The following is a 72,089-nucleotide window of genomic DNA, read 5'->3' as shown; positions in this document are numbered from 1 at the left end:
TAAGGCCCACATTTTATACCTGGGACTGCCTGCTTGTTTATCATAGCATTTGCAGAGTGTGCAAAATGCCGAAACTCACCTGATTCTCAAGATTCCAGTACATCAATGAGTAAAACCCCACTTACAACAGCTTCATTGGCTGCCAGTTACCAAGCGAGTCCAACTTGAGGCTCTTTTCCTGGCCTTTTAAGCCCTGGATCATAAAGGCCCTGTATAACTAAGGAAAAGAATCAAGGAGTTTTCTCAATCTAGGTCCCTAAGCTCTAGTAGCCACAAATTTCTTCAGATTCCTCGGGTGCTCAAAGCAAGAAGGGGTGGAAGATCGTTTCTGTACCTTAGGGCTAAGCAATGGAAAACCCTTCCACTTAGCCTCCAGCTAGCTTCTTCAGAATCTATTTTCAGGAAAAACCTGAAAAGGTTTCTTTTTAACTTCACCCTGTAACTTTCTATCTGTGCCAACCTTCAGTTGCTAGCGCCAGGACTCTCCTTTGGAAGGAGCCGTCCGCATTATAAACTCTTTGTATTGTATTGTGTGTAGGTAAAAAGATCTGCACCACATAATTATTGGTCAGCTGACACTAACCATTAGTTATATTTTAGTCTGAACATGGGATTGTACTCACCAATGTAACAAATAGTTCAGCTTTAAATGGGCCCTCATCTCTAGCAGAGTCAAGTTGTCCAGATTGGACCCTCAGTCTAATCTGTGGCAAACATGGCTTGCCTTATGTTACAAGGTACCAGAGGATCCCTAAAACTGGTGGTGTAAATGTTGACAATGGGTGTCTCCAGGTGGAGGATGATCAGGAGACACTTACACTAGGAAGAGTAAAGAATTAGGGTAAGGATCTAAGCAGGGAATGTTGAAGGTATGTAAAGGGCTTACAGCCTGATTCATCAAGCTGATTTGTGCTCGCAAAGGGCCAGAATCTGAGAATCTGGCCCTTTGCGAGTGCGATTTTTGCATTTGGGATTCATCATCCCAAATGCAAAAATCTCTATTACCGAAATCGCATATTTGCGAGGAATTGGATTTAAGGAATCTCTAATAGAGATTCCTTAAATGCAATTCATCAACCAACTAGAAATTGCGAAATCGCAATATTTGGTCGCAATTTACCACCAAGTCTGACTTGGTGGTAAATTGCTAAAATAGTGTAAAAAGCACTTTAGTGCATTTTTTTCTTTTGCATGTTACACACACACATGTCCTTTGGACATGTGTGTGCGCAACACCTGTTCAAATGTGCATTTAAGGGGTGCTACAGGGTGTCCTTTGGACACCCCTGGCACCCTTTAAATCGCTATCTTATTTGCGAGTAGCAAATTGCTAATCGCAAATAAGGAATACTCCCCATTCATTCCTATGGGCCTTTTGGCCCATAGGAATGAATGGGGAGTTATTCCTTATTTGCGAATAGCAATTTGCTACTCGCAAATAAGGAATGTGTAGGAATCGCTATTTATTTAGCAATTCCTACATGAATACCGTTTTGCGTGTCCTTAATAGCGATTCGCTATGAATCGCTATTAGGGGCTCGCAAAATGGGTGAATGATGAATCAGGCTGTATTTGTAAATGGATGTAGGCTACGAGCAGGGACTGGGCAACACCTTCTAAAAAGTGGCAGTCTATCTTTGCTCTCAGCAGGCACTGGTATTTTAAATAAAAGCAACCACACTGCAGCTTCCCTCTTTTAAAATTTAAAAACTACACACCTTGATAAGCTTGTGAAATTTAAAGCAAATAATTGAATTTGGATCCACCTGACTTAGCATTGTTAGATGTCCCCAAGCTCAAAGTTCCGTGAGTAACAGCAATGCAGATCTAAGCCTTTTTCCTAATACAAATGGGACTTGCCTAGATTCAGCTCCTATCTCAATCTTCATATTGGTGTAGTCACCAAGGAAGTTGATGTGATCATGAGTATGAGGCTAAGTAATACTCTGATGTGCCAAACTGCCTTCTGGGGTAGGTGCCATATTGGCAGTTTCTAATTCAGTCTTCTTCAGTTTAATGACATTATTTCCCTATCTTGCTATTTCGACTCTGTTTCATCTCTTTCTCTTTAACCTTTGTCGCATGAGCTTTTCTATACAAAGTGGTTAGTTTGAAGCTATCTTTCCTAGCTCTGTGCAGCTCCATCTAAGTGCAAACAAGGTACATGTTATGAGTGTAAGGACCACTGCAGGATTAAACAGGTGGCTAATGGTAGAAACGAAGGAGCAGGCAAAAGCAAAAGCAAGGTATGAGCCACTAACGTCTATCGCTAATGGAGCTACACCTACCACAGCTCTACAGTACTCAAGGACTGGATAGCCAGCCTCATTAGCTCAGCTACTATAACTCATGAGATCATGCATTCATGACCTCCCTACCGCTACAGACTAATCTGACTTTATCAGTGATCATAAACTCATACTCAGGTTCTTCAAAGGGGTGACTACCCACCATTTTACTAAACACCTAGTAGAGTGTGTACTCTGTAATATTGGTGTTCATTTAGTGCTCTCTGAAATCTGAACTAACCATTCACTGCTTACCATGGGTGTCACTTCAGTTCCTTGTGGCTGAGGGAACTCAGGGTCAACTGGTGAATTTTCATAAACGTTATTAGCAGTTACTCTGGAATTCTGGCCACTAGACACTACTGAGAGCTCATTAAATTGAAAGTACAGCTTTTAACTGTCAAGACTAAGAGAGGTCAAAGCGGCACTGCTTATTATTCAAGAGTGATGCAAGATTAGATACTCTAATTCAGATAATGCATATTATATAACCAATACATGAATTATTCAATGTTTTGTATTAGTTTGTGAAGAGGGCATTGAAGTGTTGTTCTCCATTGTGTTCAATAGTGTAAGTATCAGTGTCATAGCCTCCCAGCTAAACATGTATACCCAAACAATTTAACTACTTCTATGTGGCAACAAGAATTACCTATGTGATTGATATGGCCAAAAAACGGTATAATTTCTTTGTATTGAGATATCATTTCATAAGCGTTCTTTGGAGTATATATAGTTCACGTTCTAGCTCCAATGTGGTTGGACAAGGAGCTGGTTTCTCACCATCTCAAAGTCAACATGCAAAGCTCAGAAAGAGCTGGGGACGTAGCCGAGCCAGCGACCAAGATGGCCGTCTAACTCGAAACCTCGAGGGGCGCCATGCCAATAATGCCAACTGCCGGCTAAAGCTGTTGATTAAACAGACCGCCGACACTACCAAACAGCCGCTGAGATTTCGGTGTGCCATGGCAGCTCTGTCGATGCCCCCACTTCGGAGGACCGGTAGGGGCCTGAATAGGCCGGTTGATACCTGTCGCTTTTCAGTGCGCGTGATCTCTCCCTCTGCATTGGGACATACTGTAGAGACTCAGAGCTAATCCCAGCATGAGAACCGCTGACGCACAACAGCACTATATTGAGGAGTCCTCCCCCCACAATCGGAGATGCGCCGGACGCCGAATGTAGACTGCGACATATCCTGCTGCTTGGGTGATCAGGCTGCGCCCTCCTGAGTTACGTTATGGACTGAGGGGTCCCAGACTTGAGAGAGCAATTTATATACAATAGAAGTATTTAATATAGATTGAAAAAAGAAAAGAAAAGGAAGAACAAATCACAAGTACGATGTTTTATTCACAACGCACTCATATCGACCTTTTTATGGTTGAACGTTATTTATCAAAACAAACTTTTTATATTTTCTCAAATTATTTCAGGCCCACATAAGAGGGGAGGGGAGTGCTGTGTGGAATTTTGTGAAACAGATGAGACTCAGTATTCAATGATATACAGCATAAACAGCATAAGTCAAAGTTCATGTATATATTCCTGAGATGGTCCCCATAAATTGGGGCCACATGAAACATGCATTTGTCAATACATTATGTACAGTCAAACTCCTAAACAGCTGTATAAATCCTGCTGACGATAGGAGTTGATGGGGTAGGCAAGAGTAGTCGTCTACGTTTCGACCCTAAAGACATATAGGGTTGATTGCCCTTACAGCGCGGGTCTTCATCAGGACAAAGGGAGGGGGGCGGGAGGGCCGGTGGGCTGGCCTCCTAGGGTAAAAAGAGATTAAAAAACGAATCAGGCGGGGGGCGTGGCCAACTGCCGAATATGGCGGCAGCTTAACTAGGGAGCTCCGCAAGGCAGACCGGCCCGCGCAACAATCCGACAGCTAATCCGTACACTGACCCGCCTGAAGGAGTGAAATCGGCTCCGGGAACCAAGCGGCGCATATCGAGCCGGCCCCGGTGAAAATCCGAAGCCGAGAAGTGCTCCGTTCGGCGGCGGCGAGGTGCGGCCTACAGCAGCCCAGCAGCACCGGCCTACAGTATTGGGAGTGCCCGACCGGAAGTGCACCCTACTCGGTCGGAAGAAGCCAACTCCAGTCGGCGCCCCCGTCTCGCCGCCGGACGCCAGGCCTCGCCACCACGGCGCTTGAGTAGCGCTACACCTGGGATCGGCCATCGGTCCCTCTGAAGCAAGTACTACCCGTCCTCAGGGGCGAAGGACTCCCTGCGCGGCGGAGGAACCATCCGAGGACGGCACTGCCGGGCGGCCGCCCCACACACATGGCAAGGTAGGGCGGAGGGCGCCTGGGTCGGCACAGCTCCCCCCCCCCCCGCAGCTCTGACCTTGGTCCGGGACAACGCTGGGAAGGGGGGATGCCAGCAGCCTAGCGGCACCAGTCATCAAACATCCGTGGAGGGCCTAGGGGGAGACAGAGTTACCCAAGTGGAGGGGGCACCGCCCTGAGTGAAAGACAACGGTGAAGCACACTTGGCGCGGCCGCCGCCGGCGCTACAGCGAGGCCTACTATTGACTCCGACCATAGCGACCACGGAGACGAGGGCATCACGCGTGGCTGCAACATAAGACTGATCTCCGAGGGGAGTGTGGCGCGGGCCTGGCGTCAGGGGGCTGCGGCGCGCCACGACCCGATCCTTTACCACCTGCTTTGACGGCGTGCGCCCTGGGGGCGGTGAACACGGTGGGAAGTCGGGCCAAGGGCCACTGAAAAGACCGGACAGTACAGTGCTGACCTCAACATAATGGCAGGCAAGAACACGAGGAGCACAACAACGACGCAAGCGAAGCTTGATAAATTTGCCTATTTCCAAGGCGGCCACTCGCAGGGGCCTGGACGTCATTCCACCGGAGCCTCCTCTGAAGCAAATGGAACGGGGAAAGTCACACTAGAAGCCATTATGAGAACCCTCACCGAGGTCCAGGCGACAGTGGGCACCATTTCCACCGAGGTGACCCTGCTGAGAGCAGATTTTAAAAAAATGTCGGAGAGGGTGTCCCAAGTGGAAGTAGTCACGAAATCCCTCCTTGAAGACACCGCTGATCTACAGGTGACGGTGGAGAGGCTGGAGAAGACCGCCAAGCAACTACAAGAAAAACTGGATGACCAGGAAGGGCGTTCCAGACGGAATAATGTCCGCATCCTAGGCCTTCCAGAAACGGAGGGGAAAGGGGCCATGGACCTATACATCGAGGACCTCATCCAGACCAAACTACAGCCTAAAGGCCTGTCCAGCTTCTTCTCCGTCGAGAGAGCGCACCGAGTCCCGGGGGGTGCGGCCAAGCCAGGAGCCTCACCGCGGCCGGTGCTGGCTAGACTTTTCAACTTTAGGGACAGGGACGCCATCCTGCAAGCAGCCAGGGTGGCACCGCCGGTAAAAATTCAAAACTCTACTCTGGCATTCTTCCCAGACTACACGGCCGAGGTGGCCAGACGTCGAAAATCCTTCACTGAAGTCAAAAAGACACTGCGTGATAGGGGCCTGCCCTATTCAATGCTTTTCCCCGCCAAACTGCGGATTGTGGCTGAGGGGAAAACGTGGTTTTTCGACACCCCCGAGGTGGCACGAGAATGGCTGGATGGTTGGAGACCGGTGGGCAAACCCCAGCGCCCGCGCGGGGACCGCCAAGACCGCCGCAGCGAAGGGACGACGGACCACCCTGCGGTCAGCCCGGCTACAGAACAGGGAGCAGCCGGGGGAATGGACTCCGATCTTGAGAGGGACCCGTTTGATTCTGGTCAGCCTAACAGGGGCTGATTGCCTGAGCTGGATGCAACACGACCTGAACACAGCCCTTGGGACCTCGGGCCGGTGGAACTGAGTAGGGCGGGTCATGGCTGGAGCCTGTAGGGGACTCACCAACCCCACAAGCAAGTAAGACTAGATAGGGGGGGAACAAAAGCACTCTGCCAAGTTGGGGATGTGGGCGGGATGTCGTCCGTGGTGCAGGGGAGCAGGGAGGGGGTGGGGAGAGGGGGGTAGTGAGGTTAAAGTTAAAGTTCAAGTCACGTTTATTGGTCATCACCATTGCAATTCTACAAGGCATGGCTCCGTCACTAGCCGACAACGACAGGCACCGCATCCGCACACTGGCTTCACCATATTGCGGCACACTGATACCATGGGTGGTAAACCCGAATGGCACAACACAGCCAAGCAATACCCGCAGGGGATACTCCTGTAGCGACACTGGTGCCCCCACTGAAGCTCCTTACGTGGAATGTCAGGGGATTGGGGGATAAAATTAAGCGTGGTCTAGTGCTGCAAACTATTAAACGACATAAATCTGAACTAGTGCTGCTGCAGGAAACACATCTAGCGGGGACCACTTGCAAAGCACTAAACAGGCGTGGCTACACCATGGCAGTACACTTCGAGTTTACCTCTGGCTCCAGAGGCACCGGAATACTCCTCAAAAACAACTCATCCTTTTTGGTCACAAGTCACAAAAAGGATGACCAGGGGCGGTTTGCGGCACTCTCAGGCCAGTGGGAGGGAAGGGCCCTGAATGTGGTATCGGTATACATCCCCCCAGCACTACATTCTACAGCGTTACCAGCACTCAGCCAATTTCTTATCGATCTCCCGGAGGGGGATATGATACTAGGGGGAGACTTCAATGCTATAGCGGACCCCCTACTAGACACCTTTCCCGTGCGGGATCAACACAGAGGGGCTGCCACACTTCCTGGATTCCTGACGGCCATGGGCCTCACGGACGTATGGCGTCACCTGAACCCCACAGCGAAGCAATACACACATTACTCAGCACCCCACGATAGCCTCTCCCGTATTGACTACTTCTTCTTTCTGGGGGTGGGGCTGGGCTTAGTGGACGGGCTTGAAATCCTGCCGAGAGGCATTTCTGACCACTCCCCGATCTCCCTTCACCTATCTACTAAAGAACGAAAGCGAGCTAGGCTGTACCCGATCTATCCCACTTATCTGCGGATACCTGGCATCAGGAAGAAACTTAAGTTGACTACGACACACTATTTCCATGAGAACACGGGATCGGTCACCTCACCCTCAGTACTGTGGGAGGCATACAAAACGGTCATGCGAGGGGCATCCATATCGGCCATTACTGGGTATAAAAGGGAGTCCAGAGCTGGACTGGCTAATTTGGAATTGGCATTACACGCGGCGAACAGTGCGCACATGGCGGACCCCACCCCTGACACAGCACATGAGTTACAGCTCCTTCAGCAGCAACACCAGGCCCACCTCACTACAGTCACTAAAGGGCACCTTGCAAACACCGCGCACCGCATTTACGATGTGGGCGATAAGGCAGGGAAGATGCTGGCATGGCTGGATAAGCGGGGAGGCAGTAACAGGGGGATACAACGGCTATACGATGCAAGGGGACACCTACAGACTCACCCGGAACAGATAGTCCAGGCACTGGCTCACCACTTCCAGGGGATCTATACACCGACGCGAACGGTCACTGAACAGGAGGCCGTAGCATCACTCAGTCACATTTCCATCCCTGTGCTTACACCTGAAGCACGGCAGGAACTTGATGTTGATCTGACGGAGGGGGAGGTCCAGTTAGCGATACAGGCGTTGCAGTCCGGTAAGGCCCTGGGCCCCAACGGAATTCCTGTGGAATGGTATAAGGCGGTGGACTCGGTGCTGGCCAAGCCATTATTAGACATGTATAAAGACAGCGCAAAAAGGGCACTGCTTCCACTCGACCAACGTACGGCCACTATAGTAGCTATCCCCAAACCAGCCAAGCCACCGACGGAATGCGCCTCGTACAGACCCATTTCCCTACTTAACACAGAAGCAAAGGTCCTGGCGAAACTCCTGGCCAGTCGTCTGACCAAGCACCTGAGTACCCTGATACACCCTGACCAATCGGGCTTCATGCCACACAGGAGTACAGCACTGAACCTGTGAAGGGTACATGGGGTACTGGCAAGGGCACACCTTCTCACGGAACAGGCTGCGATACTCTCCCTAGATGCTAAAATGGCATTTGATCTGGTGGAGTGGGAATACCTGTTTGCTGTCCTGACTCGGATGGGTTTCGGCCCTCAATATCTAGCATGGGTGCGACTACTTTACACCCTACCGATGGCGCAGGTGGTTGCAAATGGCCACATATCGTCGACCTTTCCACTGGGGAGGGGAACTAGACAAGGATGCCCACTATCGCCCCTACTATTTGCGATAGTACTAGAACCGCTGGCGATCCTGCTCAGAGCGACGCCGCTATTCCGGGGCATCACTTGGGATGACGGGTGGGAGGACAAGGTCTCCCTATACGCAGACGACATGCTGATGTACATGACCGGGCCGACTGAGGGGGTCCCCGCCCTGTTGGCCGTCTGCGATGAACATGGCAAGGCCTCGGGCTATACCTTGAACTGGTCCAAGTCTGTCCTCTATGTCCTCAAGGGCCCGGGTCCGGTGTTGCCGGCTGACTGTCCCCTCGAGATCACCACCTCCTCGTTTAAATATTTGGGTATTTTTGTGACGATCGATGCTAAACAGTTCTATACCGAAAACTTGCAGCCACCTCTGCAGCGATTGTGTACTGATGTTAAATACTGGGCTGCACTGCCACTGACCCTCCTGGGGCGTGCGGCACTCTATAAAATGATGGCTCTCCCTAGATTTCTTTATGTGCTCGAAAACTCCCCATATGTAGTTAACCCACAATACTTTCGACAGGTGGCGGCTTTGGTTTCCAGTCTGCTATGGAGTAATGGTCCAGCACGGATAGCACAGACTAAATTGGTGAGGAGCTGGTACGAGGGGGGGATTGCATTACCTAATCTCCAACTATATTACTGGGCATCGCAGCTTAAGGTTATTAATCATTGGATCCACGTCACACGGGAGGACCCCGCATATAAGGCAGATTGGTCACAGCTGGGGACTGAGGGCATGCTTTCGGTGCTGTACAATTACCCGCAAGTGAAAGCCCTACTTGGCCCAACATTCCACACGGCGACACTTTGGCACGCGGCACAATCACGCCTAGGATGGAAGGGTAAAATCACCAGGCTAACCCCGTTGTGGGACACTAAAACACTGGGAAACCTGCGGACCTGTAAGGGGTTTGCGAGGTGGGACGACATAGGGATCTCGGTGGTAGGGGATCTCTGGGACAAAGGCACGGTCATTCCTTTCCCACAGCTCCAACAGCAATACGGCCTGAGCCCCACTGAAACATACCGTTATATACAAATTAGACATGCTCTGTTACAAGCAATCCCACCAAACACCACACTCCCAGAATCATCGCCATTAGAGGACAGGCTACTCACCGAATTCATGGAGCAGAAAGCGACCTCACTCACCTACAAAAAACTGATTAATAACCTGCCAGACCCCACGCAGAGACTTAAGGAGAGATGGGTGGGGGAATTGGGTGACATGGATGAAATGGAGTGGAACGAGGCAATGGCCTCGCCACGGGAAGTAGGTATTTCGGCTAGATTCCGCCTAGTACAGCTTAAGATACTACATCGCACCTACTACACCTGCACACTACTGCACAGGATACGGAGGGCACCACACCCGTACTGCCTCAGGGGATGCGGGGAGGAGGGAACTCTCATCCACACGTTATGGGAATGTCCACAAATCAGGGAATACTGGAGGCAGATCATGCGTACAGTCTCACAGGCCATCAATGTATCTGTCCTGCCGGAGCCTCGTAAGTGCCTGCTGAACATCTGGGGCCCAACAGATCTGAACAGATATGGACAACTGTGGGTCACACTGGCAGTAACAGTGGCCAAACGAGACATTGCACAGAGGTGGGGTGCCCCGGAGTTGCCGACGAAGGCAGGGTGGATGAGAAACATGGACCTCCTTATGGTGAAGGAAAGAGCAGTGTATGTTTTGAGAGCCTGTCCCCGCAAGTGGAATCAGGTATGGACGCCATGGAATAAATATAGGGGCGAACCGTGTGAGGCTTTGCCGGAGGGTGAGGACTCGGAATCAGAAGAAGACGAGGACTAGTGGTAGAGGAAGTGCCAGCGTAATGAGGAGGGGGGCCAGGAGGCGGCGGGTGCACACTACTAACGAAGGTGACGTGATAAATGGCTGAGCCTGTAAGATGCTATATGTCAATGGACGCACTCAATTGCACAACGATGACCATTGTTGGGTTTAATGTTTGTTTCTTCTTTTGTTTTTTGTTCTTCTTGGTTTTCTCTAAGACCTCATATAGTTAATGTCGGATAAATGTATTAAAATTGCATTAACGGGGTATTCGTTATGGACAGGGGTCAAAACTGGGCCATGATATGCATATGCTTGCTTTATTCACTGTTCTGATACTAGGCTGTCACTGAAAAAGATAGTTACTGATGTACACTGTGTTCAATCTTTGCCCTCTTGAGGGCACGTCCCAATGATATGTAACCACAACTAACGAATGAAAGTATGAATATCTCTTTTTGAACTCCTGACAATAAAGAATTTAAAAAAAAAAAAAAAACTAATCAGGCTCAAGGGTCTGCAAAGAGTCCCTGTTGTGCCATAGCGGATAAACCACTCGGCAAAATCATTAAAAAACATACACTGGGTGAGGACTATACCGGAAAGAAGGAAGCCATTAGACTACATGTGCTCCTTCGAACTGGATATATCAACAAACAAGAGGTTGTTACCTTGCCGAAGTCACAAGCAGGGTGGTGTCAGGCGTGTCCCAAATCACCTCGTAAACGATCTGGGAACGCCAGAGGACTGGGTTAGGATTAAACTCTATTACACTAAGAGATACAACACTCGATCGTGTTGGCAACGATTTACCTTATTTCCAGGAAATCCGCTGCAGTAGGTTATTTCAAATGCCCGTATCTAAAAGAAAATGATTGGGAGGGCTAGTGAGTATCATGTTGATTCGGAAGTTATAGAGTCCTTTCCAAAACATACAAGGCACAAGGGTCTCATGAAGGGCTTACCCATTTGACGCGCAACAGCACTATATTGAGGAGTCCTCCCCCCACAATCGGAGATGCGCCACACGCCGAATGTAAACTGCGACATATCCTGCTGCTTGGGAGATCAGGCTGCGCCCTCCTGAGTTACAGCATTCCAATCCCAGCTAGTTCCCAATCGCCATATCGCACTGAGATACTACTACCATTGGTTGAATCAGATATTTTACTAGCTGGATGTACAGCTTTAGACAGCGGCCTGATATATAATCGCCCTGACTTCCTTGGCCTCACTCAGCCGAAAACATTGAGTCCAGTCCTCAGATTGTGGGTTGGCGTCAACTGTATCTTCTCTCCAGCCATGTCGAACCAGTGGTTTAAAAAAAGAAGCATAACGGTGCCTTAATCTCCAGTATTTGTAACAATGGGCCGCACAGACCAGAAGCAAAAGCAATTGAGCTTTGATGTGGGCAAGACCCCTCTGGGGGCAGAAGTAGACAGAGCCTGTGGCCAAGACCAGACCTTATTAGACGGAGCAGCAGCCATGTTATGTTATGTTTTGTTATGTTATGTTAGCATCATTTATTACGCGCACAGATGCTCCAGCAAAGGAGCGTCCTGGCGCCCGACAATGTAGCAACACAACACAACTGAACCAGACAAAAAGAGATCTAAGGGAACAGGAGAGTTATAACAGCTCGACGAAAGGAGAGCAAATCCCCGAGGGCACGAGTTTCTAAAGGAAGGGAATTCCAGAGAACAGCGGCGCGAACTTGAAAAGACCGACCGCCAGCACGGCTGCGCTTAAAGCGGGGAACAACAGCTAGTTCTAAGTCCGAAGATCTTAAGGCACGGACAGGGACATAGCGAGACAGAAGTTTAGAGAGGATCAGAGCAGGGGAGCCCTTCCGGATCTTGTAGGCTACACAAAGAACCTTAAACTGGATCCTCTGCACAATCGGTAACCAATGCAGGGCACGCAGGGTGTTAGTGGTGGGACAGAATCTAGGTAAGCCCACAACTGCTCTGGCCGCTGCATTCTGCACACGCTGCAAACGAGTGATTTCGGCACGGTTTAGCCCCACCAGGAGGGAGCTGGCATAATCGAGCCGAGAAATCACCGTTGCCTGCACCACAAGCTGCCTGGTGGTAGCATCAAAGAATTTTAATACGGGACGAAGTCCACGCAAGATGCCAAAGCAGCAGGCCGCCGTACGCTTTGTATGGCAAACAAAGGTGAGAGTTGGGTCAAGCCACACCCCAAGGTTTTTTAACTCAGTGACCGGAGTTGGCGTGGGACCAAAATCCGAAGGCCACCACCTGTCTCCCCAGAGTTCCGTTTGCTTGCCAAAGATCATAATTTCCGTTTTATTTGCGTTCAGCTGGAGGCAGTTGGAAGTCATCCAGCTGGCGACCGCCCGGAGTCCATTCTGGAATCTAAGGGCATCCACCTCCGCATCCCCGCTGATCGTGACCGCTAACTGAGTGTCGTCAGCATATGACACCATGGTCATACCTCATTGCTTGACAACCTCAGCCAGCGGTCTCACGTAAAGGTTAAATAACGTGGGACTGAGCGAGGAGCCCTGCGGAACCCCAAGATCCAGAGGATGGAATTTGGACTGATGGGGCGGGATGGCCACGCAAAAAGAACGGTTGGCAAGGAAAGAACGGAACCACTGGAGAGCAGGGCCGGTGACACCAGCATCCTCCAGGCGTTGCAGAAGGATTGGGTGGGAGACGGTGTCAAAGGCGGCGCTCAGATCTAAAAGCACTAGCGCCGCCGTTTGACCCGCATCAAGCACGGAGCACAGGTGTTCCACCATATAAAGGAGGGCCGTCTCCGTGCTGTGTCCTGCCCGGAACCATTCTGCGTGCTGTCTAAGATATTAGCCCGTAAAAGATGGTCCGAGAGGGCAGAGTTGACATGCGCCTCCGCAACTTTGGCAGGCCACGGGAGAAGTGAAATTGGGCGGTAGTTCTCGGGTTTACCGGCATCCAGAGTTGATTTCTTTAGAATGGGCATAACTACCGCCTGTTTCCACTTAGCGGGGACCTGACCGGATGCTAATGAGATATTAATCACAGAGCAAACCGGCGAAAGACCATGAGATGTAAGGTCTCTGAACAGAGCTGGCCGTAAAGGGTCAGCCGGGGAGCCGGACTTGACCTGCTGAGCCAATTTCTCAAAGCTTTCCGATGTTAACCTAGGAAAAGCGTGTAGGACATCCAGTACAGGAGGCTTAGGAGGTCTACCAGCAGAGGGTGCGACCGTAGGAAAGGCTCTGTAAATGGCCTGGACCTTTTCCAAAAAGAAGGCCGCCAAAGTTTCACAATGTGAGATGGAGCCCTGGTTGTTCGCTACTACCTTTTCAGCTATTAGATCTTTCAAGGCCTTAAAGATAGTTTTTGAAGGATTGGTAGAGGTACGAAATTGAAGGGCGTAAAAAGCCGCACGAGTTCTACAGATAGCCCGATGATAAAGCTTTACGGCGGCCAAGTACAAAACTTTTTTATTGCTGTCATAGGTTTTGCGCCATTCCCGCTCTGCACGCCTACAAGTACTTTTGAGCGTCCGCAGAGAGTCATCGTACCAAGGGCTCGGGTCCCTTGACCCACACTTACACAGAACTAACGGAATAAGGGAGTCAAGAGCCCTAATAACCCATTCACAAAAGCGGTCATAGCCCACATCCACGGTTTCAACTGGGCCCAGCGGGTCGGTAGACAAAAGGTGATAAAAATCATCAAGTTTTAATTTATTCCAGCACCGTCTGGGAATAGTTCGAGCCGTGGGCTTGCGGGGAGGCTCGCGTAGTGGGCACTGGATACGCACCAAATGATGGTCAGTCCAGGCCAAAAGGGATGGAATAGAAACACTAGCCTCTGCCAAATTGGTGAAAAATGGGTCTAAAATATGACCGGCCACATGGGTGGGATATGACACCAACTGAACTAGCTGAAGAGCCTCAAGATTGGCTACAGAGCTGTTTACCGCGGGTATGGACAAGTTATCATAATGAAGGTTTAAGTCACCAAGAATGGAAAAATTGGAGCAGCCTACTGCTAGCGTGCTAATAGCGTCCGGGAGGGCCTCCCTGAAAGCCACATCGCTACCAGGGGGACGATAAATCAATAGGCCCGAGAAAGCAAACTGAGGCATAATTGAGATCTTAAACAACGCACTTTCGCAGCCAGTGATTTTTTGCCCTCGCCAGTCGCACGGTTAGCAGGATTTGACCGCAAGCGCTATGCCCCCTCCTGTAGCGGAGCGGTTAAGAGTATAAACCGAATACTCTGACGGGAAGGCCAAGTTGATAACGGCCGTGTCGGTCTCCTGTAACCAGGTCTCCGTCAAACAGAAAACATCCGGCAACTCCTTGCCTATCAGGTCAAAAATATCTTGGTGATGTTTTACCATCGACCTGACATTCAGGTTCCATATGTTGAAATGGGGGCCAGATCTATTTACATCTGCGGCAAGAGCCTCACTCATGCATATGGTGGGGGTGGAGATGTCCAGAGTCCACCTACCACAAACACACGAGTAGGGGCCACATAACGGACCTACCCGAGAGACATCACAACTCGTGCTACCTTGTCCAATAGCCAGTAACGCGTCCCTGGAATAACATAGCATTGTAATTCCGTAGAGTCCAACACCGGGTCCAGGGTCCTGCCCTGCCCAACGCGTCCGAACGCGGACGGGCGCAGACGGGCAGGACTCTGGCACGACTCAGGCTGAGCGAAGGCGCCCCCGCTGCGCGATCCCGCTGCGCTAGGGGAGGAGCTTTAAATAGCTGTCCCTCGCTGGCTCCTGCGCAGTAGAGCGCACGCCGATACTGGCGCCTAACCTAACACCCCCACCACTCCAAGATGGCGGCGAAAAAGCGTCCCACCCCAGGGAACCGGACCCGCTCAAGTAGCGGTGCCAAAACGATTATGGTGCAGGTAAGGAGGACAGTTAAAAACAAGGGATACAAACCCAGGAAAAAGCAAATAAGAAACCAGGTAATAGTTAAAATCAAATTTTCAGCAGTAATAGCGTGAAGCGCTGCAGCAGTACTGCGCTACCTTGTCAGGCCGAGCAAACGCTGAGACTCGCCCTAAATAGCTGTCCCTCGCTGGCTCCTGCGCAGTAGAGCGCACGCCGATACTGGCACCTAACCTAACACCCCCACCACTCCAAGATGGCGGCGAAAAAGCGTCCCACCCCAGGGAACCAGACCCGCTCAAGTAGCGGTGCCAAAACGATTATGGTGCAGGTAAGGAGGACAGTTAAAAACAAGGGATACAAACCCAGGAAAAAGCAAATAAGAAACCAGGTAATAGTTAAAATCAAATTTTCAGCAGTAATAGCGCGAAGCGCTGCAGCAGTACTGCGCTACCTTGTCAGGCCGAGCAAACGCTGAGACTCTCCCTAAATAGCTGTCCCTCGCTGGCTCCTGCGCAGTAGAGCACACGCCGATACTGGCGCCTAACCTAACACCCCCACCACTCCAAGATGGCGGCGAAAAAGCGTCCCACCCCAGGGAACCGGACCCGCTCAAGTAGCGGTGCCAAAACGATTATGGTGCAGGTAAGGAGGACCGTTAAAAACAAGGGATACAAACCCAGGAAAAAGCAAATAAGAAACCAGGTAATAGTTAAAATCAAATTTTCAGCAGTAATAGCGCGAAGCGCTGCAGCAGTACTGCACTACCTTGTCAGGCCGAGCAAACGCTGAGACTCGCCCTAAATAGCTGTCCCTCGCTGGCTCCTGCGCAGTAGAGCGCACGCCGATACTGGCGCCTAACCTAACACCCCCACCACTCCAAGATGGCGGCGAAAAAGCGTCCCACCCCAGGGAACTGGACCCGCTCAAGTAGCGGTGCCAAAACGAATATGGTGCAGGTAAGGAGGACAGTTAAAAACAAGGGATACAAACCCAGGAAAAAGCAAATAAGAAACCAGGTAATAGTTAAAATCAAATTTTCAGCAGTAATAGCGCGAAGCGCTGCAGCAGTACTGCGCTACCTTGTCAGGCCGAGCAAACGCTGAGACTCGCCCTAAATAGCTGTCCCTCGCTGGCTCCTGCGCAGTAGAGCGCACGCCGATACTGGCGCCTAACCTAACACCCCCACCACTCCAAGATGGCGGCGAAAAAGCGCCCCACCCCAGGGAACCGGACCCGCTCAAGTAGCGGTGCCAAAACGATTATGGTGCAGGTAAGGAGGACAGTTAAAAACAAGGGCTACAAACCCAGGAAAAAGCAAATAAGAAACCAGGTAACAGTTAAAATCTAATTTTCAGCAGTAATAGCGCGAAGCGCTGCAGCAGTACTGCGCTACCTTGTCAGGCCGAGCAAACGCTGAGACTCGCCCTAAATAGCTGTCCCTCGCTGGCTCCTGCGCAGTAGAGCGCACGCCGATACTGGTGCCTAACCTAACACCCCCACCACTCCAAGATGGCGGCGAAAAAGCGTCCCACCCCAGGGAACCGGACCCGCTCAAGTAGCAGTGCCAAAACGATTATGGTGCAGGTAAGGAGGACAGTTGAAAACAAGGGATACAAACCCAGGAAAAAGCAAATAAGAAACCAGGTAATAGTTTATGAATTTAGAAGAGCTTAAGGCGGGATTCCAATCTATAGATTAACAGCTCGACACACTAATTACCCGCCTGGATGATATCTATGGGCGCTTAGATGGGCACGACACTCGCCTGGACAAAGTTGAGCAGCGCGTTTCTCATTTAGAGGATGGCCAACTCTCTATCCAGAAAGGATTGGACAAATCCAAAGGCTTCATTAACCAACTGGCGATGAAGGCAGAAAATTTGGAGGCACCCTCACGCAGATATAACCTGTGAGTCACTGGTACTGCAGAATCCATCAACACAGGGCCCATGACCAAGTTCATGAAGACCGTTCTAATCAACCTCTTTGGCTTGGAAGCCTTTTTGAGCATGGTCGCTGTTGAGAGAGCCATAGCTCATTGGGTCTCCTGCCACCTCCAGGAGCCACCCTACGGATTATTATTGCCAAGCTGCTCAATTACAACGATCAAGACACTGCCCTTCGCTTATCTAGAGAACGCAGTGCTCTTTCCTATCAAGGGTCTAATATCTCCTTGTTCCCCGACTTTACGCCCATGGTCCAGGACACCGGCCGAAAATATGCAGAAGTGAAGCACTCATTACACAAAGCAAACATACGCTATGCGATGCTCTATCCTGACAGGCTCAGGGTGCAGGTGGGGAATAAGTCACAGATCTTCGACACACCGGACTCTGCGAACAAGTTCTTGAAGAACCACTTCCAGCTAACACAACGACAAGACAAGAAAAAATGACACCATTGCGGAAGTCTGACATTCTTTTTCCCTCCTTTACTCATGGATAAGATACAACGGGAAGGTCGCATCACCCGAGCTCCTTTTCCTCTGTAGCGGTGGTGACGAAGGCTTGAACTGCAAGGTCCCACAGCTCGTGAGATACATGGACCATGTGGATATCATCTCTGCCTAAATCCTGTTTCTGCCTGATGGCATACACCCACAATCTTGAACTGGCTGGCTGGCCACAGACCAAACAATGACTGTTTTCATAAGTGGCAAGTCAGAATTAGTGTTGCCGCGTCCCTCAGGAAATCTCCTCTTGCCTTTATTTTTTCCTTTCTCCCTCTCCTTCTCTTTTTCCTTTCTTCTTGTTTCTCATTTCTTCCTTGGTATTCACCGGGTGCCGCATATTTGAGTATCCGATGGGGGGGGGGGGGGGGGTGTTGTGAGATGTTTATCTTAGGTTACGTTTTAGTTGTCATTTTTGGGTTATTTGGAGCCCATTGTTATGTGCAGCATGTCACACTTCAATCTCTTGATTTAGCTATAGTCTATGGACTTTAACCTCATACTAGATCCTGCCACTGACACTACTGGACCAGGCTGAGTCACTAAGCCTCTAGCCGCTAAGGACCTCCTTGGCCTCCTGCGATCATCACTGCTGGTGGACCCTTGGTGCCTCAACCACCCGGGAGTTCATAATTATTCTTTCTACTCAGCCCTGCACGACACCTGGTCGCGTATAGACCACTGGTATGTAACACTGCAGCTATTGACTGAAGTGCGCAGAGTGGAATATTACCCTCGTACCATATCAGACCCTTCCCCCGTGTCATTAGAAGTCGCCTTTCCATCCATCCCCAAGCAACGCCCTCTATGGAGATTCCCCACACATGCATTATTAAACTCAGTGTTCCATAGCGAAATCGAAAATGCTATAACTGAATTCTTTGAAATTAATGAGGGCTCCGTTGAGTTCCAACTCACGCTTTGGGATGCCTTTAAGACATTTATTCGAGATGTATGAATCCAATGGCATACTGCACATGGGACCCAGAGGAGAAAACGAGGAGGAATACAAATATTCCTCTTTGTTACTTCTGCTCTGGGGGAGTGTAAGGTTTTAGCGCTGCTCCAGGTTTACGCGATTAAGTAAATCTGGGGCAGCGTCAATATCCATGGTTGTTGCATGGGAAAACCCACTGCAACGCCCATGGAATCTCTCCATGGCACAGAGTAAGGGAACGTAGTGACTTGCACCTCCTTGCCTTACTTGGAGAACCGTAGCCTTAAGGCTCGGCGGCGCAGGGTATGCCTGAAATCCCCTGGATTCACCTGCCTTGTCAGAAACAGAGACACGGACCCTTCGTCTGGCGTAGAAGATAGTATTTATTAGCTGCAGCTAGTACAGTGGTCTTAGAAGTCGTTGGTAAAACGAGGTTCAAAAGAGACTGCCACTTAACTCCGTGGCGCACAGGTTTATATATGGTACAATACAATGCAAAATGCAATCACACAAGAGCATGAGACATGGGCAAACGTTATAAACAATGCTTTAAGTCTAAAGCAACTCAAGTTTCCCGGTTATATTTGTCACTCGACCCCTTGAGTAAATTACAAGTGAATCCACACAATTCGATTTACAAGTAGAGAAAACACAGCTGCATGTTGTAGAAAGACAGTCGTGAAACAGGAGAATGCATGAGACATGTTGCGAAGGACAGCAGATAAGATAACTTGGAGGAAAGAATGGTGCAAACCAACAAATAGTCTGGACGGGGATTAATCAGCTGAGACAGGAATTAGTGTACTCGGCCAGACCCTGACACTTGTTAGTAAACACGGGCAAAGAAGCCACCTGACACGTAAATGCAGAAACGATAAAAACATCACGTTCGCCGCGCTGCCTGAGTGAGGGCAACAAAAATGTCGGCGACTACAAAATGGAGGCAGAGCACGAACAAATTCGTACTTTACAGAACCTCAGCCCCTCCTTTTGCCATAACTCAGGCAAAAACAAACCAACTCATGCTAATCTGAGTCGGAATCAGCATCGATGTTCATAAAATCCTCAAGCTGCTGCTGTACCATCATCCTAATATTCTCTGTCCTCTGAGTTGCAGGACGTGGAATGCATAAAGTAGCCAGCAGGCCACACACTGCAGGACCACATTGAACACACAGACAACAAGAGAATATGATGGCCAAAATTGCTCCAAGGAACGTTAAAATCTTCCATCCCCAAGTTGACAATATTCCCCAAAACCATCCCATAAAGGACCAATCCCCTTCGTCTTGATGAATCGACTCGGAGATGGTATGCAATTTGGAAATGGCTTGGTATACTGCCGGAGCATCGTCTGGAATATAAATGCAGCAGCTAGACCCGATCAATCTACAGACGCTTCCTCGGACTGCTAGGATCACATCTAGCGCAATTCGATTTTGCAACGTCATAAGACGGTCAGCCTGAAGCTCTCCTATTGCACCTGTAGTAACATTAATAGTGGTCTCAACCACACGCACCAATTGCCTGATGTTTCTGCTGTTGACCATCGTGCCCCAAAAGGGAAGGAATCCTTTAAGGAAGTCTCCTCCCTCTTGTTCTGCCGTGTCCTTGGCATCAAATATACCTCGGCTATATCTAACTCTGTGGTGGTCTGACGGAGCCGTATATGCAGGGGGAAGAAGGAAAGCTATATAACAGGTTCCAGAAAAGTTGGAAGGGAGCCATGTGTAAGCTCTATCTTTACAAACAAAATAGGTTCCTTGAGACGGAACCAACGGAGGGAAATCAGGGAACGAGAAAATGTAGTTGTGAAAACAACTCTGCTTGATGTCAGTTTTCTGACTGTTGACTTGGAGACAAAAATTACCTTGATGGGGTACAGTCCATACTGGAGAAGACTCTCCCTTTCTAGTTTTGTCACCAAGGCTAAAAACATAGTGGGTAACATTTCATCCTTCATAAGCTTTCTTCTCATCTAACGGAATCTTGCTCTTCTCTACAATCTTAGCCATCGTCACTATACCTTTTATCAAAGAGCTGTGGCTGAAATCCAATCCATTCCCAGAAGTTTTTACAGGGCTTCGAAGTTTATTGTGGTATGCGGCCGAAAACATAGTCAGGTAAGCCCAAGCTGAACCTTCACATGAGAAGGGAAGAACCAAATATGGCATCCCCTTTCGTGTATTGTGTGGCATATGACCGCACACCCAACAGACAGTCATATTAATAGCCAACTGGTGTTGGTGTAACAATTGGATAAACGTATTATTCATACATTCAGCTCTCCTTATCTGTTCATGAGGGGGTAGAGCATGCATTTTATGTGAAAAGACAGAAAGACGAGAGGGTAAAGAAGTTGTAGAGTTAGCCACATTTCTCGGGTGTAGAACACGTACAATCCAACCGATGCAGGCTAATAAAATACACAAAAACATGAAAATACACAAAGTTACGCCAAATCGACTACGCAATAATTAACAGTATTTCAATCTCATTTCCTGCTTCCTATTTTGCCTACCTATGGTTGTGGTACCATCCATCTTTATCCCAAAACAAATGTAGCTCACGGCTCTGTGACTTTCTTATGTGCGCTGCACTTTATGATCGCTATTTGTGCAGGTAAGGTAAGTGACTCAAGAAGATCAGTCACTGTAAATCCGTATAAAACAAATAGCGGCAGGCATGTGAATAATAAGCTGTTTTATACTTATACATTTTTGGGGGTTGTTTTTAAGAGCTTTTTGTGCAATACTACCCTGGACCAAATGTATATTGATAAGTTTGTTTTTAGGATTTATGAAATAATGTAAAAAGATATTCGACAATAGACTAACGTAGTTTAATACCTTTTAATATTTATGTATACGTTTTTATGGATTTTTAATCTAAAATTGTGTATTTTATGTATACTTTTATGACTTAATTGTCAAATAAAGTTTAAGAAAGAAAGGACTCAAGAAGATCAGTCACTAACTGACCATGCTGGATCTTTGTCCCGTGAGAGGTAAAGAATCCTCTCTCCCTCCATAACTTACCAAAACTATGTGCAACGCCAAAAGCATATTGACTATCTGTGTACACATTCACTGCTTGGGCTGAATTATGTCCAATACGTGCCGTCTCAACAATTGTGCATAAGGTGGTAACAGCATAAGCAGAAGTAGTCTCCCCGTTTGGAAGCTTGAAACAAGAACCGTCCACCCATAGGATCCCATCCGGGTCCTTAAGCGGAGTGTCCTTTAAATCAATCCTACCCTTCGTTTCTTCTTCGTATCGTATCGTGGTATATTTGTAGAGCGCAGACCTGTCACCCCAAGGGCATCCTGGTGCTTCGAACGATGAACCAACAATTTCAGCGACTTAGCCTATCCTGGGAAAAAGGTAGGTTTTTAACGCCTTCCTAAAGGCTAAGAGATCCTCAAGACTCCTTAGAGATATCGGCAGGGAGTTCCAGAGTTTGGCCGCCGCTACTCTGAAAGATCGGCCTCCCATCCTCACTCTCTGGAAACGCGGTACTACGAGTAACCTGGATGAGGAGGAGCGTAAGGCTCGAGGTGGAAGATACCAGGCAAACATTTTCCGCAAAGAGACCGGGCCCAGGCCATAGATAGCCCTGAACACAATGCAAGCTGCTTTGTAGCAAACGCGTAGATGGACCGGCAGCCAGTGGAGTTCCTGTAGCGCTGCCGTAGATGAACTGTAGTAGGGGTGGGAGAGGGCGAGTTTGGCAGCCATGTTTTGCACCCTTTGTAGCTTGCCCAGTAGTGTTATCGGGGCCTCCAAAAGTAGTGCGTTACAATAGTCGAGTCGACTTAAGATGGTACTCCGCACTACTTCGGGTCTGGCTTGCTCAGGGAGGAGGGGCAGAACTTTGCGCAGCATGCGGATCAGCATCATGCACGTTGAGGTGGTCTTATTTACGTGCAGATCTAGCTGCAAGTTGGGCCCGAAACTGACACCCAAGTTGCGCGCCGATTGTGCAGCTGACACCGTCTCTGAGAATGACGAAGGCCAGAAGTCGTGTGGGAGATCCCGGGGAACTCGGTCGTTGGAACAGTACAGGACCTCTGTCTTAGTCCCATTAAACTGCAGCGAGTTCAATCGGAGCCATTCCGCTGTAGCCTGCATGCATCGGTGGAAGGTTTCCAATGGGACTGCGTCCTGTCCCTCCAGTGAAAAGACCAGCTGGGTGTCGTCCGCATAATTAAATGCGGAGATCCCAAATGATTTAATAAGCTGGATCAGAGGGCGGAGGTAAATATTAAAGAGTATAGGGCTGATGGCTGAGCCCTGGGGTACTCCTTGTCCTACTCTCCGCTCCTCTGAGCTGAAGGGAGGGAGCGATACCCGTTGCTGACGGTTGTCCAGATAAGAGATCAGCCAATCCCTGGACTTATCTTTAACCCCGCACTCTTCCAGCCTCATGATCAAGGTAGGATGGCTGACCGTGTCGAACGTGGCCGACATGTCGAGCAGCACCAGAAAGGCTGCCCGACCACTGTCGACTCGCGCCCGCAGATTGTCTAACACGGTCACTAACGCGGATTCCGTCCCATGAGCTGGGCGAAAACCGAATTGCGTCTCATCCAGCCAGGTGTTACCTTCTAAGAAGCCGGACAGAGTGCGGGTGACCAGTTTTTCCATGATTTTAACTGGAAAAGGAAGCAGGGAAATTGGCCGATAGTTGGAAAGACAAGCAGGGTCAAGCGTGGATTTTTTTAGGAGTGGAGATACCACTGCCTTCTTCCAGCAGTCCGGTACAGTCCCTGTTTCAAACGACTGGCAGCAAATGGAGTGCAACGGTTGGAAAAGTTCCTCCTGAAACACCCTCCAAAGTTTTGGAGGGAGAGGGTCAAGAGGCGAGCCTGATGAGATCGTAAAAGCCAGGCTGCCAAACTCCTCCAGAGAGGGGAGGGGAAAGCTATTCAGCTGGGGTCGACTGGACTCTATCGCCAGAGCTCCCAAGCTGAGTGCGTGGTCCTCTGGTCGGGTCGACTGGAAGGCGTGGCCGGAGCTTCCAAACAGAGGTAAGAAACCCTCTGCAGGGGTCGACTGGCCATCGCCTCCGGAGCTCCCAAACCAGTGGTAGGATTGACTGGATCCTGCAAACCCTCCAGAATTTTGCAAATCTTCTCCTCGAAAGCATCAGCAAGCGAATCACATAGAGCTTGCGATGTGGGGACGTGTTGGCCGCACACATAGGGTGGGCGAGGTCCCTGACGATCTTAAAGAGGGCCTGTGCCTTGTTTGGGGCCTGGTTCAAGGTGGATTCAAGATAAGCCGCTTTAGCTATCTTGATCTGTGCCTTATATTTTTGTAAAGCGGACCGGAACACAGTTTTCTCCGAGTCTAAATACTGTTTCCTCCACGCTCTTTCTGCGCGTTTACAGCCAAGTTTAAGCTGGCGTAGTTCGCTCGTATACCAAGGGCTAGCTCGATTCACCCTCCCTCGTGACTTCCGGAGGGGTGCCAACTTATCCAACGAGCTCGAGATGGACTGGCTAAAGAGAGTATAGCTCTCTTCAGCTGAACTGCCAAGCTTAAAGTCCTTCCCTAAGATATTCGGTAGTGGAGAGATGTTGAGTATTCGGGACCAAGGTCTCCCTAACTTGGCTTGGGATAGTCCAGCCTCCCGCAAAGTGTAGTCCTCTAAGCAAAGAGAGAACGTAATCAGGAAGTGGTCTGTCCAAAACTGGCACTTAATCTCATCTATTGATACCCATTGTGGATCCGCAAATATTAAGTCCAGGATATGACCCTTCCGATGCGTGGTGGCATTCACCAGTTGTTCCAGGCTGATATCTTTGCAGGCTTGGCTAAGGGAGGAAAATGCATTGTCCAGTGAGCCGCCTGCCCACAGGTTAAAATCTCCAAGAATCAATAACTTGGAGTGGGAGCTGGAGAGCTCGTAAATCAGGTCAATAAGGAGCGATATTGAAGAGGCCGGTCCTGGAGGACGATAGCACAGGATGCCCGAGCAAAGTGTCAGCTCCTGCTTTTTGACCGAGAATCCCATCAATTCGAATCCTGGCACCTCTCGAATCTTCAGCTGGGAAAGGGTCAGCGAGTCTTTATGAATGAACCCGATACCCCCTCCTCGATTGAGTGTGCGCGGGGTATGACTAATTTTATAGCCTGAGGGGCAGGCTAGGCCCAGTTCAACCTCACAGTCTTCCCGAGTCCAAGTTTCTGTGAGGAAAAGGACATCGAGTTTTTCTGAATCAATGAGGAAGGCAATTTCCGTGTGGTGCTTACAAAGGGATCTAACGTTAAGCAACCCACAGGAAATTTGCCTAGTAGTTGAAGCATAGGCATTGGCTGGTTGCCTTACCGGGTTCTGACTGGGTCTGAGTCTAAGTAGCTCAGCGCGAGAGTAGGTTATACGGAGTGAGCCAGAGGGGCCAGAGGTAGCGGCCCTAAGCGCATCCGTTGCGCGAACGGGGGCAAACGGGCTTACCTCTGGCGCACCTCCGGCGCGCCTACGACGCGCCCGCTGCGCGCGAGCGAAGAAAACAATCATGTTTTTCCTGAGCGTCTTTCTCCTCTGGGAGTGGCAACAATGTAGCTGGATTTAGCGTATTACATCTTTTCATATGTACATGACTCGCTAGAAGTGTCAGCTCATATCCAGACAAACGAGCACTCGTAAGGTGCTGTGTTCTTGTCCTATTCAACAGGGTATCCACTGCATGTGGAACCATAACAATGAGTGTGTTATTCAACACTAATCCGGCAGACTGTCTAATAGAAATCGCCGCAGCTGCCATAGCTCAGAGACAACTGGGCAAAGCTTTAGCTACTGGGTCTAGTGTAGCGGAGAAATAGGCACATGGCCTCTGCTTATCTCCAAATTGCTGTGTCAAAACTGACAATGTGCAACCCTCTCTCTCGTGAACGTACAGTGTAAAGGACTTGCTATAATCTGGGGTACCCAACCCTGGAGCAGAACACAGAGCAGCACGTAGGTCAACAAAGCTTTTCTGACATTCATCCGTCCAAGGGAGCGGACGTGGCGTATCTTTCAACGTTAGTACCAACAGTGGTTTAGCCAAAAGTGAAAAATTGGGAATCCAGTGCCTACAGTAGGAAGTGATACCCAAAAAGGCATGCACTTCTCTCTGCGTGGTGGGTACAGACATCTGTGAAATAGCATGAATGCGTTCTGGGGTCAATCGCCTTCCCTCCTTCGACAAGAGATGACCCAAATAGGTAACCTCTTGGCGGGCATATTGCAGCTTAGAGGGAGACACCTTATGATGTAGAGCAGACAAATGATGCAACAACGCAACAGTCACATTCTTAAACACATCTTCCGTATCAGCAGCCACCAGCAAATCATCCACATACTGAATAAGCGTAGCACCTGGAGGCAAAGAGAAAGCATCAAGTTGTGACTTAAGACCCTTGCTATAGATAGAGGGACTTTCGCAATAGCCTTGAGGTGCTCTTTTAAATCTAAAACTTCGGCCACCTAAAGAAAAACCAAAGATGTCCCTACTTTCTTCAGCAATAGGAATGCTGAAGAAAGCGTTCTTAAGGTCTATGACTGAAAACCAAGCTGCCGAAGCAGGAATCTTCGTCAACAAAGCTGTAATGTCCGGAACAACAGGAAACTGTGGCACAACAATTTTGTTGACCTCTCTAAGGTCAATAACAAATCGATAAACAGGAGGCTGTGAAGGATGCGTTCTCTTAAGGATCGGAAGAACAGGGTTGTTACAAACATTGCCTCTCGTTTCTTCAACCACACCCTGAATAAAATCATCGACAATGGCCAAAAGTGCTCTCTCCATCAGTAGAGATACGGTATTGGGGAATGCGTGGTATTCTCACATTCTCTTTAACTGTGACAACATACGGTGGGATCACAAGACAACCCACGTCCTTCGGGCCTGTAGCCCAAAGACTTTCAGGAAGAGAAAGCAACTCAGGTGGGAACTGGTCTCGAGACAAATACATGGAAGACGTCAGTTTCTTCCCCAACGTAAGATGCACACCAGAAGGGGAACAGTACAATGTTGCATGTAGTCTTTTCTATAATTTCAGACCCAGAAGGTTCTTGCCGCAACCAGTTGTCAGAATAAGTGGAGCATTCAAATCATAGGGACCAATCGAAATGGGCAATGGACAAGAAACCAGATTAAGGACTGGGGCGCCAGAAAATCCTACAGAAGTATTTATTAAGCCAGACAAAGGTGCCCCAGGGAGTTTACTATGCATAATAGAACTTCTCATCGCACCAGTATCCAAAAGAAAGGGTTCTGAAACACCCATAGTATTGGTAGTGACATATGGCCCATTTTGATCTACTGGAATCGACACAACTCCCTCACTTCGTCCATGGCTGTCCTATTCGATCTGAAAATCGTCAGCCCTTTCTTCACAATAATCGTCATTATAATACTGCGTGGACTGAACTCTCTGCTGATCAAAGTAATTAGTAGTAGATAGAGGAAAAGAACTCTGCTCCTGAGAGGACACACCTCGTCCTCTACCTCTAGATCCGGTCTGGAAAGTACCACAACCCCGTGGAGCTGACATCCCATTATTACGCTGTAAAACTACTGGACAACTATTCTTGAAATGTCCCTCTTCCCTACAATACGCACATCGATTAGGACCCAATGAAAGACGTGGTGCGAAGTACTCAGGTTTCTGGAGCACTTTCTGAAACTGTGGGGGTTGAGAAAACTGAGGCTGTGCAAAACGCGGAGGATAAGCTTGCTGTAAAAGAACCTTCATTTTCAATCTTTATTTTTCTTCTCTTGTTTTTCCTTCTCCTTCTTATCTCTATTCTCATAATACTGTGCAGTAGCCAGTATTTTAGCAGGGGAAGAGTGTCAGGCTCCGTCACACTACTCCTCGGGGCTGTGCTGAAAGACCTATACCCACACCCACGCAACAATCCTGCTACCTGACTTGGTAACCACAGACTAACAGAACGGTCCAGTGAGCGCGGGAAAGGAAGGGGACAGCGGGGAGGGAGATCTGTAACGACAAAGACAATATGTTTAGAATAACACCCCCCTCCCTATCTTTCACTGGATTCCTGTAGACAATGAGTTATATACCAAAAGACACCTGTGTGTTTACACTCCTACCTGAAAAGGAAAAAAGGATGTCTTTATATACAGGAGAGAGAGGCTAGGGTACTATCCGAGACGGCAACCAACTGGAAAAGAACAATGAATAGTATAAGGTGATGCTATCTTCCTCACAGGTGCATACACATTATTCCAGTACCTCACCTATCACTTTAGTTCAGTGTTCTGCCTTGAGCTGCACATTTCCCTTTGAATAGATACCCCCCTGTAGTTTCTCTCCTGCACTGAAGAAAAGATAACAAACAAAAAAGTTGTCGACAGACAAATGAGATGCAAAACACTGTAGGCTTCTTCACCCTTGTTTCATGTCTTCTCATGCATATATGCTTTAAAAGTTCACGTGCAATGAAGAGTCTTTACAACCCCTTCGTGATCCACAGAGATGTGTACTCAAATAGCAGTTTGAGCCCAAACTGCTTTTCTCAGGAGAGCGAGTTAATAAACCCAAAGTACTTCACGAACGCTCGTTCAGCTCCTGAGTTAGTCACACACTATAATATTTATACAAAGTTCTTTTCCCCGCAAGAGAATGCAGCCGCACTTCTCCGCCAACAGGGAAAACAGACGTATGTTCCTGGGCTTACTCAATGCACCCGAGAGAGAGGGATACACACAGCCGCGTGTATCTCCAGAACGACACAACTCAAAACAGCCTGTCACCAAATCCGAGGAACTCCTGACATATCTCCTCACGGAATGGTTTTACTCACGATTGTGCCGCTTCACCGTTCTCTACAAACCTCTACACCAGCTCGGCAAGAATTATCGGCGCCGACAGCAGCCGCTCCGTTGCTTTAGTTCTGGGGATTGCGTGGCTAGCGTCGTTGCGTTGCGTAACCGCTTGGCCCTCTGGGAAATGTAGTTCAGGTTTAGTGGATTGCCGAATGATACGCATTACGCGGACAGCGGCACACTCATAATCACAAACCTGACAGTACATCCCCCCTTACAAGGGACGCTGTCCAGGAGCCGGCCTATCAGGATGCAGTCTATGGAAACGGGACACAAGCCGGGGAGCATGCACCGAACCTGCAGGTTCCCAGGAGTTCTCCTCAGGGCCATAGCCTTTCCATGAAAGCAAGTATTGGAGTCTCCCCCTCACCCTCCTGGAGTCCAGCACTTGCAACACCTCGTATTCTGTTCCTGCTGCACCCAAACAGGCAAGGGAGCTCGACAAACAGGGACACGAGAGGGCTTCAGTAGAGACACATGAAACACAGGGTGAATCTTGAAATGAGCAGGCAACCTCAACTTCACTGCCACAGGGTTCACCCGTTTAACCACCCGATAAGGACCAATGAACCTGGGATTAAACACACTATGTTTCCTGAATCTGATATGTTTAGTGGACAACCACACTAGATCCCCCTTTTTGTACACAGGACTCGTCCTACGATGTTTATCCGCTTGTGCTTTGTACCTCACCTTGGCCCGGACAAGATTCCTACGCGTCGCCAGTAGTATCTTGCGAATGCGCATCAATCTTGCTTTGACATCTGGCAGCCTAACAGTGTCTCTTGGGAGTACCAAGGGATTGACTCTAGGGTGATGACCATAGGAACTGAAAAAAGGGGAATGACCGGTAGAGGAGTGTTGAGTGCTGTTGTAAGCTAGCTCCGCCACCCATAGCCCATCCACCCAAGAATCTGAATCTGCCTGAACATAGCAACGGAGATATTGTTTCAGGGATTGATTAAGTCTCCCCGTTTGGCCATCGGACTGAGGGTGAAAACTGGTGGATAGGGACGGGGATATGTGTAACTCCGAACACCAGACTCTCCAGAAACTGGCAGTGAATTAGGCCCCTCTGTCCGACACTATCACCTTTGGGAGACTATGCAATCTCACCACATGTATCAATAGAAGGTGTGCTAATCGACCCGCGGTAGGAACCTGATCACAAGCAATAAAGTTTCCCATCTTTGTAAGATAATCCACAACGACCAGGATGGCCGTTTTGCCTTGATCCTTAGGTAGTCCAACGATGAAATCCACAGAAAAGCTTTCCCATGGTGTTTCAGGAGTGGGTAAAGGTTGCAGGTACCCCTGGGGTTGCTGACGGTCCGATTTCATTCTGGCACACTGTACACACTGTTGTCCCCAATGACTTAAATCCATGCGAATGGAAGGCCACCAGAATTGCCTTAACGCCTTCTCCAGAGTCTTCACATGTCCCATATGACCTGCACTAGGCGTCTCGTGGCACCATTGAAACACAGTTTGTTGCAATGCTTTGGTAGGTACAAGCAATTGTGTTCCCTTCATGGCCACTCCCTGTTTCATTTTCCACTCTGGATGGTGGCAAAGCCATGTTCTCCAAACGCAGGACTGTACCCCTGAACGTACTGCTTGCAGAAAGTCTCCTGATTGGGCCACACACACCACCTTAGCGGGATCTATGATGGATCTGTTTGGGGTAATGGCATGCATCACAGGGTTTTCCTGCCGGGTCAGAGCATCTGCCTTTTTGTTGTTTACTCCGGGCCTGTACATGACAACAAATCTGTACTCCTCAAAAAACATCATCCAGCGTAATTGTCTGGGGGTGAGATGACGGGCTGCTCTTATGAATTGCAGATTACGATGGTCAGTATAGACCGTAACCTGATGAACCGCTCCCAACAACCAATGTCTCCACTCCACAAAAGCATCTCTTATTGCCAGTAACTCTTTCTCTGCGATGGTGTAGTTTACTTCTGCAGGACTGAGTTTCCTCGACATAAAAGCGATAGGGTGCAGAATTCCTGTGGTTTCGTGTCTTTGCGACAGAACAGCCCCTAACGCTACTTCAGGCGCATCTGCTTCTACCACGAAAGGCAATTCTGGATTGGCATGAGTCAAAACAGGTGCTCTGGTAAAGGCCTCTTTCAATCCATCAAATGCATGTTGAGTTTCTGCATCCCAAAGGAACGGAACGTTCTTTCTTGTGAGGCGAGTCAAGGGGTTCACCAGAGCAGAGAATCCACTGATAAAGCGTCTATAAAAATTGGCAAAGCCCAATAGACACTGGATGTCTTTGACTGTACAAGGACGAGAAGATACGGTAGGTCTAATACACTGTCATAATAGGAAAACCTTATTATGGAAAATTCAGAGTAGTAGATACCAAATGATTATCTATGAGGAACACAAGAGAGCTATCTAAACAGTCACAGATCGTGAGTAAAGAAACCCATCAGCACACCAATTGGTGGGGCCTCATCATCTGGGTTTTGTAACCGCGAATGATGTCCATAAAACAACACCTCAATTAATTCAATGAGGGTTGTAAAGTTTGGATCATCAGACGCAAAAGACATAAACCATCACACAGATGATGGGTGTTATAAAGAGCTGATAGGAAAAAATTGCAGTGCCCAAACAATAATGTGAAAAAGTTAAAAATACCTGTCGTGATGACTAAAGAACAATTTTATTAGGGGTGACCATCAGGACGGTATGTTTAAAAGCAGAGTGGGTATAGTATTTTGAAAAGAATATTACTAACCATCAAGAATGTAGAGTGGTCAACATGTTTCAGCCCTTACGGGCTTTCGTCAGGACCTATGGAGTTCACTACTGCAATTATGTGAAAAAATGAAAGGAGACCTACCAATGGTATGGTCCCTTCAATCCCAGCGCTCTCCCATAAATGTAGGGAGGAACAGCCTCACCTCTCCTGGCACTCGCTCAGGAAGAAAGAGGCCACGCTCTGTCCGTCGTTACCTCAGTCGTGTAACTGAGCCGAGGGCTGAATCATGTTGACCACTCTACATTCTTGATGGTTAGTAATATTCTTTTCAAAATACTATACCTACTCTGCTTTTAAACATACCGTCCTGATGGTCACCCCTAATAAAATTGTTCTTTAGTCATCACGACAGGTATTTTTAACTTTTTCACATTATTGTTTGGGCACTGCAATTTTTTCCTATCAGCTCTTTATAACACCCATCATCTGTGTGATGGTTTATGTCTTTTGCGTCTGATGATCCAAACTTTACAACCCTCATTGAATTAATTGAGGTGTTGTTTTATGGACATCATTCGCGGTTACAAAACCCAGATGATGAGGCCCCACCAATTGGTGTGCTGATGGGTTTCTTTACTCACGATCTGTGACTGTTTAGATAGCTCTCTTGTGTTCCTCATAGATAATCATTTGGTATCTACTACTCTGAATTTTCCATAATAAGGTTTTCCTATTATGACAGTGTATTAGACCTACCGTATCTTCCGTGTTTTTTGATAATTGAGTTGGGGGACAAGATACTAGTAGGTCTTTAATATTTCTCCCCTAGGACCCTCCTCACTTTTCTGTTTGTATTGTACAAGGACGAGGCCATTCCTTTATGGCTTTAACTTTCCTTTCTGCCATAACCTGACCTGAGGGAGTAAGCATTACCCCCAAGAACTCAACGGTGGTCACATGAAATTCACATTTTGTGATTTTACAATAAAGATGGTGATACATCAAGGCCTATATCATAGAAGGGGGTTCCCCATGGGATACACAATAAAGGGCAGGGAGGGGGGGGGGTTAGCAATATCAAAAGAAGGAAAGGACCTCTGCCATTAGTTATAATGTCCTAGATCAGGATCTTGGATAGTTTTACACCTTCGGGACCCAAGGGCAGTACCCATTCAAAGCACAGTGAACAAAAAGATTTTTTTATATATAAATTCTTTTATTTATACATTTCATTCATTTTTTTCTATTTTGTGGTTTTCTTTAATTTTAGTGCATATGCTCAGTTTCTCATCAATGGATATAAACATTTAGAAATACAAAAATACAGTCAATAAAGTTTCATAATATGCAGTGTGGTCCCAAAACACCAGGTATAAAAGGTCGAACTAACAATCACTAACATTCATACAATCACAATCATTCTTAGGACTATTTTAAAACACTCTGTTCGAAGAGTTTAGGAGCCTGAGTGGAGGAAAAGATGGACTTATTCTTTCACACTAAGGGTGGAGGGTTGATCAGATGGACAGAGGCCGATGGGTGGAAACGGATCAAAGTCTTCAAAGAAATCAGAAGAGGCCTGGTCAAGCCTCACCTTCGTCAGGGCAAGGAGATAGCACGGGGTAAGGGACAACACTATGGATAATAGAGAAAAACGATTTTTAGGATAGTAGAAAAAACATATTTATATCAAACAGTACATCATTATCACATGGTTAAGTTCACTCTCTTTTTATTGCATATGTAGCATCAATGCATATTCAAATGGCACTGGGCTCGTGAGTTCCGAGGGCGGTAATGAGAAAATATAAATCACAGATTTTAACAGGAGGGTTAAATAACCTCAGGAAGCACATAGGGATAGGAGGAGAATGCATCATGAGAGTCTATTATTTCATCATTCATTCAGTTCTGCATATAGCAACAATTCAGTTTATATTATTATATATCTATATGGTCCTCTGAGACCGGAAACGAAAGTTTTAGTCAGTTGGAGTACTTTTAAGTATAAACCCACAGTAGGTGGCGAGAGAGGTACACAATCCGCTGAAAGTGAGTGATTCAAGCAGAGAACAGTTAGTCCATGAGCTATCAGGGGTAGTCAAGTAATATGGTGGCAAGCTCGAGGACAACAACATGGGTAAAGCTTCCCAGCACGGTATAAAACTTAAACCATCTTTAGTTTCTAGGTCAGATAGGACTAAAGAATGAGAGTACAGGTATTTACCTGTTATATTTATGGCACTTAGGAGGTCGGTGGGAGTAATCGGCTATTTCAGTACCTCCCGGGTAGTACACAGGGCAGATGTCCTATATTATAAGGAAACACACAGAGATCAAAGTGCTGTTCGCTACAGTTGAGATTAAGGCTAAAACCTGTTAGACCCTCTAGGGGTCATATACGGGTTCCCAGTTACTGATCGATCGGGTTTACCTGGGCACAATCAGATCCAGTTGGGGTCTAAATTCGTCCTTCTCGTAAGTAGCGGGTTAGGGGCTGGTTTCTTTTTCAGGCGGAGATATTTAGGCTTAGGTGCTTTACACGAGTGGTCATCGTGTCAGCTAGTAGAACGGAAATATCTGGGAGCAAAAAAATATATATATGTACACACAGTTTTAAATAGCTAGGTCCCTTGTTCTGGAATTAGTAAAAGCTAGCCACTCAGAGTACGCTAGCTTACCTGTGGATTTCGCAGTAATGTGGTAGTCCTTGTGGTGCAGTGGACTTGCTTCACAATTTCCGTCCAGGGAGAGGATGTAGAATATCCTGATTTGGTAAACAAGGGAAAACAGACTATCTCAGTGAATAGGAAACGGTTGTCTGTTTATCGTCCAAGGAAAATGGGCATCCTAGTAATACATCGAGGTAATTACGTTACGATATCCTCATCGTATAGGTGAATGCGCAATAGAGAGATTATCACAACTCCAGGTTATGCGAGGGGGACACACTCATTTACCTGTCCGATTGGCTGTTTAAGATCATGCTAGAGAACTATCTTAGTCTGTCCTCACTGTCTACCCGATCCTAAACTCTCCGAAGGGATTTTTCCCTACCAGTCCGCCCTCTACCTCTAATGTTATCCAGCTGAATTGGTTTCCAGCAACCGGTTAAAAGCAGCTTAGACGAGGAAAATAAATCAGACCGCTGAGGACGGCAACAAGGCAAGGCGACCGGATTCCAGTGATATCCCCATACTAGCAGGTAAAACCTCTCTACCAACGATAGGGCGCCCATCGGGACTTCCCCCTTAACCCTCCGCTAACCCAGGCAGCGTATACAACTTCTTCACGCCCTATGCGCGACATATTAAGTAAGCTGAAGGACTCCCTGCTAAAATGCATCTTGATCCTTTTCATCCCCCCTGTCTAGATAGAGTTCCCGAGATTTGAATCCAGCGCTGATCTGGGCACCTCGATTATACATACCAATGGATGACCAATATAACTGATATGGCTTCATAAATAACAGGTAAATGAGTGTGTCCCCCTCGCATAACCTGGAGTTGTGATAATCTCTCTATTGCGCATTCACCTATACGATGAGGATATCGTAACGTAATTACCTCGATGTATTACTAGGATGCCCATTTTCCTTGGACGATAAACATACGACCATTTCCTATTCACTGAGATAGTCTGTTTTCCCTTGTTTACCAAATCAGGATATTCTACATCCTCTCCCTGGACGGAAATTGTGAAGCAAGTCCACTGCACCACAAGGACTACCACATTACTGCGAAATCCACAGGTAAGCTAGCGTACTCTGAGTGGCTAGCTTTTACTAATTCCAGAACAAGGGACCTAGCTATTTAAAACTGTGTGTACATATATATATTTTTTTGCTCCCAGATATTTCCGTTCTACTAGCTGACAGGATGACCACTCGTGTAAAGCGCCTAAGCCTAAATATCTCCGCCTGAAAAAGAAACCGGCCCCTAACCCGCTACTTACGAGAAGGACGAATTTAGACCCCAACTGGATCTGATTGTGCCCAGGTAAATCCGATCGATCAGTAACAGGGAACCCGTATATGACCCCTAGAGGGTCTAACGGGTTTTAGCCTTAATCTCAACTGTAGCGAACAGCACTTTGATCTCTGTGTGTTTCCTTAAAATATAGGACATCTGCCCTGTGTACTACCCGGGAGGTACTGAAATAGCAGATTGCTCCCACCGACCTCCTAAGTGCCGTAAATATAACAGGTAAATACCTGTACTCTCATTCTTTAGTCCTATCTGACCTAGTAACTAAAGATGGTTTAAGTTTTATACCGTGCTGGGAAGCTTTACCCATGTTGTTGTCCTCGAGCTTGCCACCATATTACTTGACTACCCCTGATAGCTCATGGACCAACTGTTCTCCGCTTGAATCACTCACTCTGAGCGGATTGTGTACCTCTCTCGCCACCTACTGAGGGTTTATACTTAAAAGTACTCCAACTGACTAAAACTTTTGTTTCCGGTCTCAGAGGACCATATAGATATATAATAATATAAACTGAATTGTTGCTATATGCAGAACTGAATGAATGATGAAATAATAGACTCTCATGATGTATTCTCCTCCTATCCCTATGTGCTTCCTGAGGTTATTTAACCCTCCTGTTAAAATCTGTGATTTATATTTTCTCATTACCGCCCTCGGGACTCACGAGCCCAGTGCCATTTGAATATGCATTGATGCTACATATGCAATAAAAAGAGAGTGAACTTAACCATGTGATAATGATGTACTGTTTGATATAAATATGTTTTTTCTACTATCCTAAAAATAGTTTTTCTCTATTATCCATAGTGTTGTCCCTTACCCCGTGCTATCTGCTTGCCCTGACGAAGGTGAGGCTTGACCAGGCCTCTTCACCGAAACGCGCGTAGGTGTTTTGATTTCTTTGAAGACTTTGATCCATTTACACCCATCGGCCTCTGTCCATCTGATCAACCCTCCACCCTTAGTGTGAAAGAATAAGTCCATCTTTTCCTCCACTCAGGCTCCTAAACTCTTCGAACAGAGTGTTTTAAAATAGTCCTAAGAATGATTGTGATTGTATGAATGTTAGTGATTGTTAGTTCGACCTTTTATACCTGGTGTTTTGGGACCACACTGCGTATTATGAAACTTTATTGACTGTATTTTTGTATTTCTAAATGTTTATATCCATTGATGAGAAACTGAGCATATGCACTAAAATTAAAGAAAACCACAAAATAGAAAAAAATGAATGAAATGTATAAATAAAAGAATTTATATATAAAAAAAATCTTTTTGTTCACTGTGCTTTGAATGGGTACTGCCCTTGGGTCCCGAAGGTGTAAAACTATCCAAGATCCTGATCTAGGACATTATAACTAATGGCAGGGGTCCTTTCTTTCTTCTGATATTGATACATCAAGGCCTCTAACACTCTGCTCACGTGTGTTTGATGTTCATCCGTTGAGTTAGAGTACACCAGGATGTCGTCGATGTAGACGACTACAAAGTGATCCAGGAACTCACTTAGTACCTCATTCAAAAAGAATTGGAACGCGGCAGGGGCGTTACACAGCCCGAATGGCATCACTAGGTATTCAAAAAGCCCATACCGCGTCTTGAAGGCTGTCTTCCATTCGTCGCCCCTTCTTATGCGGACCAGGTGGTATGCGCCTCGCAGGTCCAGCTTAGTGTATATTGTAGCTGCTCTGACCTGTTCCAGTAAGACCGGGATCAAGGGCAAAGGGTACTGATTTTTTATTGTGTTGGAATTTAAAGCACGATAGTCAATGCAGCACCTCTTCTCTCCGTTCGCCTTAGGGATAAAAAATAAAGGCGACGACGCCGGTGACCTCGAAGGTCGAATGTACCCGAGAGCCAGGTATTTGTCCAAATAAGCCCTTAAATACTCATTCACAGGTACTGTAAGAGCGTAGAGCCTACCGTTTGGTACTACTGATCCTGGAACAAGGTCAATACGACAATCGAATGCTCTATGAGGCGGAAGTGCCTCGGCTTGTTCCTCACTGAACACCTTCGAAAAAGCAGAATAACAGGATGGTAACGCCACTTCTTTTTCTGCGGCAGTGGCGATGTTATGTAGCAACGCCAAGGTCCGAGATGGTCGCTCTGTATTCGCTAAGCAATGTTCCTTGCAATAATCTGAAAGGAAGCTAATCGTCTTAGAAGTCAAATGAATGTATGGTTCGTGTTTTTGGAGCCAGGGAAGCCCCAAAATGATGCCGTATTGTGGAGCTTGTATTACATTAAACGAGATCATCCCCTGGTGGCTGCCATTGTAGATGCACGTATATTCAGGTGTATGGTATTTGATGGGTCCTGCTATCAGTTCACTACCATCTACGGCATATACCAGTTCAGGTTGTTTCTTGGAAATAAGCTGTATTCCCAGTCTTTCGGCTTCTGCATAGTCTATAAAACAACCTGTGGCCCCGGAGTCCACCATAGCTTTGACTTCTTTTTCTCCTGACTCCACGAACAAAGACATGGACAAAAACACGTGATTCTTTTCTTGATCGCAACCAGGCGTAATTGAAGGGATGATGGTCATGCTTGAGGGTTCCCCTCCTTCCACTCTCAAGCACTGGAGTTTTCCGTCTTCTTCTCTGATGCTCCGGCAGCGACTTGACCGGTCCTATATCTTCCGGTTTTTGGCTTCGCTGGACACTCACGCAGATAGTGCCCTTTTCTCCCACAATACAAACAGAGGCCATTCTTTCTGCGATGTTCCTTTTCACTGAATGATAAAGAAGCCCGGACTGCTCCTATCTCCATAGCGTCTTGTGCCGAGGTTTTTTTTTTCGCCACCCCCTCCTCCTCGATCATGAACCACCACTATCGGCTCTTTCTTTCTCAGTTCGCCTTTACGCTCTCTTATCCTATGATCCAGGTGGAGAGCGAGTTCTATAAGAGCAGAACAGGTACGGGGTTGCGGGTCGATGTGTGCCAGCACATCCTTCATTTCGTCGTTGAGGCCTTGATAGAATAAAGCAGGTTGTTTGGCTTCGGGCCAATCTGTTTCCGCAACCAGGCGCCGGAAACTATTCAAATAAGTCACAAGATCTGTGTTACCCTGCTTAAGGACCAACAACTCCCTGTCCGCTGAAAACGTTTCAGCTCTGCGGTCGAATGTTTTTTCAAACTCTACCCTGAATTGGTCCCAATCGTAGAGTAAGGGGTCATCTCTTCTTACCACCGGGACAGCCCACTGCGCTGATTCCCCCCCAAGGTAGGAAATTAGAAAAGCCACCCGGGCCTGATTGGTTGAAAACATTTTTGGTTTACACATGAAGTGTAAGAGCACTTGTGTCATGAAAACCTGGACTTTTTTATTATCCCCATAAAACCGTTCAGGGGGGCTAGCGGTATTTGTGTGGGCATTTCTACGACTAACGAAGGGGTAGGTGCAGTGCTAGCCCCAGCATCAAAAGGATTCCCCTGCAACCTATCCATGCGGGCCCGTAATTGCGCATTTTCAGTTCTGGAAGCCGCCACTTCTCTATTGGAGGCTGCCAGCTCTGTCTGCACTAAGGCTAAGGCTGCCAGAACGTCATCAAGCGTGGCCATTCTCCTTCAACACAGCCAAGAGGAGGACCGCTTTCTTGGGCCGATAATTCTGTCAGGCTCCGTCACACTACTCCTCGGGGCTGTGCTGAAAGACCTATACCCACACCCACGCAACAATCCTGCTGCCTGACTTGGTAACCACAGACTAACAGAACGGTCCCGTGAGCGCGGGAAAGGAAGGGGACAGCGGGGAGGGAGATCTGTAACGACAAAGACAATATGTTTAGAATAACACCCCCCTCCCTATATTTCACTGGTTTCCTGTAGACAACGAGTTATATACCAAAAGACACCTGTGTGTTTACACTCCTACCTGAAAAGGAAAAAAGGATGTCTTTATATAGAGGAGAGAAAGGCTAGGGTACTATCCGAGACGGCAACCAACTGGAAAAGAACAAGGAATAGTATAAGGTGATGCTATCTTCCTCACAGGTGCATACACATTATTCCAGTACCTCACCTACCACTTTAGTTCAGTGTTCTGCCTTGAGCTGCACATTTCCCTTTGAATAGATACCCCCCTGTAGTTTCTCTCCTGCACTGAAGAAAAGATAACAAACAAAAAAGTTGTCGACAGACAAATGATATGCAAAACACTGTAGGTTTCTTCACCCTTGTTTCATGTCTTCTCAAGCATATATGCATTAAAAGTTCACGTGCAATGAAGAGTCTTTACAACCCCTTTGTGATCCACAGAGATGTGTACTCAGATAGCAGTTTGAGCCCAAACTGCTTTTCTCAGGAGAGCGAGTTAATAAACGCAAAGTACTTCACGAACGCTCGTTCAGCTCCTGACTTAGTCACACACTATAATATTTATACAAAGTTCTTTTCCCCGCAAGAGAATGCAGCCGCACTTCTCCGCCAACAGGGAAAACAGACGTATGTTCCTGGGGTTACTCAATGCACCCGAGAGAGAGGGATACACACAGCCGCGTGTATCTCCAGAACGACACAACTCAAAACAGCCTGTCACCAAATCCGAGGAACTCCTGACATATCTCCTCATGGAATGCTTTTACTCATGATTGTGCCGCTTCACCGTTCTCTACAAACCTCTACACCAGCTCGGCAAGAATTATCGGCGCCGACAGCAGCCGCTCCATTGCTTTAGTTCCGGGGATTGCGTGGCTAGCGTTGTTGCGTTGCGTAACCGCTTGGCCCTCTGGGAAATGTAGTTCAGGTTTAGTGGATTGCCGAATGATACGCATTACGCGGACAGCGGCACACTCATAACCACAAACCTGACAAAGAAACAGCCCATGCACTCTCAGAACTCTTTAGTTTATTTGACAATTCGGGAAGCAAGTTGTATACAAACCTATCCACAAACAACCGCTGACCACCCTCTACACTCAAATCCTGACCACTATGATCAATAAACGTCTCTTCAAAACGAGTGAAGAAATCCGAGACGCTTTTGTCTCTCTTTTGCTTGCATGCAGCCAGCTTATCCCAATTAACTCACACCACGGGCATCATAGTTTTCATCAATTCGATTATTCTGCCTGGTAGGGCCGTAATCAGATCCTCAGGCTTCGCACCACCCACTTGATTTGCGTCAGCGGCTCTAATAGCAGCCCAATCACCACCTAATTCACCAACATGATTCTCCCTACGAATCTGTGCCCATAATGCTTGCGGAACAACATTTCCAAATAACTTATCAATATCGGCCAAATTCATAATACAGGCCCCAACTGTTTGAGACAATTCCTTGTAATATCCAGCCGGATTTTTACGAGGGTCCGGAAGAGTTTGTTTAAGCGCCAATACTTCAGACCTTTTCCAGGGTTCGTGAACCCATATAAGCTGGAAATGAGCAGGGACAGGAGGCGGACCATTCACCGCTTCCCTCCATACTGGAGGAACTTCACGCATCGGATAATTCTTAATGCCTTTGTTTGTGGCAGGATCAGTCTCGGAAAAGGACAAGGACAAAAACATGGTTCGGAACGCAACGAGTTTATTCACCGCCTCTTCAACTCGTGGTTCTACAATAAAACCTTTATCAAAATCAGCTTGTAATTTCAGTAACTCCGACGGAACTGTATCCAACTCCATATCTTTCCAACCTTTGATAAGAGTCTGACACATGACATTAAAAACATATCTTTGTGTGGGCTCTGCCCATTGATGAAAGGAACTCATAATGTCCCCTGTACTATATTCTAGTCCATACCCAATCCATTTACGAGCTAGGTAACCCAAAACTACTTTCTCATCCGTGAGAGGAAGTTGACAACGAGATTGTCGTCTAGAGAAAGCTGGAGACAGGTTCAAAGACCCAAGAAGAGGAGAAAAGAAATTCGAAACAGCGTCTGCTAGTCTCCTGTGTGAGGTAGGGGAATCCCTTGGGAGAACAGGAGGCCTCACAGACATAGAAGGCAACGGGGACTGGAACGTAGCCGACTGAGGAACAAGAGCGGGGGATTGGAGAGGAGGTGGGGGCTGAATTACAGGCTGTAAAGACGGAGCAGAGGCAGGCAAGAAAGCATTAATAGGCTGAGCCGGTTGCTGAACAATCGGCAATTGAGCAACCATTGGTTGAGCAATAGGAGGGGGTAACAGAGGTGCATTAGCATTTTGGGCATAGGGCGGAGGTGAATTCAATAAGCAAGACATTAGGGAATCTTATTCCAATTCCTTACCTTTATCTGACGAGGAAGTAGGCAGCATCGGATAGCATCTATCTATCGCCATGTGATGCTGTCTCTCTAGTATCTCATTCGCACCGTCTACTTCATTATTTTTAAACTGCTGAGCAGCCTCTATAATTGACATGTTTTGCGCTTTCTTATCCTTTTTTGCTTGTTTAATTTCCTTCTGTTTGGCTTCCTTACGCCAAAGGCGAAAAGAGTCAAACATTGCCGGCCGGGCTTTTCTTCTAAACAGAATTGTTTCCAAATTATCTAGTAAGGCGGGATCAAAACTACCATTTTGGGGCCATCTCAACACTCCACTATTTTTCGTGTATCTGGCCCATGTCTCGTTAAAGGTAATGGGACCAATACCATGTTTCGAATAGAGCTCATAAGTGGGAGTTCCAACTGGAGGGATCGGACATGAATCCTCCAACTGGGAATCCCTCGTACAACCTAAGCAACAAATTCTTTTAAATGTACTCAGTCCAGGCATTGTTACTTCTCTAGACTGCTCACAAACAACAAGGGGTGTAAACCAATGAAACAGTACAAACGTACTTACCCCTTGGCTTCGGGTATTGCAATACCTGAATAAAAAACAAAAAAAACAACAACAAAAAGTTTTGTGGGAGCGACCTACCAAATACTTAACTAAGGATCGTCCTACACCAGCGAAGGTCCGACTATTGTCTCGCTTTACCAAATATCATCAGAAGGGTCCAAGGCAGGGCGACAGTCAGGGCAGCAGTCGTCAGCAGCCGTCGGAGAGGAGTAGCTGCGCTGTCAAAGACCTTCGGTCCACTTCCAACATACAGGGGTCGATCATGTGGTGCGCTTCCTCCGGAATTTTTTGCCGGGCTCCTCACGACCCTCGGGCTCAACTGCTACCGTTGAAGTGGGCGCCAGTTGGAGAACCGTAGCTTTAAGGCTCGGCGGCGCAGGGTACGCCTGAAATCCCCTGGATTCACCTGCCTTGTCAGAAACAGAAACACGGACCCTTCGTCTGGCGTAGAAGATAGTATTTATTAGCTGCAGCTAGTACAGTGGTCTTAGAAGTCGTTGGTAAAATGAGGTTCAAAAGAGACTGCCACTTAACTCCGTGGTGCACAGGTTTATATACGGTACAATACAATGCAAAATGCAATCACACAAGAGCATGAGACATGGGCAAACGTTATAAACAATGCTTTAAGTCTAAAGCAACTCAAGTTTCCCGGTTATGTTTGTCACTCGACCCCTTGAGTAAATTACAAGTGAATCCACACAATTCGATTTACAAGTAGAGAAAACACAGCTGCATGTTGTAGAAGGACAGTCGTGAAACTGGAGAATGCATGAGACATGTTGCGAAGGACAGCAGATAAGATAACTTGGAGGAAAGAAGGGTGCGAACCAACAAATAGTCCGGTGGGGATTAATCAGCTCAGACAGGATGGTGTCCCGCAAGGGACAAATGACCACCATTCCTATGATTGCATTGCAAAATGGAATAAAATTTTTTAACAGCAAGCCCATGGTCCTTAAATAAAAGTTTTACGTTTTGGAAAACTTCAGAAGGAGCAGGCGGTGGTCCCCTCTCAATGCAGCAAAAATGAAAACATTTATGCAAAGATTTTGCTAAGCTTTAAAAAAATCTTTAAAAAATGCTTCAATATCCAGGATGCAGCCCACTCCACTTCAGAGGAAGGGCAATATCTCGAAGGAGAGAGACCTTGTAGTTTCTTTTGTAGTGGATCACTACAGGGAACTACATAGTTTGGCCTCCTCACACCCTCAGTGGAGGAGAGAAGGCAGCCAAGTGGAAGGAGTTGGCAAACAGGGTGAATGCGTAGTGGTACGCACAGTGGTTGGTTTAAAAATGTATGGAAGGACAAGAGGCGGTAGATCAAGGTGAGGTTTTTGAGGATGCATGTGGCAAAGGATCTTCCGGAAGCTGACCTGGTTCCTATCTCTGTCTCACCTCCACTTGATGGATGTATCATTTTAGCAATTCAAATTGACTTGATATTCACTATTCACCCTAGTCTGCATGTAACATAGAATCCCAATGTCAGTTGTGGAAAAACCACCTTTGTCCTTCAACTAGATTTTCTCCCTTGCATGTCTCGCTGTCCACAAAAACACACATCTTAACCTTCCTATATAGGCATACATCCCACACATGGCACCCACGCACGGCTTTACAACTCACTCTATATTTTAAAAAGATTATATTAATTAATCTTGATACGTTCTAGTTTTTATTTCTTCCGTTCCCATATCTGGTGCCATACTAGTGCGAGATGGAGCAGCAACCACCCATCATGTAGCAAGGCCACAACCAGCAATGACATAGTTATGCATTTCTGCCACCCAGCCAGGTATGCTTCACTATTTCAATGTCAAAAATATACTCTTGAGAAGTAGTGTAAATCTTTCATTTTTGCCGATTGATGCTGCCTTAAATGTGTCTTGTCCACATATGTCACATCAATGTGCTAATAATATACTTATATGGGAAGGAATTGTAGTTCAAATTTACTCATCACTTCTGGGTATCCTCTATCCCGAAATCTTTGTGTCATGTTGTCAATTTGTTGTGCACATTGTGGGACCTCTGAGACAACTCTTTTGACCCTCAAAAACTGTGAATATGGAAGGTGTCTTTTTAACGCTTGCTGATGGTGGCTTCCGAATAGTTAATTATTATTGTGAAATAATACAAGAGGCCAAAATCAGAGCTTCGTCCAAATCTAGACAGGATCTCCTGAAGAGCAATCAAAAAACACAAGAACAACGCGTCACTTGTGTTAGTAAATATTCAACACTCAGCACACAATTCAAACAAATCATAAGACGCCACTGGCCAATCTTATCCATGGAATCAGATTTTCAAGGAGCCTTCACTCATGAACCAGTATTTGCTCATACACGAGCTAAGAATCTAGCAGATTTCCTAAAACCCACCAAAGAACCACAAACAAAACCCACATATCGAGGCACTGTACCCTGCCTTAATTGCAACACTTGTCATAATATTATGAAGGGAACAACCATAACACACCCAAGGAAGGGATTTCCAATCCATCTGAAAGTAAATGCAACATGTGACTCAATGAACTTAATCTACATGCTCAAGTGTCCGTGTGGAGATGTATATGTGAGACACACCGAAAGGAAATTGAAAGTTCGTGTTAATGAACATAAAAGTAACATACGCACTCAATCCTCGAAATCTTCAGTAGCAGAACATTTCACAGTAAAGCAACATCATATAAGCCAATTGAGAGTTTGTGTGTTGGAAACATTGGAGAAAAAAGAAGGGACCATCAACAAGAACAATTTGTTAAAACAGGAGAACTATTGGATATACTATCTGAACAGCCTGAAGCCGAAAGGGTTAAATGAACGTACATAGTTTTTGTGTTACTTATAACCAATGTTGATTACTTTATAGTCTGTGATGATATTATTTTTTAGCATATTATTTTTTAGCAGGTTATTTAGAGGTATTAATCACGCGCTAGGCGCAGTAGCATGGTTGAGCATTCACCCCCGCTGGGGATCGAACCGACAATGTCAGTTCATAGCCGATATAAAGGTTGCTCAATAGGATAGTGTTTCTTTAAAAGAAGCGTGCGTTGAAAGAACACATTAGCGCATGCGCGACACAGCGCGTTCAAATCAGCACGGAAGTAGAAGCCCGTAGGATCTACACACGTTGTAAACCACCGAGAGTTACTCGTTAAGAACCAGCCGAGGTAAGAGCAGTCTTATTGTACATGTCTAGTTAAAAATCTTAGATATAACGACAGAGCAACTAGAGGGCGGCACAACAGCGTATTTTCGTGTGTTTACAGAAATGATATAAAAAGCGCAATGAGCAACATGGATTGGATTTTGACGACTATAATGTATTGAATTGAATGAAATGTATTACTTTGAACTCATGTATAAGTAATTACTTGAATGAACAAGATTTATAGTATGAGCAAGGAGTGGTCACACCCTTATTATCATATGTTTAACAAGTTTGATTTGCATATTTGAGCTGAGTAGGTTTTGATACTGATTGAAAGTTTTTTTGAATTTGCAGAAATATTTCCCTGATGAAGGCGGGAAATCCTGCCGAAATGCATTGGATGTTATAAATTGGGAACAGTCAATATATGGACACTAATAATGGAAAAGTGCCAATAAAGACACTCATGAATGAACTTTAAAATTTTCTCTTAGAATACTTATTTTGAAAAAAAAAATTGGAGCTGAAGAATCAGCAAAAACTTGTGCTCAGGGTGACAGCTATACTATTATAGTACTGCTGCTACGTGGAGTATTTAGCACGTTCCAGGTGGGGAACGATACCCTGGTTGCAGGGAAAACAAACAAAACGTTGGATTAAAAAAGCGGTGCACAATCCTATACCTTTAAGCTCATATCGCAAAACCCCCCTAGTAGGATCAGTAGCACGCCAGAATAAGAATTAAAATGCAATACGATGAGATCACGTTGTCTACAGACAGCAGAGCAGAGACTTTTGAGTTCGCAGCAGAAGCAAGTGAAAAAATATACTCATTAATACAACCATCGTCTACAGAACCTTCTTATACCAAGAATAAAGAACAGCAAATCAAACATTTGTTATACCTAACTCGCAAAGAAATCAACCAGCGGATGCATGCGTCAACTATGATAAAGTACCATAAAGCGCAGCGTATACCTAGGGGCCTACGTATATCTCTGAGACCCTCCCTTTGTAAAAACTCAAAACCTTTCACAGAGAAGTGGTTTGCCATTTTAAATAAATGTAGCCTGGACCTGATATTGTTAATCATTGAGGAACTATCGCGAATTCTTGAAGAACTAAAGGAAGACATAGACAAAACTAGAGATGAACTAAGCAAAATGATCACAGCAGAAGAACTGGCATCTACCACAGAAGACATTAACAACCAGCTAATAAAACACACTCAGGAAATAAATGAACGGAAATTGCGTAAATATAGACGTGACACTCTTGATTACAAGCTTCAAGAGGTTTACACCTGGGCAGAAGTATACGCTAGGAAAAGACAATCTAAGGGATATACATCCCATACAGACACCTCGTCCACGGATAGTGAGAGAACGGGCCCCCCAAAAAACAAGACCCTACAACAACAACAGGAACAAGCTGGCACATCTACTGCGGTCCCTTTTTTAGAGGGAGGCCATCAAGAAACAGAAGACTCAGGAGGGGACTTAGAAAAAACAAAAGAAAACAACCAACCACAGACGCGTACAGCAACCTCCAAAAAAGACAAAACGAAAAAACATTGAGTGAAGAAGGAAACTTGGTAATCAACATATCAGATGTTGAACTGAATTCAATACAAATAGCGACCCTACAAAAGGGCCTATCGTTTGTGCCTATTGCCCACACAAATTTACTGGAAATGGAAGTGAGTTTATTTAAACTCACTAGGAAATTACGACTCCGACATTTTTTTGACAATGTGGTAGAAAAAAGAACACAAGAAACGGATGAACTGAGAGGACTCAAAGTACACAGCACATACATGCCTCCAATCAGTCACAAAACCATCGATCTATATGAACAGTTGTGCCGAAAGGACCTGCACCAACTGAACACACAGAAAAAGTCCAAAAGAATGAACATGTCTAAGAAAGAATTTGGGACTCTTAAAAACATAGCCACCAATGAAAGGTTAATCTGCCAAAAGGCAGATAAAGGAGGAGCGTTGGTTATAATGAATCGATCCTTTTACCAGGAAGCAGTCATGGAACACCTTAATGACACACAAACCTATATGGAGGTGGACAGCAACCCTACAGAAACCATTAGAAAAACGCTACAAACAATCATCATGAAACCATATGAACTAGGAATCATAACAGAAAGGACCAAAAAATACCTCATTCAAGACAATCCAAGGTGCCCTATAATGTATTTGGTACCCAAGGTCCACAAGAACTTGCAAAGGCCTCCTTGCAGGCCCATCGTGTCCACCAAACACAGTCTACATGAACCGGTGGGGAAGTTTCTAGACAAATATCTACAGCCTTTAGTATTAAAGACTAAATCATATCTAAAAGACACCACCGACTTTCTGTTAAGACTATCCACAGCACAAATTGAAGACGAATGGGTGATGGCCACTATTGATGTGAAGGCCTTATACACATCAATCCCGCACCAACAAGGACTGGAAGCCATAGAACGAGCCTTATTGGACATTGAATACCAGAGAGAACTGCAGATATTGCTATTAGAATTGATGCAATTCACACTCATGCACAGTTATTTTGAACATGAAAAGAGGTGGTTCATGCAATGCAGTGGCACATCGATGGGCAATTGCGCCGCACCGGCGTATGCCAACCTGTATATGGCAGCATTTGAAGAGGAATACATCTATCCTAATCAAATATGGAACCAAAACATTTCAATGTATGTACGCTTTATAGATGACGTCTTCGTGATTTGGAAGGGCACTAAACAGTCATTACAAGAACAAATTGAAATTCTAAATACTAAAGTGAACAGAATTGGATTTACATGGAACATCAATGAAACGCAAATCCAATACTTGGATGTAGACATCAACAAAAGAGGTAATAACCTTACCACAAATTTGTTCCGAAAAGCTACAGACAGGAACAACCTATTGCAATTCGGAAGCCACCATCCGCAAGCGTTAAAAAGACACCTTCCATATTCACAGTTTTTGAGGGTCAAAAGAGTTGTCTCAGAGGTCCCACAATGTGCACAACAAATTGACAACATGACACAAAGATTTCGGGATAGAGGATACCCAGAAGAAATAATACAAGAGGCCAAAATCAGAGCTTCGTCCAAATATGGACAGGATCTCCTGAAGAGCAATCAAAAAACACAAGAACAACGCGTCACTTATATTAGTAAATATTCAACACTCAGCACACAATTCAAACAAATCATAAGACGCCACTGGCCAATCTTATCCATGGAATCAGATTTTCAAGGAGCCTTCACTCAAGAACCAGTATTTGCTCATACACGATATAAGAATCTAGCAGATTTCCTAAAACCCACCAAAGAACCACAAACAAAACCCACATATCGAGGCACTGTACCCTGCCTTAATTGCAACACTTGTCATAATATTATGAAGGGAACAACCATAACACGCCCAAGGAAGGGATTTCCAATCCATCTGAAAGTAAATGCAACATGTGACTCAATGAACTTAATCTACATGCTCAAGTGTCCGTGTGGAGATGTATATGTGGGACACACCGAAAGGAAATTGAAAGTTCGTGTTAATGAACATAAAAGTAACATACGCACTCAATCCTCGAAATCTTCAGTACCAGAACATTTCACAGTAAAGCAACATCATATAAGCCAATTGAGAGTTTGTGTGTTGGAAACATTGGAGAAAAATGAAGGGACCATCAACAAGAACAATTTGTTAAAACAGGAGAACTATTGGATATACTATCTGAACAGCCTGAAGCCGAAAGGGTTAAATGAACGTACAGAGTTTTTGTGTTACTTATAACCAATGTTGATTACTTTATAGTCTGTGATGATATTATATTTTAGCATATTATTTTTTAGCAGGTTATTTAGAGGTATTAATCACGCGCTAGGCGCAGTAGCATGGTTGAGCATTCACCCCCGCTGGGGATCGAACCGACAATGTCAGTCCATAGCCAATATAAAGGTTGCTCAATAGGATAGTGTTTCTTTAAAAGAAGCGCGCGTTGAAAGAACACATTAGCGCATGCACGACACAGCGCGTTCAAATCAACACGGAAGTAGAAGCCCGTAGGATCTACACACGTTGTAAACCACCGAGAGTTACTCGTTAAGAACCAGCCGAGGTAAGAGCAGTCTTATTGTACATGTCTAGTTAAAAATCTTAGATATAACGACAGAGCAACTAGAGGGCGGCATAACAGCGTATTTTCGTGTGTTTACAGAAACTATATAAAAAGCGCAATGAGCAACAGGGATTGGATTTTGACGACTATAATGTATTGAATTTAATGAAATGTATTACTTTGAACTCATGTATGAGTAATTACTTGAATGAACAAGATTTGTAGTATGAGCAAGGAGTGGTCACACCCTTATTATCATATGTTTAACAAGTTTGATTTGCATATTTGAGCTGAGTAGGTTTTGATACTGATTGAAAGTTTTTTTGAATTTGCAGAAATATTTCCCTGATGAAGGCGGGAAATCCTGCCGAAATGCATTGGATGTTATAAATTGGGAACAGTCAATATATGGACACTAATAATGGAAAAGTGCTAATAAAGACACTCATGAATGGACTTTAAAAAATTCTCTTAGAATACTTATTTTGAAAAAAAAATTTGGAGCTGAAGAATCAGCAAAAACTTGTGCTCAGGGTGACAGCTATACTATTATAGTACTGCTGCTACGTGGAGTATTTAGCACGTTCCAGGTGGGGAACGATACCCTGGTTGCACGGAAAACAAACAAAACGGATTAAAAAAGCGGTGCACAATCCTATACCTTTAAGCTCATAGTTGGACTTTCATCATTGACTTGACACTGCAGAAATACTGGGGTGCAGCATCCAAATTAGCACCGAGTGAAATTAGAGAGCACTAGTTGTACAAAGGGCTGCAGACCCTGACCTCTGGCTCACCCAAGTAACCCGGATGGCTTCATAGTTCAGTGTTAAATGCCTGATGTAATCCTAGTTCAAAAGCAATATTTCCAAAATGCAACAGGCTGCAATGATCTTGAATGTTACTTCTGGGCAACACAGGATCACTCCATGTATGATTAGGAGATCTGAAGCATAACGAAGGGATGCCAAAATGCACTCTATGATTAAAATGTTCTGGTGTATCTGTGTAACTCTGTTGATGCAGGGTCAAAAGGGGTGAGTAGAAGAAGCGAGAGTCCACACCCAGCCTTTCATGCAGCAGACATGTGCTTACCAAGAACGTTCTGCAAACATTCCATAGATGCATGCAATCAATGGTACTTTATTTTTTTTATTATTACCTACCCAGAGAGATCCAATTACAATATATAGAACAATCATACATATAGTAAAAGCAGGACAATAAACAGGGGAACAGCCTTTACGACGCGGCTGTTTTTTCAACGCAAGTCGTTACCACGACTTGCGCTGGAGGGCGCTGCAGGACAAGGAATTTTTTTATTTACTATCCAACACCTTCCCTACTGTACGTAGGCTGGTGTTTGTATAGTAAATTAAAATTTCCTAAGTCCGCACCCCTCCAACGCAAGTCGTGGTAACGACTTGCGTTGAAAAAAACGCGTTGTAACGGCACGCGGTGTAAAATCACGCGTTGTAAAGCCGTACAACCCAATAAACATGGATAAATACATATATGCCACTTATAAGTAGTATTTAAAAAAGATGTCATAAATATCATACATACTATAAATACAAAGCAGTTAAAAAATAAAAAGACAGAAGGCAGCATTTCATAGTTATTTACATTGAGCTGGTGCATGTGCAGATATTCCTAGCTAGAGACTAGTTATTTCACCCTTTTAAGTTGCATAATTAGGATTGCTCCCAGAGACCTCCGCCTCTTAATCTATTAGGACATTCAACACCCTTTCTCCATTTTGCGATAGTCAACCAGATTTTCCACCCAAGTTCCCTGGCCTCCCTCCCCCTGCATAAAGTGCAGTCTCTTGGTTGTATATCACCAGGAGCCATGCTAGTCATATCTGAAAGGTGAGAGGTTCAGGGTCCTTCCATCTAGATGCAAATATTATCCTAAATACAGCTGTGCCAAGAAATTCACAATACTTATCAGCAGTATCCAGACCAATGCAGCTGTCATATACCATAAGCATCACGGTGGGGGACAGGTTAATCTTACGGCCAATCAATCCCTCCCCTAAACCCACCACTCCATTCTTCAGGGGAAGCAATATAGCGCAGTCATAAAACATATGTATTATTGTGGCCCGCCCCTCCCCACACCTAGGGCAATTATCATCTATTCACTTGCCCCAGTCAAATAGCTTTGCAGGGGTGAAGTACAGATTAAAAATTGTTTTGTAATGTTGTGCCTTCAGGCTAGTTGATAAGAGTATCTTTGCGGTTAATGACAATGCCATGTATATATCAACATCCGGGTTATTCAGCTTCCTATCCCAGTTAGTTCCAATTTTCTCCAGGTCGTCTGGGACGCTATTGAGCAGTGTACTAAAGATGTTTTTTATTCTATTGCTCTTCTGAGCGATTTTCTCTATTTCCCGTATTTTATCCAGGGATATAGATGATGTGCGGGTTGCAAGAAATTCTCGGATTTGCACATATTTAAAATATTGCTTATTTGGAATCCCGTAGTCTTGCTGCAATGCGGTAAAGGGGCATAGCTGCTCTGACATATACAGGTCCCCTATGCTTAGTAGGCTTAGCTGTTCCCACTGTCTTCCCATATTGTCATAAAAAAGGGGCGGAAAGAGAAAAGATGGCCACAAGGGGGTATGGAATCACCATAGCCTTACCCACTTTGCTCCAGAGTTACCAGGCACTATACACCAACTTAAATCAAACCTTCTTATAATATCTCTGCTCTACCTGCCACAGCAGCAGCCCCATGGCATCCCTCCCTAAGGCGAGCTCGTATATCGTTGGGATTCTGACATATCTTGTCTCCTCTGTCTCTTTCTGAGTGTCCACACAGAATAACATCTGGTGTAAAAAGGCCACCCAGTAGTAGAGTGTAATTTTTGGGAGATACAGCCCGCCCCGACCTTGTGGGAGGGTCAGATATTTTAAGTATCGTCTCACTTTCCTGTGTTGCCAGTCAAAGTTTGAGAATATTGATTCCAACGTTTTTTAAATTAGTACATCTATTGCCACTGGAATTGACCAAAACAAATATAAAAATGTTGGCAGCATTGCCATTTTTAAAACATTTTCCCGCCCGATAATAGACAAGGGCAACCCCTTTATCCATTTAAGGTCCATAGATATTGCCTTTATCACGGGATTCAAATTAATCTTGCCAATTGAATCTATTTTTGGGTTAATACGGATTCAGGTATACTGCCTATTCCACATGCCGAGTGTTGTTAAACGTTATATTATCTGTACAGATTATTAGTGTTTTTCCTTCATTCAGCGAGTACCCTGATGCTTGCCCAAACTCTTCGGCAATAGGTACAGCTTCCCTGATTGCATCTGTTGGATTAGTGGTTAAAATAGCAATATCGTCAGCATATGCTAACACCTTGGTCTCAAACCCTCTGCATAAAATTGGCTTAATCTCCTAGTTTCCTAAAATCTTCTCTATCAAAGGTTTTATATACAAGGCAAAGAAGATGGGGTAGCAGGGACATCCCTGCCTAGTGTCCCATGATATTAGTATGTTTCCCAATTCTTTCCCCATCAACTCCAGCCGGGCTCTTGGGTCGGTGTACATTGCTTTAATGGCCATGATGATTTGGGGGCCAAAGTCTTTTAGCTCAAGTAACCACCACAGAAACCTCCTAGTCACCCGATAAAATGCCTCTTCGGCATCGAGGAGGATCATAGCCATGTGTCCCCCTGTTGCAGCCTGGATAACGAAGAGTGTACTACCCTGCCTAATGTGGTCAGTTGTCCCTTTCCTGGAAATATAACCATGCTGTCAGAGTGAAACCAGAAGTCCTATGTACCTCCCTAGCCGAGTAGCCAACAGTTTAGAGTATATCTTGGTATCTGAGTTGATCAAGGATATCAGCCTATATGAAGCTGGATTGTCCAGTGGTTTATCTTTTTTAGGAAATATAATAATATCTGTCTGTTTCCAGGACTCTGGTGGACAGCCACTCCCATAAACAGATCCAATAATATGGGGGCTATCAATGTTTGCATTGCCTTATATAGCTCTAGGGGAAGCTTATTGGGGCCAACTGCCCTCCCTTATGGTAATTCATGCAGTGCCGTTAAAGCCTCCTCAAGTGTGAAATCCTCTTCTAACTCATTCTTAACCTGATCATCAAGGATAGCCCCGAGTTCTGTTTCTATTTGCAATGTTTCCTGCTTTATTCCTGCATCTTCCTTGTATAGAAGCTGGTAGTTATCCTGAAATACCCCTAGAATATCAGTGGTCTCTGTATATGTTTGTCCATCCTTCTTAATTGAGGATATTGGGGGGAAGATTTACAAGGACTTACGCATCCCTGCATATCGTCAGGGATGCACCCGTAAAGATGCTCACACAGGAATACCCTTGTGCCACCATGGATGCGTCACATTTACAATGGGACCCACCGTGGCGCAAGGATAAACAGATGCGTGGCACATCTTCTGGCATAAGGGCAGCGCATTGTTGGAGTTGTGTCGCAAGCGAGACGCAACTCCAGCAATGCTCAGGGGCATCCTATGCCTAACATGCTGTGTAACTCCTTATGCCTGCTTCAATCAGGCGCAGGGATTTGACGCAGCATGGACGTAAAGCTGGCTCAGTGAAATCTTGTAGATTTCACTGCATCACTTTTACGGGGCTTCCTTGCGATGGAACACCCACCCTGCACACATTATACCTGACACAGGTATCATATAGCTCAGGGCTTTACAACGTGACGCATCTCACTAAAATGCGTCACGTTGTAAATCTGTCGCCGAGTGGCGCATTGTTTACGACTATGCTGCGTCACAGAAGCGATGCAACAGTGTTGTAAACATGTTGCAAGGGGCTTGTAAATCTACCCCTGGAATCTTACATTTTTTTGCCGAGTATGTAGTGCTAATATCTTCCTTACTAGTTCTGCATTCTCATATAAACCATTTTTCTGTGTCTGGTATTCTTCAGCCGGTTTCTGGGTGAGTCAACTATTTATTTTGGCTTCGAGAGAAATTATCTGGAGCTTAGTTCATGCCACCTACTGCTCTATAGCTATCAGTGTCACATGCTCTTCTTCTGCCTTGGCCAGCTTACTTAGTAGTCGCTCGCTTTCCAACCGACATTGCTTCCTTGCACGGGCGACAAAGTTAACTGTTTCGCCCCTTAGGCCAGCCTTAAATGCATCCCAGACTATACCCAGTTTGAAACTATATCTATTAATTTGATAAAACACTTGGCTCCTTTCTTGATATGATTAATATTGGCACTGTTTGCAAGAAGCTTCCAATAAAAAGTCCATTTATAGCGGGATTTGCAGGCCATGAACGCCTTGATTTCCAAAATCAACAATGTGTGGGCTGATATCACCTTTGTAAACTTCCTTTTCCCCACTTTATTAACCAGATCCATATAAGTTAAAAAGTAGTCAAGTCTAACATGTTATTTATGAGGCCTGGAGTAGTACATATAGCCAGGGTTTTTAGGACCTTTAATACTCCAGATGTCGGCCAAGCCATGGCTATTCATAAGGGAAGTCAGAGCCCTATAAACTCTAGGCTTTCTCCCTTGGTATTGCTGGCCACTGCAGGTCTCGGCTGATATATTACAGTCGCCTTTGATACCCAGTGTGGTACAAAAGGGGGTGGCGATGGACGGAGCATCTGAACCAATCAAACACTCACACCCAGTCAACAGATCTGGATTTAATCCATCACCGTTCTTTAGCCCACTCTGCCACCCCAGTTCAGACATGGCCATATGCAAATGAGTCTGACCCTGTGCCTCATGGGAACAGTCCAGCCCGAACTGCCAAGCCATGCCTTCCCTGGACCGGAAACAAGCTTCCGAGGACCGGTTTCTGGCTTTTCAGCCGTCTTCAGCCCTGCTTGCTTGAATCCAGTGGCAAAGTGAGAAAGGGACTCACGTCTGAGCATATCCTGCCAACTTATGGCGAACAAAGTGGTACAAAACGGGGTAGTGATGGACGGAGCATCTGAACCAATCAAACACTCACACCCAGTCAACAGATCTCTGTTGAGGTTATTCTTGTTTTGAGGTCCGTCATTCGTTCCCCAATGGAGTTACATATTTTGGTCATCTCCTGACCACCCCCTGAACTTTACGTAGGGCAACCTGAGCGTTTCATCACGGTGCATTAGTATCACCTGATAGATAGCCTCTAGTGTAGGGGGATCTGGAGCAGGTGTATCTGCATCTAACATCCCCCCTGGTGGGGTGCCGGTTAGTTGACAAGTAGGTGTGTAGTCTCAGGTGAGACCTTTACCTCCTGAGTGTTGTGGATTGGATTTTCTCCTTCCCTTGCGAGCAGTTTGGGCTTGAGCACCAGCACCATCACTCTCTTCAGGGTCGCTGTCATTGTTAATAAACTCAGAGGAAGAACCAAAACCATCCTCTGACCATTCAGCCCCATCTGACACTGAAAGAAATACGTGAGGAGAAGCAAGATGGTGGATGCTTAGGAGGCTGTTTGCAGCACACTAACCATGGGAGAGCTCAAGGTTATGAAACTATACTGACCAGTGAAGCAGATGACCCTTGACTTGGGACTGATGTCCCCTGGTGTCATAGGTAGCTGCCCATGGGTGATTCGGATTGCTGCAGGGCTGGTTGTGTTGAAATAGCTTGCCTCTGCAGCGTCGGTGCACTTGCCTTGTATCATCTGCTGTGGTGCAATCACCGCTCCAATACCGACAATTATAGGGATGGGCAGAAACCCGCAGACGGGAGCACCAAAGCTAAGGGTGCTCACCCCTATGTACAGAGTGCTCCCGGGACAGCAGAGCATGTGGGCGAGAATGCGGAGAAACCAGTGCCTTGGCAAGGACGCCGAACATCACGGCAACAGAATGAGCTGTCGTCAGAGAAAAAGGAAAGGGACTGGGCCACCGGGAAGCTGCGCCTGGTCAGCCCAACAGTGGCTGCTCTGCTCCAGGAGCCCAATGCAAGACATGAGCAGTGCCCGCCACGAAAGAAAGCTGAGGGGTACCACAGGGAGCCATCACAATCCAATGATGGCTCTGAGCAGATGATTGGAGAGACATCGGGGCTGGAACGAGCCCCAGAGACAGAGGGACCGAAACATGCAGCTGAGCTCTCTGTAAGGGAAGGTAGGCTGGCAGTATTGAACTCTCTCCCTCTGATTCTTAGGAGGGGGAGAGCAAATTATTAGGGAGCCAGCAGCCCCGGACAGCTTGATGCCCTGTTCATCAGGGGAAAACAAGGAAATGGGAGCAGGAGAGGGGGAGGGACCCCCTGTGACTTTAGACTCCCAGGTCTTCTTGGGTTGGGGTGGGAATGTGATATCTTTAGCAACAATGGCTGCCCCACTAATACCAATAAATAAGCACTTACAAGCAACCAATGCCTCTAATAATCAGGAGGCTATAAGGCAGGGGATCATGTCTCGCCCCCCAGGGTTAGAATTGCTAGATGGTCATCAGGTATGAGAAGAAATCGATTAAGCCGACCCTGAGAAAGTGCAGAGTGACGTTTTTTTTCTCAGTGGCAATCAATGGTACTTTCATGGTATTGGAATGGGGTGAGTGAATATGTGGATATCTTTTTGAAACCATAACCTAGTTATGCATGCAGTGCCAGAATAAGTTAGATAAACGTACCCGTTCACTACACGTCACTAGAACCCACAGCAACTAACTGATGAGCCAGGGTTAAATGCTGCCTTTGTGTGTGACAAATCAGTGAAGCAGCCCCTGGCATCTCAAATAGCTATACAAAAGGGGATGATGGACGGAGAGCTTGAGCAAATCAAACACTCACCCCCAGTCAACTGATCTGGGTTTAATCCATCACCATTCTTTAGCTCACTCAGCCACCCCAGCTCAGACATGGCCATATGCAAATCAGTCTGACCCTGTGCCTCATGGGAACAGTCCAGCCCGAACTGCCAAGCCATGTCTTCCCTGGACCGGAAACAAGCATCCTGGGACCGGTTTCGGATTCATAATCCTCATCAGCCAGGCTATCTTGAATCCAGTGGCCAAGTGAGCAAGGGACTCACGTCTGAGCATACCCTGCCACACTTAGGGCGAGCAAAGCGATACAAAAGGGGATGATGGACGGAGCGCTGGAGCAAATCAAACACTCACCCCCAGTCAACTGATCTGGGTTTATTCCATCACCATTCTTTAGCTCACTCAGCCACCCCAGTTCAGACATGGACATATGCAAATCAGTCTGACCCTGTGCCTCATGGGAACAGTCCAGCCCGAACTGCCAAGCCATGTCTTCCCTGGACCGGAAACAAGCATCCTGGGACCGGTTTCGGATTCATAATCCTCATCAGCCAGGCTATATTGAATCCAGTGGCCAAGTGAGCAAGGGACTCACGTCTGAGCATACCCTGCCCCACTTAGGGCGAACAAAGCGTTACAAAAGGGGATGATGGACGGAGCGCTTGAGCAAATCAAACACTCACCCCCAGTCAACTGATCAGGGTTTGATCCATCACCATTCTTTAGTTCACTCAGCCACCCCAGTTCAGACATGGCCATATGCAAATCAGTCTGACCCTGTGCCTCATGGGAACAGTCCAGCCCAAACAGCCAAGCCATGTCTTCCCTGGACCGGAGACAAGCATCCTGGGACCGGTTTCGGATTCATAATCCTCATCAGCCAGGCTATCTTGAATCTAGTGGCCAAGTGAGCAAGGGACTCACGTCTGAGCCTGACCTGCCACACTAAGGGCGAACAAAGCGATACAAAAGGGGATTATGGACGGAGCGCTTGAGCAAGTCAAACACTCACCCCCAGTCAACTGATCTGTGTTTAATCCATCACAATTCTTTAGCTTACTCAGCCACCCCAGTTCAGACATGGCCATATGCAAATCAGTCTGACCCTGTGCCTCATGGGAACAGTCCAGCCCGAACTGCCAAGCCATGTCTTCCCTGGACCGGAAACAAGCATCCTGGGACCGGTTTCGGATTCATAATCCTCATCAGCCAGGCTATCTTGAATCCAGTGGCCAGGTGAGCAAGGGACTCACGTCTGAGCATACCCTACCACACTTAGGGCGAACAAAGTGATACAAAAGGGGATGATGGACAGAGCGCTTGAGCAAATCAAACACTCACCCCCAGTCAACTGATCTGGGTTTAATTCATCACCATTCTTTAGCTCACTCAGCCACCCCAGTTCAGACATGGCCATATGCAAATCAGTCTGGCCCTGTGCCTCATGGGAACAGTCCAGCCCGAACTGCCAAGCCATGTCTTCCCTGGACCGGAAACAAGCATCCTGGGACCGGTTTCGGATTCATAATCCTCATCAGCCAGGCTATCTTGAATCCAGTGGCCAAGTGAGCAAGGGACTCACGTCTGAGCATACCCTGCCACACTTAGGGCGAACAAAGCGATACAAAAGGGGATGATGGACGGAGCGCTTGAGCAAATCAAACACTCACCCCCAGTCAACTGATCTGGGTTTAATCCATCACCATTCTTTAGCTCACTCAGCCACCCCAGTTCAGACATGGCCATATGCAAATCAGTCTGAACCTGTGCCTCATGGGAACAGTGCAGCCCGAACTGCCAGGCCATGTCTTCCCTGGACCGGAAACAAGCATCATGGGACCGGTTTCGGATTCATAATCCTCATCAGCCAGGCTATCTTGAATCCAGTGGCCAAGTGAGCAAGGGACTCACGTCTGAGCATACCCTGCCACACTAAGGGCGAACAAAGCGATACAAAAGGGGATGATGGACGGAGCGCTTGAGCAAATCAAACACTCACCCCAGTTAACTGATCTGGGTTTAATCCATCACCATGCTTTAGCTCACTCAGCCACCCCAGTTCAGACATGGCCATATGCAAATCAGTCTGACCCTGTGCCTCATGGGAACAGTCCAGCCCGAACTGCCAAACCATGTCTTCCCTGGACCGGAAACAAGCATCCTGGGACCGGTTTCGGATTCATAATCCTCATCAGCCAGGCTATCTTGAATCCAGTGGCCAAGTGAGCAAGGGACTCACGTCTGAGCATACCCTGCCACACTTAGGGCGAACAAAGCGATACAAAATGGGATGATGGACGGAGCGCTTGAGCAAATCAAACACTCAACCCAGTCAACTGATCTGGGTTTAATCCATCACCATTCTTTAGCTGACTCAGCCACCCCAGTTCAGACATGGCCATATGCAAATCAGTCTGACCCTGTGCCTCATGGGAACAGTCCAGCCCGAACTGCCAAGCCTTGTCTTCCTTGGACCGGAAACAAGCATCCTGGGACCGGTTTCGGATTCATAATCCTCATCAGCCAGGCTATCTTGAATCCAGTGGCCAAGTGACCAAGGGACTCACGTCTGAGCATACCATGCTACACTTAGGGCGAACAAAGTGATACAAAAGGGGATTATGGACGGAGCGCTTGGGCAAATCAAACACTCACCCCCCAGTCAACTGACCTGGGTTTAATCCATCACCATTCTTTAGCTCACTCAGCCATCCCAGTTCAGACATGGCCATATGCAAATCAGTCTGACCCTGTGCCTCAAGGGAACAGTCCAGCCCGAACTGACAAGACATGTCTTCCCTGGACCGGAAACAAGCATCCTGGGACCGGTTTCGGATTCATAATCCTCATCAGCCAGGCTATCTTGAATCCAGTGGCCAAGTGAGCAAGGTACTCACGTCTGAGCATACCCTGCCACACTTAGGGTGAACAAAGCGATAGAAAAGGGGATTATGGACGGGGCGCTTGAGCAAATCAAACACTCACCCCCAGTCAACTGATCTGGGTTTAATCCATCACCATTCTTTAGCTCACTCAGCCACCCCAGTTCAGACATGGCCATATGCAAATCAGTCTGACCCTGTGCCTCATGGGAACAGTCTAGCCCGAACTGCCAAGCCATGTCTTCCCTGGACCGGAAACAAGCATCGTGGGACCGGTTTCGGATTCATAATCCTCATCAGCCAGGCTATCTTGAATCCAGTGGCCAAGTGAGCAAGGTACTCACGTCTGAGCATACCCTGCCACACTTAGGGCGAACAAAGCAATACAAAAGGGGATGATGGACGGAGCGCTTGAGCAAATCAAACACTCACCCCCAGTCAACTGATCTGGGTTTAATCCATCACCATTCTTTAGCTCACTCAGCCACTCCAGTTCAGACATGGCCATATGCAAATCAGTCTGAACCTGTGCCTCATGGGAACAGTCCAGCCCGAACTGCCAAGCCATGTCTTCCGTGGACCGGAAACAAGCATCATGGGACCGGTTTAGGATTCATAATCCTCATCAGCCAGGCTATCTTGAATCCAGTGGCCAAGCGAGCAAGGAACTCCATGTCTGAGCATACCCTGCCACACTTAGGGCAAACAAAGCGATACAAAAGAGGATGATGGACGGAGCGCTTGAGCAAGTCAAACACTCACCCCCAGTCAACTGATCTGGATTTAATCCATCACCATTCTTTAGCTCACTCAGCAACCCCAGTGCAGACATGGCCATATGCATATCAGTCTGACCCTGTGCCTCATGGGAACAGTCCAGCCCGAACTGCCAAGCCATGTCTTCCCTGGACCGGAAACAAGCATCCTGGGACCGGTTTCGGATTCATAATCCTCATCAGCCAGGCTATCTTGAATCCAGTGGCCAAGTGAGCAAGGGACTCACGTCTGAGCCTACCCTGCCACACTTAGGGTGAACAAAGCGATACAAAAGGGGATTATGGACTGGGCGCTTGAGCAAATCAAACACTCACCCCCAGTCAACTGATCTGGGTTTAATCCATCACCATTCTTTAGCTCACTTAGCCACCCCAGTTCAGACATGGCCATATGCAAATCAGTCTGACCCTGTGCCTCTTGGGAACAGTCCAGCCCGAACTGCCAAGCCATGTATTCCCTGGCCCGGAAACAAGCATCATGGGACCGGTTTCGGATTCATAATCCTCATCAGCCAGGCAATCTTGAATCCAGTGGCCAAGTGAGCAAGGGACTCACGTCTGAGCATACCCTGCCACACTAAGGGTGAACAAAGCGATACAAAAGGAGATGATGGACGGAGCGCTTGAGCAAATCAAACACTCAACCCAGTCAACTGATCTGGGTTTAATCCATCACCATTCTTTAGCTCACTCAGCCTCCCCAGTTCAGACATGGCCATATGCAAATCAGTCTGACCCTGTGCCTCATGGGAACAGTCCAGCCTGAACTGCCAAGCCTTGTCTTCCCTGGACCGGAAACAAGCATCCTGGGACCGGTTTCGGATTCATAATACTCATCAGCCAGGCTATCTTGAATCCAGTGGCCAAGTGAGCAAGAGACTCACGTCTGAGCATACCCTGCCACACTTAGGGCGAACAAAGCGATACAAAAGGGGATTATGGACGGGGCGCTTGAGCAAATCAAACACTCACCCCCAGTCAACTGATCTGGGTTTAATCCATCACCATTCTTTAGCTCACTCAGCCACCCCAGTTCAGACATGGCCATATGCAAATCAGTCTGAACCTGTGCCTCATGGGAACAGTCCAGCCCGAACTGCCAAGCCATGTCTTCCCTGGACCGGAAACAAGCATCATGTGACCGGTTTAGGATTCATAATCCTCATCAGCCAGGCTATCTTGAATCCAGTGGCCAAGCGAGCAAGGGACTCCATGTCTGAGCATAACCTGCCACACTTAGGGCGAACAAAGCGATACAAAAGGGGATGATGGACGGAGCGCTTGAGCAAGTCAAACACTCACCCCCAGTCAACTGATCTGGATTTAATCCATCACCATTCTTTAGCTCACTCAGCAACCCCAGTTCAGACATGGCCATATGCATATCAGTCTGACCCTGTGCCTCATGGGAACAGTCCAGCCCGAACTGCCAAGCCATGTCTTCCCTGGACCGGAAACAAGCATCCTGGGACCGGTTTCGGATTCATAATCCTCATCAGCCAGGCTATCTTGAATCCAGTGGCCAAGTGAGCAAGGGACTCACGTCTGAGCCTACCCTGCCACACTTAGGGTGAACAAAGCGATACAAAAGGGGATTATGGACGGGGCGCTTGAGCAAATCAAACACTCACCCCCAGTCAACTGATCTGGGTTTAATCCATCACCATTCTTTAGCTCACTCAGCCACCCCAGTTCAGACATGGCCATATGCAAATCAGTCTGACACTGTGCCTCTTGGGAACAGTCCAGCCCGAACTGCCAAGCCATGTCTTCCCTGGACCGGAAACAAGCATCCTGGGACCGGTTTCGAATTCATAATCCTTATCAGCCAGGCTATCTTGAATCCAGTGGCCAAGTGAGCAAGGGACTCACGTCTGAGCATACCCTGCCACACTTAGGGCGAACAAAGCGATACAAAAGGGGATTATGGACGGGGCGCTTGAGCAAATCAAACACTCACCCCCAGTCAACTGATCTGGGTTTAATCCATCACCATTCTTTAGCTCACTCAGCCACCCCAGTTCAGACATGGCCATATGCAAATCAGTCTGAACCTGTGCCTCATGGGAACAGTCCAGCCCGAACTGCCAAGCCATGTCTTCACTGGACCGGAAACAAGCATCATGGGACCGGTTTTGGATTCATAATCCTCATCAGCCAGGCTATCTTGAATCCAGTGGCCAAGTGAGCAAGGGACTCACGTCTGAGCATACCCTGCCACACTAAGGGCGAACAAAGCGATACACAAGGGGATGATGGACGGAGCGCTTGAGCAAATCAAACACTCACCCCCAGTCAACTGATCTGGGTTTAATCCATCACCATGCTTTAGCTCACTCAGCCACCCCAGTTCAGACATGGCCATATGCAAATCAGTCTTACCCTGTGCCTCATGGGAACAGTCCAGCCCGAACTGCCAAGCCATGTCTTCCATGGACTGGAAACAAGCATCATGGGACTGGTTTAGGATTCATAATCCTCATCAGCCAGGCTATCTTGAATCCAGTGGCCAAGCGAGCAAGGGACTCCACGTCTGAGCATACCCTGCCACACTTAGGGCGAACAAAGTGATACAAAAGGGGATGATGGACGGAGCGCTTGAGCAAGTCAAACACTCACCCCCAGTCAACTGATCTGGGTTTAATCCATCACCATTCTTTAGCTCACTCAGCCACCCCAGTTCAGACATGGCCATATGCAAATCAGTCTGACCCTGTGCCTCTTGGGAACAGTCCAGCCCGAACTGCCAAGCCATGTCTTCCCTGGACCGGAAACAAGCATCCTGGGACCGGTTTCGAATTCATAATCCTCATCAGCCAGGCTATCTTGAATCCAGTGGCCAAGTGAGCAAGGGACTCACGTCTGAGCATACCCTGCCACACTTAGGGCGAACAAAGCGATACAAAAGGGGATGATGGACAGAGCGCTTGAGAAAATCAAACACTCACCCCCAGTCAACTGATCTGGGTTTAATCCATCACCATTCTTTAGCTCACTCAGCCACCCCAGTTCAGACATGGCCATATGCAAATCAGTCTGACCCTGTGCCTCATGGGGACAGTCCAGCCCGAACTGCCATGTCTTCCCTGGCCCGGAAACAAGCATCCTGGGACTGGTTTCAGATTCATAATCCTCATCAGCCACGCTATCTTGAATCCAGTGGCCAAGTGAGCAAGGGACTCACGTCTGAGCATACCCTGCCACACTTAGGGCGAACAAAGCAATACAAAAGGGGATTATGGACGGAGCGCTAGAGCAAATCAAACACTCACCCCCAGTCAACTGATCTGGGTTTAATCCATCACCATTCTTTAGCTCACTCAGCCATCCCAGTTCAGACATGGCCATATGCAAATCAGTCTGACCCTGTGCCTCATGGGAACAGTCCAGCTCGAACTGCCAAGCCATGTCTTCCCTGGACCGGAAACAAGCATCCTGGGACCGGTTTCGGATTCATATTCCTCATCAGCCAGGATATCTTGAATCCAGTGGCCAAGTGAGCAAGGGACTCACGTCTGAGCATACCCTGCCACACTTAGGGCGAACAAAGCGATACAAAAGGGGATTATGGACGGGGCGCTTGAGCAAATCTAACACTCACCCCCAGTCAACTGATCTGGGTTTAATCCATCACCATTCTTTAGCTCACTCAGCCACCCCAGTTCAAACATGGCCATATGCAAATCAGTCTGACCCTGTGCCTCATGGGAACAGTCCAGCCCTAACTGCCAAGCCATGTCTTCCCTGGACCGGAAACAAGCATCCTGGGACCGGTTTCGGATTCAAAATCCTCATCAGCCAGGCTATCTTAAATCCAGTGGCCAAGTAAGCAAGGGACTCACGTCTGAGCATACCCTGCCACACTTAGGGCGAACAAAGCGATACAAAAGGGGATGATGTACGGAGCGCTTGAGCAAATCAAACACTCACCCTCAGTCAACTGATCGGGGTTTAATCCATCACCATTCTTTAGCTCACTCAGCCACCCCAGTTCAGACATGGCCATATGCAAATCAGTCTGAACCTGTGCCTCATGGGAACAGTCCAGCCCGAACTGCCAAGCCATGTCTTCCCTGGACCGGAAACAAGCATCATGGGACCGGTTTTGGATTCATAATCCTCATCAGCCAGGCTATCTTGAATCCAGTGGCCAAGTGAGCAAGGGACTCACGTCTGAGCATACCCTGCCACACTTAGGGCGAACAAAGCGATACAAAAGGGGATGATGGACGGAGCGCTTGAGCAAATCAAACACTCACCCCCAGTCAACTGATCTGGGTTTAATCCATCACCATGCTTCAGCTCACTCAGCCACCCCAGTTCAGACATGGCCATATGCAAATCAGTCTGACCCTGTGCCTCATGGGAACAGTCCAGCCCGAACTGCCAAGCCATGTCTTCCCTGGACTGGAAACAAGCATCATGGGACCGGTTTAGGATTCATAATCCTCATCAGCCAGGCTATCTTGAATCCAGTGGCCAAGCGAGCAAGGGACTCCACGTCTGAGCATACCCTGCCACACTTAGGGCGAACAAAGCGATACAAAAGGGGATTATGGACGGGGCGCTTGAGCAAATCAAACACTCACCCCCAGTCAACTGATCTGGGTTTAATCCATCACCATTCTTTAGCTCACTCAGCCACCCCAGTTCAGACATGGCCATATGCAAACCAGTCTGACCCTGTGCCTCATGGGAACAGTCCAGCCCGAAGTGCCAAGCCATGTCTTCCCTGGCCCGGAAACAAGCATCCTGGGACCGGTTTCGGATTCATATTCCTCATCAGCCAGGATATCTTGAATCCAGTGGCCAAGTGAGCAAGGGACTCACGTCTGAGCATACCCTGCCACACTTAGGGCGAACAAAGCGATACAAAAGGGGATTATGGACGGGGCGCTTGAGCAAATCAAACACTCACCCCCAGTCAACTGATCTGGGTTTAATCCATCACCATTCTTTAGCTCACTCAGCCACCCCAGTTCAGACATGGCCATATGCAAATCAGTCTGACCCTGTGCCTCACGGGGTCAGTCCAGCCCGAACTGCCAAGCCATGTCTTCCCTGGACCGGAAACAAGCATCCTGGGACCGGTTTCGGATTCAAAATCCTCATCAGGCAGGCTATCTTAAATCCAGTGGCCAAGTAAGCAAGGGACTCACGTCTGAGCATACCCTGCCACACTTAGGGCGAACAATGCGATACAAAAGGGGATGATGTACGGAGCGCTTGAGCAAATCAAACACTCACCCTCAGTCAACTGATCGGGGTTTAATCCATCACCATTCTTTAGCTCACTCAGCCACCCCAGTTCAGACATGGCCATATGCAAATCAGTCTGAACCTGTGCCTCATGGGAACAGTCCAGCCCGAACTGCCAAGCCATGTCTTCCCTGGACCGGAAACAAGCATCATGGGACCGGTTTCGGATTCATAATCCTCATCAGCCAGGCTATCTTGAATCCAGTGGCCAAGTGAGCAAGGGACTCACGTCTGAGCATACCCTGCCACACTTAGGGCGAACAAAGCGATACAAAAGGGGATGATGGACGGAGCGCTTGAGCAAATCAAACACTCACCCCCAGTCAACTGATCTGGGTTTAATCCATCACCATGCTTCAGCTCACTCAGCCACCCCAGTTCAGACATGGCCATATGCAAATCAGTCTGACCCTGTGCCTCATGGGAACAGTCCAGCCCGAACTGCCAAGCCATGTCTTCCCTGGACTGGAAACAGGCATCATGGGACCGGTTTAGGATTCATAATCCTCATCAGCCAGGCTATCTTGAATCCAGTGGCCAAGCGAGCAAGGGACTCCACGTCTGAGCATACCCTGCCACACTTAGAGCGAACAAAGCGATACAAAAGGGGATGATGGACGGAGCGCTTGAGCAAGTCAAACACTCACCCCCAGTCAACTGATCTGGGTTTAATCCATCACCATTCTTTAGCTCACTCAGCCACCCCAGTTCAGACATGGCCATATGCAAATCAGTCTGACCCTGTGCCTCATGGGGTCAGTCCAGCCCGAACTGCCAAGCCATGTCTTCCCTGGACCAGAAACAAGCATCCTGGGACCGGTTTTGGATTCATAATCCTCATCAGCCAGGCTATCTTGAATCCAGTTGCCAAGTGAGCAAGGGACTCACGTCTGAGCATACCCTGCCACACTTAGGGCGAACAAAGCGATACAAAAGGGGATTATGGACGGGGCGCTTGAGCAAATCAAACACTCACCCCCAGTCAACTGATCTGGGTTTAATCCATCACCATTCTTTAGCTCACTCAGCCACCCCAGTTCAGACATGGCGATATGCAAACCAGTCTGACCCTGTGCCTCATGGGAACAGTCCAGCCCAAAGTGCCAAGCCATGTCTTCCCTGGCCCGGAAACAAGCATCCTGGGAACGGTTTCGGATTCATAATCCTCATCAGCCAGGCTATCTTGAATCCAGTGGCCAAGTGAGCAAGGGACTCACGTCTGAGCATACCCTGCCACACTTAGGGCGAACAAAGAGATACAAAAGGGGATTATGGACAGAGCGCTTGAGCAAGTCAAACACTCACCCCCAGTCCACTGATCTGGGTTTAATCCATCACCATTCTTTAGCTCACTCAGCCACCCCAGTTCAGACATGGCCATATGCAAATCAGTCTGACCCTGTGCCTCATGGGAACAGTCCAGCCCAAACTGCCAAGCCATGTCTTCCCTGGACCGGAAACAAGCATCCTGGGACCGGTTTCGGATTCATAATCCTCATCAGCCAGGCTATCATGAATCCAGTGGCCAAGTGAGCAAGAGACTCACGTCCGAGCATACCATGCCACACTTAGGGCGAACAAAGTGATACAAAAGGGGATTATGGACGGAGCGCTTGGGCAAATCAAACACTCTCTCCCAGTCAACTGATCTGGGTTTAATCCATCACCAAGCTTTAGCTCACTCAGCCACCCCAGTTCAGACATGGCCATATGCAAATCAGTCTGACCCTGTGCCTCATGGGATCAGTCCAGCCCGAACTGCCAAGCCATGTCTTCCCTGGACCGGAAACAAGCATCCTGGGACCGGTTTCGGATTCATAATCCTCATCAGCCAGGCTATCTTGAATCCAGTGGCCAAGTGAGCAAGGGACTCACGTCTGAGCATACCCTGCCACACTTAGGGCGAACAAAGCGATACAAAAGGGGATGATGGACAGAGCGCTTGAGCAAATCAAACACTCACCCCCAGTCAACTGATCTGGGTTTAATCCATCACCATTCTTTAGCTCACTCAGCCACCCCAGTTCAGACATGGCCATATGCAAACCAGTCTGACCCTGTGCCTCATGGGAACAGTCCAGCCCGAACTGCCAAGCCATGTCTTCCCTGGCCCGGAAACAAGCATCCTGGGAACGGTTTCGGATTCATAATCCTCATCAGCCAGGCTATCTTGAATCCAGTGGCCAAGTGAGCAAGGGACTCAAGTCTGAGCATACCCTGCCACACTTAGGGCGAACAAAGAGATACAACAGGGGATTATGGACGGAGCGCTTGAGCAAGTCAAACACTCACCCCCAGTCAACTGATCTGGGTTTAATCCATCACCATTCTTTAGCTCACTCAGCCACCCCAGTTCAGACATGGCCATATGCAAATCAGTCTGACCCTGTGCCTCATGGGAACAGTCCAGCCCGAACTGCCAAGCCATGTCTTCCCTGGAACGGAAAAAAGCATCATGGGACCGGTTTCGGATTCATAATCCTCATCAGCCAGGCTATCTTGAATCCAGTGGCCAAGTGAGCAAGGGACTCACGTCTGAGCATACCCTGCCACACTTAGGGCGAACAAAGCGATACAAAAGGGGAGGATGGACGGAGCTCTTGAGCAAATCAAACACTCACCCCCAGTCAACTGATCTGGATTTAATCCATCACCATGCTCAGCTCACTCAGCCACCCCAGTTCAGACATGGCCATATGCAAATCAGTCTGACCCTGTGCCTCACGGGAACAGTCCAACCCGAACTGCCAAGCCATGTCTTCCCTGGACCGGAAACAAGCATCATGGGACCGGTTTAGGATTCATAATCCTCATCAGCCAGGCTATCTTGAATCCAGTGGCCAAGCGAGCAAGGGACTCCACGTCTGAGCATACCCTGCCACACTTAGGGCGAACAAAGCGATACAAAAGGGGATGATGGACGGAGCACTTGAGCAAGTCAAACACTCACCCCCAGTCAACTGATCTGGGTTTAATCCATCACCATTCTTTAGCTCACTCAGCCACCCCAGTTAGACATGGCCAAATGCATATCAGTCTGACCCTGTGCCTCATGGTAACAGTCCAGCCCGAACTGCCAAGCCATGTCTTCCCTGGACCGGAAACAAGCATCCTGGGACCGGTTTCGGATTCATAATCCTCATCAGCCAGGCTATCTTGAATCCAGTGGCCAAGTGAGCAAGGTACTCACGTCTGAGCATACCCTGCCACACTTAGGGCGAACAAAGCGATACAAAAGGGGATGATGGACGGAGCGCTTGAGCAAATCAAACACTCACCCCCAGTCAACTGATCTGGGTTTAATCCATCACCATGCTTCAGCTCACTCAGCCACCCCAGTTCAGACATGGCCATATGCAAATCAGTCTGACCCTGTGCCTCATGGGAACAGTCCAGCCCGAACTGCCAAGCCATGTCTTCCCTGGACTGGAAACAGGCATCATGGGACCGGTTTAGGATTCATAATCCTCATCAGCCAGGCTATCTTGAATCCAGTTGCCAAGTGAGCAAGGGACTCACGTCTGAGCATACCCTGCCACACTTAGGGCGAACAAAGCGATACAAAAGGGGATTATGGACGGGGCGCTTGAGCAAATCAAACACTCACCCCCAGTCAACTGATCTGGGTTTAATCCATCACCATTCTTTAGCTCACTCAGCCACCCCAGTTCAGACATGGCGATATGCAAACCAGTCTGACCCTGTGCCTCATGGGAACAGTCCAGCCCAAAGTGCCAAGCCATGTCTTCCCTGGCCCGGAAACAAGCATCCTGGGAACGGTTTCGGATTCATAATCCTCATCAGCCAGGCTATCTTGAATCCAGTGGCCAAGTGAGCAAGGGACTCACGTCTGAGCATACCCTGCCACACTTAGGGCGAACAAAGAGATACAAAAGGGGATTATGGACAGAGCGCTTGAGCAAGTCAAACACTCACCCCCAGTCCACTGATCTGGGTTTAATCCATCACCATTCTTTAGCTCACTCAGCCACCCCAGTTCAGACATGGCCATATGCAAATCAGTCTGACCCTGTGCCTCATGGGAACAGTCCAGCCCAAACTGCCAAGCCATGTCTTCCCTGGAACGGAAACAAGCATCCTGGGACCGGTTTTGGATTCATAATCCTCATCAGCCAGGCTATCTTGAATCCAGTGGCCAAGTGAGCAAGGAACTCACGTCTGAGCCTACACTGCCACACTTAGGGCGAACAAAGCGATACAAAAGGGGATTATGGACGGGGCGCTTGAGCAAATCAAAAACTCACCCCCAGTCAACTGATCTGGGTTTAATCCATCGCCATTCTTTAGCTCCCTCAGCCACACCAGTTCAGACATGGCCATTTGCAAATCAGTCTGACCCTGTGCCTCATGGGAACAGTCCAGCCCGAACTGCCAAGCCATGTCTTCCCTGGACCGGAAACAAGCATCCTGGGACCGGTTTCGGATTCATAATCCTCATCAGCCAGGCTATCTTGAATCCAGTGGCCAAGTGAGCAAGAGACTCACGTCCGAGCATACCATGCCACACTTAGGGCAAACAAAGTGATACAAAAGGGGATTATGGACGGAGCGCTTGGGCAAATCAAACACTCTCTCCCAGTCAACTGATCTGGGTTTAATCCATCACCAAGCTTTAGCTCACTCAGCCACCCCAGTTCAGACATGGCCATATGCAAATCAGTCTGACCCTGTGCCTCATGGGATCAGTCCAGCCCGAACTGCCAAGCCATGTCTTCCCTGGACCGGAAACAAGCATCCTGGGACCGGTTTCGGATTCATAATCCTCATCAGCCAGGCTATCTTGAATCCAGTGGCCAAGTGAGCAAGGGACTCACGTCTGAGCATACCCTGCCACACTTAGGGCGAACAAAGCGATACAAAAGGGGATGATGGACAGAGCGCTTGAGCAAATCAAACACTCACCCCCAGTCAACTGATCTGGGTTTAATCCATCACCATTCTTTAGCTCACTCAGCCACCCCAGTTCAGACATGGCCATATGCAAACCAGTCTGACCCTGTGCCTCATGGGAACAGTCCAGCCCGAACTGCCAAGCCATGTCTTCCCTGGCCCGGAAACAAGCATCCTGGGAACGGTTTCGGATTCATAATCCTCATCAGCCAGGCTATCTTGAATCCAGTGGCCAAGTGAGCAAGGGACTCAAGTCTGAGCATACCCTGCCACACTTAGGGCGAACAAAGAGATACAACAGGGGATTATGGACGGAGCGCTTGAGCAAGTCAAACACTCACCCCCAGTCAACTGATCTGGGTTTAATCCATCACCATTCTTTAGCTCACTCAGCCACCCCAGTTCAGACATGGCCATATGCAAATCAGTCTGACCCTGTGCCTCATGGGAACAGTCCAGCCCGAACTGCCAAGCCATGTCTTCCCTGGAACGGAAAAAAGCATCATGGGACCGGTTTCGGATTCATAATCCTCATCAGCCAGGCTATCTTGAATCCAGTGGCCAAGTGAGCAAGGGACTCACGTCTGAGCATACCCTGCCACACTTAGGGCGAACAAAGCGATACAAAAGGGGAGGATGGACGGAGCTCTTGAGCAAATCAAACACTCACCCCCAGTCAACTGATCTGGATTTAATCCATCACCATGCTCAGCTCACTCAGCCACCCCAGTTCAGACATGGCCATATGCAAATCAGTCTGACCCTGTGCCTCATGGGAACAGTCCAACCCGAACTGCCAAGCCATGTCTTCCCTGGACCGGAAACAAGCATCATGGGACCGGTTTAGGATTCATAATCCTCATCAGCCAGGCTATCTTGAATCCAGTGGCCAAGCGAGCAAGGGACTCCACGTCTGAGCATACCCTGCCACACTTAGGGCGAACAAAGCGTTACAAAAGGGGATGATGGACGGAGCGCTTGAGCAAGTCAAACACTCACCCCCAGTCAACTGATCTGGGTTTAATCCATCACCATTCTTTAGCTCACTCAGCCACCCCAGTTAGACATGGCCAAATGCATATCAGTCTGACCCTGTGCCTCATGGTAACAGTCCAGCCCGAACTGCCAAGCCATGTCTTCCCTGGACCGGAAACAAGCATCCTGGGACCGGTTTCGGATTCATAATCCTCATCAGCCAGGCTATCTTGAATCCAGTGGCCAAGTGAGCAAGGTACTCACGTCTGAGCCTACCCTGCCACACTTAGGGCGAACAAAGCGATACAAAAGGGGATTATGGACGGGGCGCTTGAGCAAATCAAACACTCACCCCCAGTCAACTGATCTGGGT

This window comes from Lissotriton helveticus, chromosome 5_1 (genome assembly GCF_964261635.1).
Source record: "Lissotriton helveticus chromosome 5_1, aLisHel1.1, whole genome shotgun sequence".
Taxonomy (NCBI): domain Eukaryota; kingdom Metazoa; phylum Chordata; class Amphibia; order Caudata; family Salamandridae; genus Lissotriton; species Lissotriton helveticus.
This window is presented reverse-complemented; position numbering follows the sequence as displayed.